Consider the following 72089-nt stretch of genomic DNA (forward strand, 5'->3'; position numbering starts at 1 on the left):
GCCACGTTCCTTCCAAATAGCTCCGTGGGCATGCACAACACTGAAGGCATATTTGGAATCAGTCCATATGTTCACCTTCTTCCCCTCACAGTTCTAGAGCTCTCATTAGAGCAATGAGTTCAGCCTTCTGTGATGATACATCTGGAGGCAAGGCTTTTGCCTCAATGATTTTATCTGAGGTGGTTACAGCGTAACCGGTCATCCTCCTACCGTTTCTCATGAAGCTGCTCACATCAGTGTACAGTTCCCAGTCTGGATCTTTCAAAGGAACATCTTCCAGGTCTGGTCTGCTGGAATAAGTTTCCTCTATTGTCTGCAAACAATCATGCTCAGGCACACTGTCAAGTAATGTGGATGATAAAAACATCGCAGGGTTTACCACAGAAGTTGTCTTTAGAGTAACATCATCCTGTTCCAACAAAACAGATTGGTATTTGAGCATTCTGCTAGGGGAAAGCCAGTGTCCCCCCTTTTGCTCCAGCACATTTATCACTGCATGGGGTACATACACGACAATGTGCTGCCCAAGGGTGAATCTACGGGCCTCCTGTATCAGAAGGACTGTTGCTGCCACAGCTTTCAAGCATCCTGGCCAACCCTGGGCTACATTGTCTAGTTGTTTTGAGAAATAGGCCACAGCTCTTCGCTGGTCTCCAAGGTGCTGTGCCAGTACCCTCAGAGCAACATTCAGTCGCTCATGTGTAAAGAGTTCAAAAGGTTTAGTCAAGTCCAGCAGTCCCAGAGCTGGGGCTGACATCAAGGAATGTTTCAGCTGTTTAAATGCAGCCCTGGCATTCTCTGTCCACATAATTGTCCCCTTTTCAGCTGCTTTAAGGACCTCATATAAAGGTCTCACCAGTATACCGTAGTTTGATATCCACAGGCGACACCAACCTACCATTCCCAGGAAGGCCTGCATCTCCCTTACGGTATGGGGCTCTGGAAGTCGACAGATGGCTTCCTTCCGTTCTCTGCTGAGTTGGCGATGTCCACGGAAAATTTCCAGGCCCAGGTATACTACTGTTTCCCTGGCAACCTGTGCCTTCTCTTTTGAGACCCCATACCCACTTTGGCCCAAAAAGTTCAGCAGACTTACAGTGAGCTTTATGCAGTCATCTCGTGTCTTGGCTGCTATCAAGATGTCATCAACATACTGGAGAACTGCTCCTCCTGGTTCTTGTTTCCTCCAGTCCTCAAGCTCCTTTGCCAGCTGGTTTCCGAATACGGTCGGGCTGTTTTTGAATCCTTGTGGTAAAACTGTCCAGGTGAGCTGGGTCTTCCTCCCTGTTTCAGGATTCTCCTACACAAAAGCAATGCGTTCTTGGCTATTCTTATGCACAGGAATGCAGAAAAAGGCATCCTTGAGATCTAAAACAGTGAACCACCCTAATTCATTGGTTAGTGTTGTCAAAAGTGTGTAAGGATTTGGTACCACTGGGTGTATGTCCTCTGTTATCTTGTTGATTTCCCTCAAATCCTGTACCAACCTGTAGCTTTTACCATCAGCTTTCTTTACTGGCAAGATTGGTGTGTTGTACCTGGATTTACATTCTACTAACAACCCAAATTTGAGAAACTTTTCAATCTCAGGTGCTAATCCCGTGTGAGCTTCTAATTTCAGAGGATATTGTCTTTGCCTTACTGGTGTAGCCCCTGCTTTGAGTGTAATACTCACAGGTTCAGCTTTTTTGGATCTCCCAGGAGAATCATTGGCCCACACTATTTGAATGACAGCCTCTTCAACTTCTTTGGGAATTTTTCCATGGCATTCCTGTACAAGTATAGCAGCTGCTTCGATAATTTTAGATTCTGGGATTATAACTTTCACTCCCCCTTCCTTTGAAAATTTAATTTCTGCTTCCATTTTTTCCAATAAATCTCTGCCCAATAATGGCATTGGGGAATTTGGCATATACAGGAACTGGTGAGTGACCCAGTGTTTTCCCAATTTAAATTTTAAAGGTTGGAAAAAAGGCCTTGTTTCACTTACCCCTGTAGCTGCAATAACATCCACAGTGTCTTGACTCAGTTTACCTTTTAAAGTATTTAACACCGAATACGTTGTTAACCCAACAACCACCCATTTTTGGTATCACTTCAGCTTTTCCATCTGTTCTGGGACACTGGGATCCCAGCCAGGGTTCGCTAGGGGATAGATATCATTAACTGACTCTTGGAGACTCCCAGTTGCAATTTGAGTTTCTATAGCAGATATAGCAGCTTTGTTGACCATTTCTCTCTCTGTTTTATCCAATAATTCATCTAGCATAACGTTTATATGACCTCAGTCTGGGTTTTGGGATTTTATGGCCATTTCTACACGCATAGCTACTCTCTCTGGGTTGTCCCTGTACTTCCCAATTGAGTTTTTCCACTGCTGTAATTCTCCGAGAGAAAATGGTACTTTTATATAAATGGCTCCTTGATTTCCCACAGCCTGTCTCAGAGATGCCTCTAATACAAGTTCTTCCTCCCCCCCTTTACCTGCTTTGGACCTTGTGTGTTTAGCGACGGGACTGACTGCTTTCATAGCTTCTCGGGCTATCCTGCCCCTCCTTCTACCTCCCTCCCCGTGAGAACCATCTGTATCAAAATCATCCCATTCGCTTTTAATTGAAATTGGTTCATTGGTTTTAAAACTTGTTCCAGCCGAATATTGATCAGGAACCATCTCGCTCTTTGCGGCAGTGGAGGGGTAGGGAGGCAGGGGCTGCAAGCAGCTTCTCCCGTCCCTAGCTCTGTAAGAGCCGCCTGGGTCGGGGCCATCCCATCTGCCCCCAGGTTTAACACTGCCTGTGCCGCGGGGTGGGGAGAGCGAGTGGCTCCTCCTGTCTCTGGGTCGGAAACTTGCGGTTCTCTGCATTGGGGAATGCCGCCGCAATTGCCCGTGTCCATTTCTACCTTCAGTTCCGTGTTCAGGGTACTCGGGGAAAGGCGGCCAGCCTGCCCCTTCCCTTCCCCCTTCTCCGTCTCTGCCTCTGGAAAAGTCAGGGGGCAGCGGCCAATCTGCACCTTCTCTGCCTCTGGACCAGTCAGGGGGCGGTGGCCAATCCACCTCCCCCGCTGCCTCCGCGCCCGCCCTCCGCCCCTGACGAGGCTGGGGGTGAGGGGGCTAAGCGCCGCTCCTCCGGCTTGGAGCCGGCCGCTCACCCCCTCCCCTGCCCCTGCTCGGACAGCAGCAGGGACAGCGGCGGCGGCAGCGAAGTCACTGCTCCCCCATCCCCCGCCCCCACCTGGGCGGGCTGCCCCGCCGGCGGAAGCGGAGGCGGCGGCGGAGCCACCGCCTCCCCATCTCCTCCCCGTGCGGGCTGTCCCGGCGGTGGAGTCGGTGGCGGCGGCAGCGGCGGCGGCGGAGCCACTGCTCCCCCATCCCCCACCCGCCTCCTGTGCGGGCTGTCCCGGCGGTTGAACAGGGTGGGGAGACTCCCCCCCATTGCACAAAGCTGGTGCTACCATATCTGTATCTGTCATATCAATTTCTCTGTGCGTATTAGATTATGAGTCAGCTTGCTGCGGCTTTTTCTTTCCTTTTCTCTTCCTCAAAGTCATTTCCATATTACTTTTGTCTACCATATATGCTTCTTCCCTGTTCAAATACACAGTAAAAAGTTCTGCATATCTTAGTTCATCAAACCTACGTAATGATCTCAATTCTACCATCAGGTCATTAATGATGTTATTTTCCAAACTCCCATAACGAGGCCAGTTTCCTTGACTTAAAGTCGGCCAAACCTGTGTGGACAGTCTAATCAATTCTCGGGTTTCCAAAGTAGTTTTTCGCCCTGTCAGCCATCTCCAGTGTTTTATTATCAGCTCCAATGGGCTGTTAGGAGGGACTTTTTCATTCACACCACCCATGTTTTCTCACAGACAGGAAAATCTGCCAGAGGGAAGCTCTTAACTCTGGAATTCAGCCTGCAATCTGGCCTTGGAATTCCGATTTCCCAGGCAGTTTATCTAGGTTACTACACAAACACTTCAAAACAACAATTTAAAACACTAAAAAGCAACTAATTTTAGCAAGCAGTAAATGTGCACGCGCGAAAATCTAGTCTCAACAGGATTCGAACCCACAACTCCCGATGTCTGAACTAACTAACCAACCAACCAACCAGCCAACCAACCAACCTCTGAGCCACTCCTGCAGATGTGTAGGATGCAGCCTCTGGGCTCCTGTGGACTCCACGGAGGGCGTCCCCTCCTTTCCACAGTTTGCAGGGGAAAAGTTTAAGCTTTCCCCTTTCGTGGCCTTCTGTGCCCCCAACCTTTCCAACCCCCTCGGAGATCTCCTTTCCTTGTGCTAGCACAGTCTCAGTAGTATTGGTCCCCTTTTAACTCACCTCTTTCCGTGCTTTTGCCTTTCTGTGTTGGGTCCTAAAGTCCAGGTCACAGTCTTAGATTGTTGCTCCGGCCCCTCTGTAATTTGCCGGCAAAGAGAGGGGCAAAGCAAGATGTGTTCCAACCCAAGACTGCGAGTTTCAAGGTCTTTAGAGTCCCTTCGTGGTCGTCAGCAACTGATGCCTTTTCCTGGTCTTAAAATCAAGAGTCATACACGGTTAGAAGGGGAAAAGGGATTTTACCTTGGTATTTATTTTTAAGGATCCTTAGGTGTACACGTCATATGCATCGAGATGCACCCCACCGAGTCTTTCCCTGTTTCTCTGTGTCTCTCTTCTTCTCCCCCCCCCCCAACATTGGGTATAACATTATAGGTTTTACTAATTAGCATATCTATCAAAGATTCCCCAATGAGAGGCTCAAGTGGCCCCCCCTCCCCAAGGAACCTTCCCCTGGATGGTTCTATCTTGGTTTACAGAATATGTTCTGGAGAGGACCGTGGGGTCTGGGGCACACTGATCCCTAGCTACGAAGCTTCTAAAATGTTTAGTGTAGGAACAGGGGGGTGCTCGGTCGGTCTGGACCGGGTGTAGACGGACGGATGGAGTCAGATGGGTGACGGACGGATACGGGTGGTGAATGGAGACGGACGGGTGGATGGGTGGTGACGAGAGATCTCTGTAGTCAGATCTTGGAACATGCGGTTTATTGCAAAGGGCGTGGGTACAGGGGCACTGCTTAGAGCTGCAGCTGGCAGCTCTGAGCAGGCCCAAGAGAGCAAGAGAGTAAGCGGGTAAGCAAAGAGAGAATAGTAAGAGTCTACAGTAAGAGTGTATAGTAAGAGTGTAGTAAGAGAGAGAGCATGAATGTAGTAAAAAGGGTGTCTGAAGTCCTGGTTACAATACAATAAATCATCTTCTGTACTGAATATTCTAATTGTCACTAACCAATCTAATACAAGATACAAATCCTATAGCATTTACATACAGCCTATAAGAGTTCTTATATTACCATAGAGTGTTACATCTTAACTTCTAAAAACTACTCTTTGGACCCCTTCTGCTGAGCTAGTAGGGTCTGCTCTGACCCTTGGACCTGCCTGCAAGCAGAGGGTATTGTTCAATCAAGAGGGGATTACCTTCAGTTGGCCATACCATTGTTTTCCAGTTGTTCAGTAACTAAGACTTGGTATCTCAAAGGTGGCTTTCATTTCGATGTCGCTTATAGTTTTCATATTACCAAAATCTTTTGTCAGGCAATCATATTTATAAGGCCTTCCTGTTTCGTCTTCCCCAACATTTCCCCCGTTCCGATGAACAACTAAGATATTAGACACAGTCCTACTCGTCATTTTTTGCACACACTGAAGTATACAAGGTACTGCTACTAGAACTATAATTATTACTACTAGAATAATCAAGCCTATTTTACAGAGTTCCCTTAGCCAAGGTGCAAAGCTCCAACCATCAAACAAGCTGTCTAGCCAAGACGGGTTATCTGTTGTAATTTGGTTAGCTAGGTCCCTTAGGTTTTGTAACTGTACTAAAACCTTCTGGGAAAGGCACTCTATAAGTTGAGAAAGGTTTGTCAGGGCTTGTGTCAGACAGACAGATGGTATCGGAGCCTGCAGATTTGGCTAAAGCAACCCAAACATTTGTCTTTGGTTGATTTACAGGTAAAGCTTCACTGCAAAAACAAAAACAAAAGGTAAAAAATAACATGCATCTACACAAATAATACTAGAACTCCATTTTTTTCTTGAGCCGTTTCTGGCAGACGATCTTCTCTCAGTGGTTCTGCCTAGTTCACATTTGGGTGACGGCTTCTTGGCTTCTACTCGTGGGGTCACTGGCTGAAGTGGAACCGACAACAGGCTTTGATGCGTGGTACAGCTTCACCTTCTTTGCTGGAATCCACTTGGTTCCTTCACCTGTGGAGAGACATGCAAATCCCTTTCCCCACATTATGAGATTGTATGGTCTTTCTATTTTTCCTGATTCTAGAATCTTAATTATAACTGGGGGGTGTTTTTTCAGTTTTGCTTTTTTATTGTTCAAGAAATATCTGAAAATGGGGGGATCAGGCTCTTCTGCAGAGCTGTTCAAGAAATTAAAAACATACAAGGCTTTATTCAACCTTCTTTGAGGTGTAGCCTGGGCTTTTCCCCCTTTCTGTTGATTTAAAATGCGTTTTAAAGTTTGATGTGTTCCTTTTAGGGTACTTTTTAGCAGTTGTTTAAGATACGGTGAGCAAATGCCACTGTATCTTACAGCCTTTTTTAGTTCTTTAATTTCGAGAGTGGGGATGGGAGCCCACGTTTTAGGACTGTTAGGCTGTTGGCTAGCTATCACAGGCTTAGCTAATAGACTAAGACTTCCATCTTTATAGATTTGGAGTCTTATTTCATGCCAATCTGTTAATTGAAAATTATTAAAACATTTTTGGGAGTTTTCTACTTTTGGGATTAACGCAGGCGAATTTTCAGGGTTTAGTGTCTCTTTTTGGGTTGAGGAGTCTGTCCCAAACACTGGGGGGACAGTGAACCTGTTTGGGAACAGACTTAATTCTTTTTTGGAATTGTTTTGTATTGGGATTAAGGTGTTGGCATTTGCAGGGGCAAAATAGTTCTCAGTCTGTCCTGTATTTATAAAAGCAGGTGTCATATTCCACCCTCCCCCTCCTCGTTGCACGGCTTGTGTGCCTGGCTGTGGCAGTGCGATCGATTGGTGATACAAAGTAGTCCCATTCGGTGCCAGGGGCGCGGAGGGCGATAGCGCGGCTGGGTGTTCGAGGGAGTGCGGGCGTGATTCGGTGCTGCTTGGGTTGGCTCCGGGATGCGGCGGCGGAGGCAGGGGGGCAGGCGGCGGAGCCGCGGGAAGATGTGCGGCTGGTCCCGGGAGCGGTGCTGCAACTGGAGGAGTGTGAGCGGAGTGATATCGCTGGTCCGGGAGTTGCAGCGATTGCGCATGCGTGGGTTGCGTCATCAGGGCAACGTGGCAGGCTGTGATGGCGGCAGTCCGTGTGGCGGGCGGTTCGGGGAGAGCGGGAGATGGCAGGACTGCAGAACCAGGGGCTGGGGCTGCGGCCGCGGTCGAGGGAGGGGGCGATGGGACGATCATGGATGCCGGTGGCGGTGGGACTGCACTATTTGGCAGCTGAGAAGCGGGAGGCTGCGGTGGATACAGCAGGGTGCGGTCTGGGGCCACGGAGGCGGGCGGCGGCGGCAGGGCTGCCCTGTCGGCAGGAGAGGATCTCGGGGCGGCGGGAGGCAGGAGGGCCGGCGGCTGGATCGCGGCGGGCAGGAACGACGCTGCCGGAGCGGCGGTGCCGGGAGACGGGGCTGGGACAGCGGCAGGCACGGAGGGGGCTCCAGTCATCCGTGCAGACGCTGCGGCACCAGCAGCAAGTGGCTCGCAGGGCTGGGGCGCTCCGCGTTCTAGCGCGAGCGATGGTGTGCCGGGATCGGGGGATTGCGCAGGGACGCCGGCAGGGACGGGAGTAGACATAGGCGTCTGTGCTGCCGCGGGGCCGGGGGACAGCTCGGGGCGTGCTGTGTGCGCTTGAACGGTAGGGTGAGGGGGCAGGGTTCCCGCGGCAACGTGTACAGGGGGCACCGGGGGCCCCAGCGCGGTCGTGACAGGCGCTGTCGGTACTGGTGGTTCGGGAGCGGCAGGAGACTGTGAAGACGCAGCAGCGACGGACGCGGATGGGCTATCAGCTACCACCGGCGCCGTGTCGGTGGCGGCAAGGGGGACCTGGGGGGCTGGAAGAAGGGTCGCCGCTTGGCTTTGCGGGGGGCCGGCTATAATGGCAGCCATGGCCATAACCGGCGCGGCTGGGGGAGCGGTAGCACCCGTAGGTAGCAGGGGGGTGGCCGCCGCCCCCGCCGGGGTATCGCCGGGGGGCGGGGCTACGAATATGCCAGCAGTGGGGGGTGGGGTAACAATGACGGCAGCAGCGGGGGGGCACGTGGGGGCAGGGGCAAGGGGCGGGGTCGCGGAGACGCTGGCGGACGGGGTGATAGAAGCGAGGGGCGGGGCCGCGAAGACGCTGGAACCGAGGGCGGGAGCCGGGACAGCGGGGACGAGCGGGATGGCGGGGGCGGGGATGGTGGGAGGGGCCGTAGGGTCCGGTGGGGTGGCTGGGGCCGGGGCAACGGGTGCCGGGACCGCGAGCGCGGGGGGCGGGGCGGCGCGAGTCAGCCGGACCGCGGGTACTGGAGCCGCGGGGTCCGGCGGAGAGGCGGGGGCCGTGCCCCATTGCAGGCTCGCGGCGGCAAGGGGCGGGCTCGCAGCAGGAGCCGGGCTCGGCGGGGTGACTGCTGCGGGCGGCGCCTTCGCAGCAAACAGCTCCACCAGCGCTCTGCAAGCTGGGAGCAGCTGCGCGGCAGCCATATCCCGGTAGGAAATATTATTAAAGAGCTTAACCCCAACTGTGTCCCAGAAGTCTCTTGTAAAGACGGCTGAACGGTCAGCATTTGGGAAATTAATCAGAGTCCATTCTAAGAGGTTTTTTAGCTCCTGTTTAGGTAATTGTCTTGAACTAGAGCTTAGTAAATGCTTAAGTTGCTTATAGAGATCTCTGTCATGGGCAGAGTGCATTTGTCCCATTATCAGACCAGTATGATACTCACTTAGATGTTGTCGTAGGAGCAGTGTCCTTGCTCAGGGGTCCGTCGTGGGGGGCTGGCCAGGCACTCCACTCGGCGCTCAGGACGCTGCTTTTGGGTCCTCTCTCAGAGCTCCGGTTTGAGGCGTCGCGTGGCAACGGCTTTCCGTGCTCAGGACCTCACGGGTGGGTCACACTAAGAGCTCCAGTGCGGGCGGTGCTGAGCACTACTCGCCTGTGCTCGGGGCGCGCGGCAGGGTCCCTCCTTAGAGCTCCGGTCAGCACTGCTTAGCAGCGTGTCCGTGCTCGAGGGGTGCCACGGCAAACTTCCTCAAAGAGCTCCAGGGAGCCGCTGCGCAGCAGTGGCCGCCTGTGCTCGAGGACTGCCAGGCAATTCCCTCCAAGAGCTCCAGGTAATCCCCGTGCTCGAGGGCTGCCTCGGCAGAATTATAGAGCTCCGGCTTTTACGATGCTCAGCAACGGTATGCCGTGCTCACGACACGTTCTAGGTGGCTATAGCTGGTCTTTTAGTTACCGTCCATGGAGAAGTCTCCCACAGATGGAGAAAGCTGAACCGAGCGTTCAATCACGTTGTGCGCCAGGCTGAAGGTTCTTGGGGGGTTCGGCAATCACGATGGGCGCCAGACTGTAGGTGCAGGGGGGTCACTCGGTCGGTGCGGGTTCGGACGGTCGGGGACGGGTGGTGTCAGGTGGAGATGGAGACGGGAGATCTCTGTAGTCCGGGGGTCTTGGAGCATGCGGTTTATTGCAAAGGGCGTGGGTACAGGGGCACTGCTTAGAGCTGCAGCTGGCAGCTCTGAGCAGGCCCAAGAGAGCAAGAGAGTAAGCGGGTAAGCAAAGAGAGAATAGTAAGAGTCTACAGTAAGAGTGTATAGTAAGAGTGTAGTAAGAGAGAGAGCATGAATGTAGTAAAAAGGGTGTCTGAAGTCCTGGTTACAATACAATAAATCATCTTCTGTACTGAATATTCTAATTGTCACTAACCAATCTAATACAAGATACAAATCCTATAGCATTTACATACAGCCTATAAGAGTTCTTATATTACCATAGAGTGTTACATCTTAACTTCTAAAAACTACTCTTTGGACCCCTTCTGCTGAGCTAGTAGGGTCTGCTCTGACCCTTGGACCTGCCTGCAAGCAGAGGGTATTGTTCAATCAAGAGGGGATTACCTTCAGTTGGCCATACCATTGTTTTCCAGTTGTTCAGTAACTAAGACTTGGTATCTCAAAGGTGGCTTTCATTTCGATGTCGCTTATAGTTTTCATATTACCAAAATCTTTTGTCAGGCAATCATATTTATAAGGCCTTCCTGTTTCGTCTTCCCCAACAGTTTAGTCTCTTAGCTTGACAAAAAAGTCCAAGAATGTAGGCAAAAAGCACTAGGAATACAGAAGTTGTAAAAGGTATAACAGGGGTATAAAAGTGTAGTGGTTTGGTCCAAAATACTCATTACTGTTTATCTTCTGTGAGATGAGAATTAGGAGAAATGCAAAGCAGGCACCAAACTTGAAAGAATATAAAGAAGTTTATTAACAGACCTAAAAGAGGAAAAAAAAAATTATACCACCTTCAGAACTCTCCTCCTCCCCCCACCTTCCTCCCTTCTCCCACTGACAATGTAAAAAGACAACCCTTAAGATGTTCAGTCTGTTTGCCACTTCCATAATAACCTTGTTCAGTCCATTTAGAAAGAGAAGTCTCTTCTTGCTCATGCTATGAAAACATTATCACACCGAGACAGCCGCCCACTTCCAAATATTGTCTCTCTGCCTGCATGTGAGTCCCTTCCCCCGACTTGCAGCTTTTCCCGCAACTGCTTTCGAGGGTCCACTCTTGAAGTTTTTTGGGGTACAATTTTAAGGTTGAGCCGTTCAGGAACAAAAACAGAGGCCCTTCTCCTTCCCTGGGAGCAAAGGGTCTTCATCATCTTCATTGTTAGGACTATCTCTGGGAGCATCTCTAGGGACTGAGGTTTTCTCCTTTCCCGTTTGGAGCAAAAGTCCTCATCTGGTTCATCTCTCCCTGTCCAAACTTCTCATGAAATTACAGCTGCGTCAGCATCTGCCTATCTCAGCGCAGGTGCTTTTGCTTACGAGTTGAACACTCCACCCCCCATGTCTTCATGAAATTACAATGGGATACTCTGATATATCATAGCTTCACAACAGAATTTCAGCTTTAAGCATCTCTTCTCTCTCTTTCCTCAGGTTTTCAGCTCTTCACAGCACTAAAAGGGTTAATCTCACCTCGGCCTTGCAGCTTTGCAGCTGGAATGTTGATTTTTTCTTATCGAAGTGGAGAGGGGGGAGAGCCAAGCCGCTCCAGCTGCCCACGGCAAGGCAGTGGGGGGTGGGGGGGTGGGTTCCACGGCTGGAACGCATCCATCGGCTCCAGGATGGCCGTGGCCCGGCCCGGCCTGGCCCAAGCAGGGCCTGGCCGGGCCCGCTGGCCCCCACACAGGGCCCGCAGCCACCTGTGCCAGCGCCGGAAACGAGAGAGAGCTTGGAGGGGGAGTTTGCCTATTCTTAAATGTGGATCACAGAGGTGGTCACAACTTTAAGTGGCTTAGGGAATTGTCCATATTCAAACTGGCCAGCTGATAGGTTCTATCAGTTCCCAGAGGAAACTGTAAGCACCCCTTAGCAAGGACATCCCTTCTGGGAATATGCTTGCTAACCTATGGCAAAAAGAAATGGCAAAAATCTTCATGGCATCAATAGGACAAGGGGGAATGGCTTCAAACTGACAGAGGGCAGGTTTGGATTAGATACTGGGAAGAAATTATTTACTTTGAAAATAGTGAGGCACTGGTACAGGTTGCCCAGAGAGGATGTAGATGCCCCATCCCTGAAAGTGTTCAAGGCCAAGTTGGATGGGGCTTTGAGCAACCTGGTCTAGTGGAAGGTGTCCCTGCCCATGGAAGAGGGGTTGGAAGTAGATGACCTTGAAGGTTCCCTCCAACCCAAACCATCCTAGGATTCTCTGATCTTATCTTGCTGCACGTCCAAAGATGGTTCTGTGGGGAGAAGAGGGGACAGAAAAATTACATTCAGCCAGAAAATATCATTAACCCTGCAGCTCCATTTCATTCATTAAAAAGCGTGTATGGGTTAAACTTTAAAAGATTAAAATATTATCTATTAAAGGAAAAGAAACATTTGGAATCAACTGGATTTTGCATATCTAACAAAAATTTCTCAAAGTTACAAATTCAAGGATAGGCTTCTGGTTTAACCTGAAGCCTGAAAAACAAAACACCTGCCTAGGTCTGCACCCTGTATTCTCAGAGAGTTTCTATCTTTCCTAAGCACTAAGGTGAGCAGGCACTCGTTGCCATTTGACTGTTCCTTGGTGCCATGTGGCGGCCAGCATCGCTGAATTGCAAAGTGTGGCCATGCACTCTTTGAAGCTGCATCATATGTAGGGGTCTCCAAAAGCTAGCTTTTAGAGTAAATTCCTGGGGATAAGTGGAATTGAAAAATACACAGGCTAATCCATGTACACACATGGTAAGCAAAGCTGTTCTCCTAAAGGTTTACATAGTGAGAAGCAGTCAGGGGTGAATTTTGATTGTTGCAGTTCAAGCGATGCTCTGGCATCATGGCTGAGCTGCTGCTGTGGCTCAGTGCTGTCAGGAAGATCAGGTCCATGGTGCTTTTCATAGCCAAACAGGTACTGAGGAGGGCTTTGCTACTGGGCTGGTGGGATAAATGAGCCCAGCAAGGTGGTGCTGGGACAGTGCTGGTGCAAGAGGGGACAGCTAATCAGGACTGTGCCTCACTTGGAGGTAACCTGTGGTTTTTCCTATGTGACCATGGAGAGGACATGAGGAAGTGGAATGGAAAACCCACCTCTGCCCTAGCAGCACAGGTACATGGGTTGAAAGGAAGGACAACCACCACAGAAAATTCTTCAAGGATAAATGCCACTCCAGTTTCCAGTGGGCAAGTCCTCCGACAGAATAGTAGGGCTGATATTGCTTCCAGTGCTCTGGAAGGGACCTCCAGGTCATATGTACAAAAAGTGAGCAATGAGTACTATGACCAGGACTAAAGGCCTCTGGCCAGGTGGAGGAAAGGGACAATCAGATCTATTGGACTGTGTGAATCCAATAGCCTGGCACATCAGACCCACAAGAGTATAAGGCTTTAGTTGACACTGGCATACAATGTACCCTGATGCCATTGAGATATGTAGGGACAGAATCCATCTCTACTTCTGGGGTGACAGGGGGAAGGGGCATCCCAACAGCTGACTGTACTGGAAGCTGAAGTGAGCCTGACTGGGAACGAATGGCAAAAATACCTCACTGACTTGCCCAGAGGTCCCATGCATCCTTGACATAGATTACCTCAGGAGAGGGTATTTCAAGGGCATAAAAATATATCATTGGCCTTTTGGGATAGCTGCTTTGGAGACAGAGGAAATTAGACAGCTGAATACCTTTCCTGGTCTCTCAGAGGACCTTCCTGCTGTGGGACTGCTGAGGGTCAAAGAAACACAGGTACTGATTTTTACCACTGATGCCATTTTGGTTTTTACATATTTTTCTTTTATACATTCTCTGTATTCTTTACACATATATTTGTAACTTTGTAGCTTATTATTGTAGCTTAGCTTCTGTATTTTCCTAGGCAGAAAGACAAAACAAGTTCCAGGACCCCTGTGCTATCTTGGTTCTCCTTAGAAACCAAAGCTGAAACCAGATTTTCGAGACATATTTTTGTAAACAGGGCCTGGTCCCCACTGAAGGGGGGAGAATTTAGAAGGTATTAGAACTCGGGGGATTACTTCACCAGGCATGCTGCTAACTGAGGCATTCTTGTCAGATATGCTCATTTGCAGAATCTATAAAAAGCGTACACACATCACATGGGGTGTGCATCTTCGGTGTTTTCCACCTAACGAACTGTGCACCTGAGGATCCTCATATAAAGGTACCCCTTTTTATCACCCTTATCGCAGCATCTGGGCCGATGCCAGATGGTGAGGTGCCACGATCTTCCCAAAAGCATCTCCAAGGCGAAGCCGCTCGGCAGGACCACCACACACTCACACAGGCATGCACGCACACACACAGATAGCTCCTTAAAATGGGTCGACAACAAAGATGCAGGAAGGGTCTTCGTATGGGGTTCCATGGGAGACGTTTATTGCATCCACACGCGTGAAGGGGTCCAGGGACAAAGACAAAGAACATGGGCGGGTCCAGGTTTAAATACGGGAGCGGATCAAGCATCAGGGACCAATGATCTGAGGGCATGTGGGTGGTACACAGGCAGGGCTAGGGTATGGGAGCCAATGGGGAAACTCTGAGGGAGTGGTGATGGCGCAAGGGCCAATGGGGGAACAGGGAGTGGAGAACCTTCTAGATCGGGGACCTGTAAGGTAACAAGGGGCAGGGAGGCCAGCGGGCCAACCAGGGAAACAGAACTGGGATACATTAACATAACAGAACAATGCATCCCGGGGGAAGCCTCTTCTGTTCACCCTAACCTGGGGAGGATCTTTTGGTACTAGGGACTGTCCCACCAGTGGACTCTCTTTGTCCCTTGTACCACAGGCCCACTAGCCTCCACAATTCCCCCTTCTTTATTAATTAAAAAGGCTTCCCTTAGGGATCTCAAAAGCAAACATTTTAAAACAACTAAAGACGCACAAAACAACAAAAAACGGCCAGAAGCACCCACAACCCAACGTCCCAACAAGTCCTCAAATCCTTCAGGGGATTTTTCCTCTGGATGCTGGCATGGATGCTCTCGCTGTGGGTGGCAAGATTCTCTTTGGGCTGCAGCTCCGTCCAAGCATCGACTGCCAGTGGTACCAAGAGCATCCAGAGGACAGCAGCGCGACAAGTGCTGGGTCTCATGATGGAGTGTTGGCTAGCAGGTGCTTCTGCTAGAGTTTTAAATAAAATTGTTAAAAAATTGCAATTCGAGGGGAGGGGCCTTCCTTTCCTTCCCTCTTTGCATTCCCCCTTCTTTATTAATTAAAACCACTAAAATGAGGGGGGTGCAATGTAACAGAAGGCTTCCTCACCAGGGTAATAGGGAGCATGGCTGCAGGAAGGGCAAAGCGGAGGGGTGGAGATAGGGAATGTTAGCTAGTGGGAAAGCAACAGAAAGGGGTAAGATCTGGAAGACACCAAAGGTGTTCGACTTATCTGGTTACACTTCTGGTCACAGGACGGCAAGTCAGTGTCTGCGGGGGAGATCTGCGCCTTCTCCGTCTCCATGCTGCAGCCGTCTGGTCTTTAGGTTGTTCTGTGTCAACTTCAGGCACAGCTGTGTCTTCGGGAGTGGTGTTTGCTGGCCCAGTGTAGGGCTTGATGTTCTTGCCTGGAAGCCACCTTGGACCTGACGGTGTTGATACACAGGCATACCACCTCCCCCAGGTTATTAAAGGGCCCAATATTTGTTGGCTCTCAGGATCCTTGATCAGCACCGGCGGCTTCTCATCGAGCTTAACTCGGGCCGAATTGGAGAAGTGCCGGAATATGGGGGGGGGGGGGGGGGGGGGGGGGGGGTTGGCTCTACGAATGAGCAGTTCAGGAAATTTATTGTGAAAAGGGCTTTACAGAGGCTCTCAATGGGGGAACTGGTCTCTGTCCCTCCCCGCTGCTGATCAAGGACCCGCTTGATGGTACCATTGGCCCTCTCCACAAGTGACTGTCCTGTGTGTGAGTGAGGTATGATGGTGCCATGCTTAACCCCCCACTGGTTGAAGAACTCCCTGAGTTTGTGGGAGGTGTAAGCAGGGCCGTTGTCCATTTTTATTTGCTCGGGCACTCCCAAGGTGGCAAACGCAAGGCCGAAGTGCCTGATGGTATCCTTGGCCTTCTCTCCCACGTGAGCCGAAGCAAACACCACTACAGAAAAGGTGTCTATCGACACATGAATATACTTAAGTCCCCCGAAGGATGGATAATGGGTGACATCACTCTGCCACAACTTAGAGCTATTGAGTCCTCGGGGGTTAACCCTGGAACCTGATTATGGAATCTGGTGCTGCTGACAGTTGGGGCATGTTGCCACTATCACCCTCGCCGGGTCACGCCGTAGATGGAACATCCAGACCAAGGTGGGCACATTCTGATGGTAAAAGCTGTGGCTCATTGTCTTGGGGTGACTTTATGATGTATATCCCATATCGCTGCCCTATGCCCAGAAATTAATTCTTGTGCCTTTCTATGCCTCTAAACTGAGCCTGAGAGGGGGAAAGAAAAACTGAGCAAAACTTTTTCAAAGCAGTTTGCAGCTTGTTCAAGGTCACACAGAGATAGCGACATTTTTTTTTTTCCCAGCTGCAGCAAGGGAGCGAGGAAGCACCCGGCTTGCTGCTCCCGGGTCAGTTTTTGGCTAGTATTTCAGTTTCTTTTTCTCCGGAGAGAGACTGAGAGTTGAACTTTTTTCCTTCCCTGGAATTTCTGATTTTCTACCTTTTCTACTGGACTGCTTCAATATCAGAGCACATCGGGAGGACTTTCCACCGAGCGCAGAGGGCCTGGCCCTGGGCCAAGTCCCAGCTCCGAGGAGACCAAAGGGAGGACTCTAACACTTTCCCAGGTTTTTTCTCCACAGTGAAAGATTTTATTATTTAGCATTATTATCCTTTTCCCATGTGTTTGTTAAATAAATAGTTTTTATCTCTTTCACTTTCCTTTGAGGAAAATTTATTTTTTCCTGAACCTGGTGGGGGAGGGGTGCTGACCTGCCTTCTCTGAGAGGATATATTTCTAAATTTGGCCAAACCGGCACATATTTAGTGGCGCCCAACTGCGTGGCTCAAAGGAAAGTGAAAAAACCTGTGCTAATTACCTTTTGGGTTGGATTTAATTACTTTGTGTTGGGGTAAAGTAGTCACCATGTTGGTTGAGTTCATAATGTCTCTCTGGCTCTATGTACTCATGTCTTTCTGGTCCTTAAGCTTCATTGAGGTACTAGTGCTTTTTTGGTCCCTAGGGTTTTTTGCCTATCCTCAACTTGCTCCGATCTTGTCCCTGATATGTAAATTTTACAGAGAAGGGACACGAATCAGGATTTCTATCTTGCTGTGCCTGGTGATAATGATTTATAAGAAGTTAACAGAGGTACAGGCAGCTGTTCGAAGTGTGTATGATATGTGGTTTCTCCGTCCTAACCCCAGTCCTAGCTCCAATAGCCTGTTTTGGGAATTTATTAGTAATTGCACCCAGATTGTTAGAAGAAGAGGAGATGGGGTTTCCCTTTTCCCTTCCCTTTAAATTTGATAGGTTATCTTTTGAGAGTGTTCAGTTTCCCCTGGATGTTAAAGAGACCACCCTCCTGGCATTTAATCTGGTAAGCTTCATGTGCTCTATATGTCTCACAGCTTGTTTAGAATGAGAGCTCAGATTTCCAGGGTGACTGATTAGACACCTGACCCAGAGGTGGAAAATCCTGAGTGGTGTGGGGAATGGGAGGACATCGGCCAAACCCCAAAGAAATTCTCTGACCCGATACTTTGGGATTTCCCGTCTGAACAAATTCAGAACCCAGGTGAGGTGGGGAAATATCTGAAAGAGAAATACAATGACAATTCTGAGAAAAAGGTTTTTGCAATATGTTGGGCTTTGGCATATGCCTACCGCACACTGCAGCAGGTAACGGTAGAGGGGCAGGAAAATAAATCAGTAAAGCCGGCAGACACCCCAGTCACTCAGACTGCAGCCACACCAGACAGCAAGCCCAAACCAGATGGAGAGTCTAAGCCATTGACAGTGGCTCCTGTCATGAGGAAAAAACACACAACCAAAACTGAACGCCCAGTGAAAGATGAGGATAATGCAGGGGAAGGAACCGCAAAAGATGCAGGGGAAGGACTCTCAAAACCACCAACTGTCTCAGGCACAGAAACCATTACTGAGTCCATGCCCATAAAAGACCTTCACAGCCTAAGAAAGGACTACACTCGAAGGTCTGATGAATCCATAATAAGTTGGATGGTCCGTATTTGGGATGCGTCAGGTGATGGTGTAATGCTGCACGGTGCTGAAGCGAGGCATTTGGGATCCCTGTCACGTGATCCAGTTATCGACCAAGCGATGATAACGGGGGCTGACTCTGTCAGGCTCTGGAGACGGGTTTTGACAGGCGTGATTGAAAGATATATATGTGCAGAGGTGATCTCTACATGCAGCAAACCCAGTGGAAGACCATAGAACAAGGGATCCAATGCCTGAGAGAACTAGGGGTGGTAGAGGTTGTCTTCACAAATGACCCAGGATTGAGGAGTCCAGACCGGGTCAGAGTTAATCCATTTATGTGGCGAAAACTCATACGACTTGGGCCACAAGAATATGCTTCTGTGTCTTGGTTTTGAAAGACAGGTGTCTGCTAAGGAAGGCAGAAGCCTCCCTTGAAGTGGCAGATATAACCCCTTTTCCCTCCGAGTTATTATATTTTGAAATCAAGGGCCTTTAGGCAAAGATGTGGGAAATAGGAATAACAGTTCTTTACTATATATATATATATATGTATATAACCAGTCAAACAAAACAACAACAACTATGGCAGTGGCAGCAAACAATCACAAACCCAGTCCCAGCTTTCTCGGCTGTCAGGCTATTTCCCCTCGGGTGCAGTTCCGCTCGCAGCCGGCAGGGGCGCTGGCGGCTCCCGGTGAGCAGGGCAGGTGGGATGGTTCCCCCGCGGCTGCAGGGGGCGCTCCGGAGCGAGCTCGGGAAACACGCGGCACTGGTGCCCCGGGATCCCGGGGAAGGATGGAACAAAGGCTTCACAAACCCCTGGGCAGCCGATCCCGGACTCTCGGGAACAGCAGGTTGGAATGGCAGACTGGAGCAGCAGGCTAGAGCAGCAGGCTGGAGCGGCAGGCACAAACACAAATCCCGGGTGGCAGACGAGATGTATCCAAAAGGGGAACCCTCCGGAAGTCCAGGCAGGCAGGGCGAGCACGGCTACAACGCAGCGAAAGCTCGAAGCAGCAGCGGGGCAGGGCGGCCACAGCCTGGCCTCCAGCAGGGCAGGGAAAGTGGCTTTTGGGATCCCGGCATTGTTTCCAGCAGAAAGAAAAACGGCCGAAAAAAAAAGAAGCAGCAGCTCCTTTCTCTGCAGCTTCTCTCTCCGGACGCTGAGAGTGAACTGAACCCACACCCAGGTGTAAACAAAGGAGAAGCCAGGCCCGCCCCACCCCCCTTTTTGTCTTTCTTAAGTACAGCTATTTGTCCCCTAGCAACATGCATATGGGAGAAAATTCCTTTAACAGGAAAAAAACTAAGACTAAACTAAAACCCCAACATTCTGCTTTAGAAAAAATGAAACCGAACTACGGTGCGAATGAGACCGTGCAGGATATGGCAGTGAAGCTCTGAGTATATGCAGATTCCATGCATGGCCCAACACATGCAAAAATCACAGCTGTGGAAACGTGTGCAGAAAATGGAAGGTAAGATGGAGAAGAGTGTCCATGAGATTAAAGAGGGCCTTCTCCAAATCTCAGCAGTACAGATCAGAGATTCCGATACCAAACGCGGACGTTCCCAAGAGAGAAAGTACATCCCACGAAGTGAGCTGTGGGATTTCCTGTGTGACAGTGGGGAAAACATGAGGGAGTGGGCTGGACAATCTACTTCTGCTTTGGCAGCAGGAGTGCGTGAATTGAAGGAGCGCAAGTCTCAGAAAGGAAGTTCTGCCAAAAAAAGGAAGTAGCTCCAGTTGCCTGTAGCCAAACTGCCGGAAATGATGGAAAAGACGATGGCATGTCCGATTCCCATGAAGGAACCTCTAAGATGCAGGCCCAGGGAAAGAAGGATAACCAGGCATAGAGGGGCCCTGCCTCTAGCCAGGTAGAGGTCAGGGAAAACCGTGTTTTCTGGACTGTGTGGATTCGTTGGCCTGGTACATCAGAACCACAAAAATATGATGCTTTGGTTGACACTGGTGCGCAGTGCACAATAATTCCATTACAGCATGTGGGGGTAGAATCTGTTTCTATTGCTGGTGTAACAGGTGGATCACAAAATTTGACCTTGGTGGAAGCTGAGGTGAGCCTGACTGGAAATGAGTGGAAGAAACATCTCATTGTGACTGGTCCAGAGGCCCCGTGCATTTTGGGCATAGACTTCCCCCGGAACGGGTATTTCAGAGACCCAAAGGGACTCAAGTGGGCTTTTGGAATAGCTGCTGTGGAGACAGAGGGCATTAAGCAATTGGACACTTTTCCTGGACTATCAGAGAACCCATCTGCAGTCAGCCTTCTGAAGGTGGAAGAACAAAGAGTACCAATTGCTACCTCGACAGTGCATCACAGACAGTACCGGACAACTTGGGATGCTGTGATCCCAATCCACAAAATGATCCGTGAGCTGGAGAGCCAAGGGGTTATCAGCAAGACTCACTCACCCTTCAATAGTCCGATTTGGCCTGTGCACAAATCGGAAGGAGAATGGAGATTGACTGTGGACTATCATGCCTTGAATGAAGTGACTCCACCATTGAGCGCTGCTCTGCCGGACATGTTGGAGCTCCAGCACGAGCTGGAGTCCAAGGCAGAGAAGTGGTATGCCACTATTGACATTGCTAATGCATTTTTCTCCATTCCTCTGGCAGCAGAGTGCAGGCCTCAGTTTGCCTTCACCTGGAGGGGCATGCAATACACCTGGAATCAACTGCCCCAGGGGTGGAAGCACAGTCCTATGATCTGCCACGGGCTGATCCAGACTGCACTAGAAAAGGGTGAGGTTCCAGAACATTTGCAGTACATTGATGACATCATTGTGTGGGGGAACACCGCAACAGAAGTGTTTGAGAAAGGAGAGAAAATAATCCAAAATCTCCTGGGAACTGGTTTTGCCATCAAGATGAGCAAGGTCAAGGGACCTGCTCAAGAGATCCAGTTCCTGGGAATGAAATGGCAAGATGGACGGCGTCAGATTCCGACCGAGGTCATCAATAAGATAGCAGCAATATCTCCATCAACTAACAAGAAGGAGACGCAAGGTTTCTTAGGTGCCATAGGTTTTTGGAGGATGCATATTCCTGAGTACAGACAGATTGTTAGTCCTCTTTACCTGGTTACCTGCAGGAAGAATGATTCCCATTGGGGCCCTGAACAGCAACAAGCTTTTGCCCAAATCCAGCAGATTGCTCATGCAGTAGCCCTTGGCCCAGTCAGGACAGGACCAGAAGTGAAGAATGTGCTCTACTCTGCAGCTGGGAGCAATGGTCTGTCCTGGAGCCTTTGGCAGAAGGTGTCTGGTGAGACTCGAGGTCGACCATTGGGATTCTGGAGTCAAAGCTACAGAGGGTCTGAAGCCAACTGCACCCCAACAGAGAAGGAAATCTTGGCAGCCTATGAAGGAATCCAAGCTGCCTCAGAGGTAATCTGCACTGAAGCACAACTCCTCCTGCCACCCCGACTACTGGTGCTGGGGTGGATGTTCAAAGCAGAGGTTCCCTCTACCCACCATGCCACCAATGCCACATGGACCAAATGGATTGCACTCATCACACAGCGCACCTGTATCGGAAAACTGAATCGCCCTGGGATCTTGGAAATAATTACAAATTGGCCTGAAGGTGAAAACTTTGGTCTCACTGATGAAGAAGAACAAGTGACACATCCTGAAGAAACTCCACTGTACAACCAACTGCCATCAGAAGACACACGCTATGCTTTTTTCACTGACGGTTCTTGTCAAATTGTAGGGATGAAACGAAAGTGGAAAGCAGCTATATGGAGTCCCACACAACGGGTTGCAGAAGCTACTGAAGGAGAAGGTGGATCAAGCCAACTTGCTGAACTCAAAGCCATCCAGCTGGCCCTGGACATTGCTGAAAGAGAGAAGTGGCCAAAGCTCTACCTCTACACTGATTCATGGGTGGTAGCCAATGCTCTGTGGGGATGGTTAGAAAAGTGGGAAAAAGCGAATTGGCAGCGTAGGGGAAAACCAATCTGGGCTGCTGAAGAGTGGAAAGACATCGCTGCCCGAGTAAGAAAGCTGGTTGTGAAAGTCCGCCATGTAGATCCCCATGTCCCCAAGTGTAGGGCCAATGAGGAACACCAAAACAACAAGCAGGTAGATCAGGCTGCAAAGATAGAAGTGTCACAGATAGACTTAGATTGGAAACACAAGGGAGAGTTGTTCCTAGCTCGATGGGCCCATGATGCCTCAGGTCAGCAATGCAGAGATGCCACCTATAGGTTTGCACAAGATCAAGGGGTGGATCTAACCATGGACAGTATCTCCCAGGTTATCCTGGTTAGTTAACTGTGGGAGTGTGTCTTGTTTGGTTCAGTCCGGGTCTCCCCTTTGGGTTTCGTGTTACTGTACCATCCCAGTTTATACCCTCCTGGTTTCGTGTTCATAACCCTGCTTTCTCTATTTGTCTCCTCCCAGACCCCTGCCAATCGCTCTGGCACCCCTCCCAAGCTTCTAGAAAGTTCTGGCAGGGGCATCGAGTGATTGGTCTTGGGGGGAGGATCCCTCCCTTCCTTTCCCAAGATAGATTCCCTTGTGTGTCCCTCATCCCGCAGACCCGTCCTTCTCCTTCCCTGATCCGATGCAGTTGTCATCCCTCCCCTGTCGCCACCCCCCATAAAACCCCTGGCAGGTGCGTTCAGGGTTGCTCATTGCTGGACACCCCTGGGGGGCGAGGTCCCCTGTTCGGAGACACAATAAACCTTCCGGACTTCATCCACAATTGAGCCTGCCTCCTTCTTCCACCACCTGCCTCTATTGCCGCGGTCCTGTGGAAGGACCCACGAGCCAGACCTCTGGTCTCCCGGATGCCGGAGGCTGGCCCCTGCAGCCTCCTGCGTCCAGAGCTGACCGGGCAAAGTGGGAACTGCTCCAAAAAGGACGCAGAGGCAGTTAACACCCGAGGTTCCACCAATAGAGGTGGTCCAGCCCAATCTGAATCCCTGCATGCAATAGATGGAGATAAGGTCCCAGCAGTGCATGTCAGAGGTCTGTTAGGAAAACCTGTTTGGATAAATTCTGCCTCGAGTACAGACAAACCCATCCATGGGGTTGTCTTTGCTCAGGGACCTGGTTGCACATGGTGGGTAATGCAGAAAGATGGAACAACACATTGTGTACCGCAGGGAGATCTGATTGTTGTATGAAAACCATCTGTAATGTGAAATGCTTGTATACCCCTGCTTGCTGAGTGTCACTGTAACTGTACATAGCTGTATATATATATATATATATATATATGTATTGATATGTGTGTGTAGTGTTAGAATGTATTTGGCCATTGAGGCAACGATATGGGATGAGGGGTAGAATGTCTTGGGGTACCTTTATGATGTGTATCCCATATCGCTGCCCTATGCCCAGAAATTAATTCTTGTGCCTTTCTATGCCTCTAAACTGAGCCTGAGAGGGGGAAGGAAAAACTGAGCAAAACTTTTTCAAAGCAGTTTGCAGCTTGTTCAAGGTCACACAGAGATAGCGACATTTTTTTTTTCCCAGCTGCAGCAAGGGAGCGAGGAAGCACCCGGCTTGCTGCTCCCGGGTCAGTTTTTGGCCAGTATTTCAGTTTCTTTTTCTCCGGAGAGTGACTGAGAGTTGAACTTTTTTCCTTCCCTGGAATTTCTGATTTTCTCCCTTTTCTACTGTGACACTTTACCGTGCCATAAATCGAGTCTCTCCTGATGGGAGAGAATTTTGCTGAAAGTCCTTGCAAGGAGTTTCAAAGATAAACAGAGACTTTTCCTTGAGTTTCAATGCTTCCAGATAGTTGTTTATTAAGTCTTATCAGAAAAATAGAGCCACTAGCGTGACCCAGGTACAGCATAGAAGGAAGAAAAGTAGGAGTGAGTCTTCTTCTGCCACTTTATCAAGATGTACACAGCCTTTTAAAGACATTTTAACCAATAGTTACTAAAAACGTAAATTACTTTCCTACCAATTATTCAGTAACACGGACAGGAACTGTGGAATTTTCTATCCAATCATTCCAAACCACTTTTACCGCAGAATATGGAGTATTAGAAGAAGGAGAAGAAGGTTTAGAGAACAACAACAATCCTCCATTTTGATATTTCTTACTCTTATCTATATACTATAAAGAGAAGCCCAAAACCTCTAAATTTTTCACCCTGTGACAATCTTACATAGTAGTCTATCACCTAATTCACACCACTGTATTTTCTAGTTGTTGTCTGACTGTTGGTAATTTTTTCCAAGGTTTAAAGCTATACCAGTGTTGTCCAGGGGGGTAAGAACCCTTAAAAACAGGCAGAGAAATATTCTCGGCACTCTGGGTTTCTACATCTCCCCCTCCTGTTTGAACCAAAAACACTTCCTTTACAGCTTTGTCCGTGGCTCGTCTAGCACAGTGGAGTATACAAGGTACAAATACTAAAAGAATTACAACAACAGTTAAAACATACAAACCTCTCTTCAAAATTTTTCTCCATAAGGGTGTAAGGTCAAACCAATTGAACAAATCGTTCAACAATGATCCGCTTTCTTCTCCAAGTTTAGCTATTCCATCCTCTAATTGCCGTATACTTTCATGGATGGATTTCAAATGATCTGACAAATTCATACAACACATACCTTCAAATTCTTCACATCCATGTCCATGCACTAATAGAAGATAATCAATTGCTACTCTGTTTTGCAGAGTCGCTTGTCTCACACTGAACATCAGTTAACATATCGCTCAGTACGAGAGAGACAGCACGAGAGTTCTTACTTAGCCAACAGCCCAATTGATCCAATTGTCTCAAGGCTGCTCCTGCAGCAGCACCAGGTAAAAGGAGAGCTGCAGAAAACCTTTGTCCAAAATTCCAAGCTACAAATTTATCATTACAATCAGATTTATATTGCTCAACAAATCTTTTCTCCCTTGTCTTATGTTCTTTTATCATTTTTGCATTAGGCATTAGCAAAGAAAGCTTTCCAAAGCTGCATGCACCGCCCTTGATATTTGAGGGAATTGCAGGCCAAATTCTGTCTCCACAAATGAGAAACATCCCTCATGGCAATTGCAATGGATCCTGGTTGAACGATATGCTCATCTTTACTGTTGAATTGCACCAAGATGTTGCATTTCTATATATTTCGTAATTTGGAGTGACATCTGTTATCTTGTTTTTATTTTGTTTCAACCCTGGAGAACTGAATACTACATAAAACTCCATTTTTATTGAACCAAGAATTTCCAATTCCTGAGGTTCATAAGGAGCCTCCGGAAGGGATTTGGTCCAAACATCCCAATTCTCCACTGGATTTGAACCGAATCGTGAAAGTTTTAGATTAGCATGTTTGGAAGGTGGCCATTTGTCTGCTGGTAGTCTGACCAAACATGTTGAAAATGGCTTCTTTGGTCTTGAATGAGTTAGACAGATGGTATCTAGGCCTGATGCATTGGCCAAAGTCTCCCAGACATTTTCTTTTGGTTGCTTTACTGGGAAAGCTGCATGGCTTAAGGCAATCAGTAAGATGATAAGGCACAAGTGTAATACCTGATTGAGCTTCATTCTCAACAGCTTTATCCCATATAGGAATCTCTGATCTGTAACAGGACTTCTAACACACTCTTACATACAAAATTTACACCATTAACTGTCCCACTTTTTGCATAATATTCAGTCCACAGTTCTTGCACAAAAAAAACCCAATTGATGTCTGTGGCATCGACAGTAGTGTTGACACTGATTCACATCTGCGTGCTTGCCTCCTTGTTCCCGGAGTCGATTCCTGCTTGTTTCTGGACTTGATAAGGTTTCATGTTTTTCGCTGGAATCCACTTCGGTCCTGCACCTGTTGAGACACAAGCATACCCCTTGCCCCAAGTTATTAGTTGAAATGGACCCTCAATCTTTCCCGTCCCTAAATCTTTGATCGAAACTAAAGGATTTTCTCTCAATTTTGCCTGAGTACTGTTTGAAAAATGCCTGATAATTGGTGGAGTAGGTTCTGAAAAGGAGCTATTCAGGAAGTTTAAAACATATAAAGCTTTATTCAATCGCATCTGAGGCGTAGCCTCTGCTTCCCCCCTTTTCTGTTTATCCAAAAGGGATTTTAAGGTATGGTGTTGATGCCTTTTCCTGGTCTTAAAATCAAGAGTCATACACGGTTAGAAGGGGAAAAGGGATTTTACCTTGGTATTTATTTTTAAGGATCCTTAGGTGTACACGTCCACATCATATGCATCGAGATGCACCCCGCCGAGTATATCTCCCCCCCAACATTGGGTATAATATTATAGATTTTACTAATTAGCATATCTATCAAAGATTCCCCAATGAGAGGCTCAAGTGAGCCCCCCTCCCCAAGGAACCTTCCCCTGGATGGTTCTATCTTGGTTTACAGAATGTGTTCTGGAGAGGACCTTGGGGTCTGGGGCACACTGATCCCTAGCTAAGAAGCTTCTACAATGTTTAGTCTCTTAGCTTGACAAAGAAGTCCAAGAATGTAGGGGAAAAGCACTAGGAATACAGAAGTTGTAAAAAGGCATAACAGGGGTATAAAAGAAAAGGCAAAAATCTTCATGGCATCATTTCCCCCCTTTTAGAGACTAACAAAACTCTATCTTGTCTAGTCTCTACTCTACTCTATTTTTTACCTGCAGAACCAGTTTACACAACCAGCTGCTCTACAGGCAATCACACAGAAAATAACTACAATTACAGCTGTGATGCATATTTCTTTTATCCAGGCCCAGTTTGGTAATCATGAGGTGAGGGTATCAAAAATATGATCAAATTTTATTTTTAGAAGCTACTTCATATCGAATTTGAGTTCTTTTCCGAATTTAATCTAAATCTTTCTTAATTCTTCTATTAAAATGCCAATCAATAGCCAGTGACCCCTCCCATCTAGGGGTGGTAACTGAGTACAGATCCAGCAATTGCACTTATTAAGAATTTTGGAAACATTTTGGACCACAGTCTTATGCAAATCATGGGGTGAACCCTGAACCATGGTTACTAGTTGGGCAAACAGCAAACATGTAAAAAACAGTTTAAACTGCATCTTTCTGATTTGTCTCAGTCTCTGTCTTCTTGGTGATTTCGGGAGCGGAAGCTTTCTTCACCCTGGAGTAGTGAATCCACGGTCCCTTGCCAGCAACCTTGACCACAGTAAAAGTGGTCAGCAAAACTTGGAATGGTCCCCTCCACTTGTCTTGCAAGGGGTCGCTTTTTGGAAAAGTCCGGCGACTGCGGCAGGGGGAGAAATTGCAGATCAGCCAATATGATTGATAAAAGCAAGCTCCATTTATTAGCAATCCAGAGGCACTTATATAGTATACAAGCTTGTTAACTCTTAATTGGCCTAAACCTATCACAGCGCATTTCTGCTTCTACCTAATAAGACTACATTGGCAAGCTTCTACTAGTTATGTAATGATTAAAAAGAATTCAGAGTTCACCCTCCCTTCTCCTGGTCAGTACATCTTATCTGCACAGCTGCACATCTTCAAGACTCCCTTTTTGTTCTCAGGCCTGCTTCTCACACAGGCACTTCTCATGGAGGGTTTTTCTCATGCAGGCCTTTTGCTTGCAGACTTTTGCTTGTACAGTTATTGATTTGTTCCCTTTATCAATGATCCATGTCCCTGATCCTCTAACCATTTTGCAACAGTCGCTGTCCCACCACTTGATGTAGACCCTGTCTCAAGGCTGGAATGGATGAGCAGGTGTGTCCAATCCTATTGGTTTGGATAACACGACGAATCTCCGGAGTTTCTGCAAAGTGGAATTCAAAGCCATTAAATATTTCTGCAAATCATTTTTACCTCTCATATGAATTTCCCTCGGGATGTGTGGAACCTGGTATGGCCTGCCATATAATATTTCATAGGGACTTATATTGTCCCTTTGCCTTGGCTGTATGCAGACTCTCAGCAAGGCTATAGGCAGGGCTTGAACCCATGTCATGGATGTCTCTTGACAAATCTTGCAAATCTGGGTTTTGAGGGTCTCATTCATGCGTTTAACTTTGCCACTTGCCTGGGGCCTGTATGGTGTGTGCAGGTCCCAGGTAAGTCCTAAAATCCTGCTAACTTCCCCAACCAATGTTGCAACAAAATGTGGTCTCCTATCTGATGACATTCCCAAAGGAACCCTAAATCTTGGTATTATATGATTGAGCAAAGCTTTCACTACTTCTTTTGCTGTGTTGGTGCGACAGGGGAATGCCTCAGGCCATCCACTGAAGGTGTCAACCAGCACCAGTATATACCTGCATCTCTCTTTGCGTGGCATCTCAGTAAAATCTATTTGTCAATAATCTCCCGGGAGATCTCCTGTCTTTGTTACTCCTAACACAACTCTACTGCTTGTGTCAGGGTTGTTTTTACAGCAGGTTTCACACTTGCTTGTTACAGATTGTACAATATCAGTCATCCCTCACCCTATCACTACTTTCCTCAGATGTTTTAAAAGATTTTCTGTTCCCCAATGGGTACTTTCATGCTCTTGTTGGGCTATTGCCAGAAGGATCAGGGGTGGAGCTACGACTTGTCCTACTGGGGTAACAGCCCACCCACCTTCTTTGATTTCAGCCTTAAGGAACTTAATTAATTTGTAATCCCTCTGATCGTATTTTGGGGTAAATTATGACAAATCTATCTCTTTCTGTGGTACCACTGCAAAAATGCCTTTTTCTGCAATCCCCCTGGCTGTTTCGTCAGCAAAACAATTTCCCAGTTCGGGGGCTGTTTTCCCTTTTTGATGACCCTTGCAATGCATGATAGCCACTTGTGTAGGCTTCCAAATGCTCTGTAAAAGTGCAAGAATTTGTTTAGCATGCTTGACTTCATTACCTTGAGCAGTCAACAGGCCACGTTCTTTCCAAATAGCTCCGTGGGCATGAACAACACTGAAGGCATATTTGGAATCAGTCCATATGTTCACCTTCTTCCCCTCACTCAGTTCTAGAGCTCTCGTTAGTGCAATGAGTTCATCTTTCTGTGATGATACATCTGGACGCAAGGCTTTTGCCTCAATGATTTTATCTGAGGTGCTTATGGCATAACCGGTCACCCTCCTACCGTTTCTCATGAAGCTGCTCCCATCAGTGTACAATTCCCAGTCTGGATCCTTCAAAGGAACATCTTTGTCTGGTCTGCTGGAATAAGTTTCCTCTATTGTCTGCAAACAATCATGCTCAGGCACACGGTCAAGTAACGTGGATGTTAAAAACATTGCAGGGTTTACCACAGAAGTTGTCTTTAGAGTAACATCATCCTGTTCTAATAACATAGATTGGTATTTGAGCATCCTGCTAGGGGAGAGCCAGTGTCCCCCCTTTTGCTCCAGCACATTTATCACTGCATGGGGTACATACACGACAATGTGCTGCCCAAGGGTGAATTTACGGGCCTCCTGTATCAGAAGGACTGTTGCTGCCACAGCTTTCAAGCATCCTGGCCAACCCTGGGCTACATTGTCTAGTTGTTTTGAGAAATAGGCCACAGCTCTTCGCTGGTCTCCAAGGTGCTGTGCCAGTACCCTCAGAGCAACATTCAGTCGCTCATGTGTAAAGAGTTCAAAAGGTTTAGTCAAGTCCGGCAGCCCCAGAGCTGGGGCTGACATCAAGGAATGTTTCAGCTGTTTAAATGCAGCCCTGGCATTCTCTGTCCACATAATTGTCCCTTTTTCAGCTGCTTTAAGGACCTCATATAAAGGTCTCACCAGTATACCGTAGTTTGATATCCACAGGCGACACCAACCTACCATTCCCAGGAAGGCCTGCATCTCCCTTACGGTATGGGGCTCTGGAAGTCGACAGATGGCTTCCTTCCATTCTCTGCTGAGTTGTCGATGTCCACGGAAAATTTCCAGGCCCAGGTATACTACTGTTTCCCTGGCAACCTGTGCCTTCTCTTTTGAGACCCCATACCCACTTTGGCCCAAAAAGTTCAGCAGATTTACAGTGAGCTTTATGCAGTCATCTTGTGTCTTGGCTGCTATCAAGATGTCATCAACATACTGGAGAACCGCTCTTCTTGGTTCTTGTTTCCTCCAGTCCTCAAGCTCCTTTGCCAGCTGGTTTCCGAATATGGTCGGGCTGTTTTTGAATCCTTGTGGTAAAACTGTCCAGGTGAGCTGGGTCTTCCTCCCTGTTTCTGGATTCTCCTACTCAAAAGCAATGCGTTCTTGGCTATTCTTATGCACAGGAATGCAGAAAAAGGCATCCTTGAGATCTAAAACAGTGAACCACCCTAATTCATTGGTTAGTGTTGTCAAAAGTGTGTAAGGATTTGGTACCACTGGGTGTATGTCCTCTGTTATCTTGTTGATTTCCCTCAAATCCTGTACCAACCTGTAGCTTTTACCATCAGCTTTCTTTACTGGCAAGATTGGTGTCTTGTACCTGGATTCACATTCTACTAACAACCCAAATTTGAGAAACTTTTCAATCACAGGTACTAATCCCTTACGAGCTTCTAATTTCAGAGGATATTGTCTTTGCCTTACTGGTGTAGCCCCTGCTTTGAGTGTAATACTCACAGGTTCAGCTTTTTTGGATCTCCCAGGAGAATCATTGGCCCACACTATTTGAATGACAGCCTCTTCAACTTCTTTGGGAATTTTTCCATGGCATTCCTGTACAAGTATAGCAGCTGCTTCGATAATTTTAGATTCTGGGATTATAACTTTCACTCCCCCTTCCTTTGAAAACTTAATTTCTGCTTCCAACTTTTCCAATAAATCTCTGCCTAACAATGGCATTGGGGAATTTGGCATATACAGGAACTGGTGAGTGACCCAGTGTTTTCCCAATTTAAATTTTAAAGGTTGGAAAAAAGGCCTTGTTTCACTTACCCCTGTAGCTGCAATAACATCCACAGTGTCTTGACTCAGTTTACCTTTTAAAGTATTTAACACAGAATATGTTGCCCCTGTATCAACCAGAAATTCAACATCATCATTTCCCAGCTTAGCTACAACCGAAGGCTCTGCTGGGGTAGTTACCTTCGGTCCCCGTCAGTCTGTATTTACAGTTAGTTCTGAAACTGGGGGCTTCTTTTCTGCTCGTGATGGACACTCATTTTTCCAGTGCCCCCGGTTTTTGCAAATTGCGCATTGGTCCTCAGCTAGGGGAAAAGGGGGACCCCTTTTTGATGTCTCAGATGACTTTTCCTTATCATACCTCTTCTTGTAGTGGGGTTTATGATGTTTATCTTTGTCTGCTAAGTCCCTGTTCTGGTATACCTTCCAGGCTACATTCAACAATTTACTTATGTCCGGTAGCCCATCTATCTTTTGCAGCTTTTTCTTTATGTCATTAGCAGATTGACCTATAAACAGGTAGGCCAGGTGGATCTGCTGCTCAGGTGAGTCAGGGTCTAAGGTAGTGTATTTTTGTGCAGCCTCTTTAAGCCTATTTAGAAACTCTGTGGGGGTCTCATTTGGATTTTGTTTGATTTCATATAACCTAGCCCAATTCACTGCTTTAGGAACAGCACATTTTAACCCAACAACCACCCATTTTTGGTATCGCTTCAGCTTTTCCATCTGTTCTGGGACATTAGGATCCCAGTTAGGGTTTGCTAGGGGATAGATATCATTAACTGACCCTTGAAGACTCCCAGTTGCAATCTGAGTTTCTATAGCAGCTATAGCAGCTTTGTTGACCATTTCCCTCTCTGTTTTATCCAATAATTCACCTAGCATAACATTTAGATCACCCCAATCTGGGTTTTGGGATTTTATGGCCATTTCTACACACATAGCTACTCTCTCTAGGTTGTCCCTGTACTTCCCAATTGAGTTTTTCCACTGCTGTAATTGTCCGAGAGAAAATGGTGCCTTTATATAAATGACTCCTTGATTTCCCACAGCCTGTCTCAGAGGTGCTTATAATGCAAGTTCTTCCTCCCTCCCTTTATCTGTTTTGGACCTTGTGTGTTTAGCGACGGGACTGACTGCTTTCATAGCTTCTCGGGCTATCCTGCCCCTTCTTCTACCTCCCTCCCCGTGAGAACCATCTGTATCAAAATCATCCCATTCGCTTTTAATTGAAATTGGTTCATTGGTTTTAAAACTTGTTCCAGGCGAATGTTGATCAGGAACTGCCTCGCTCTTTGCGGCAGTGGAGGGGTAGGGAGGCAGGGGCTGCAAGCAGGTTCTCCCGTCCCTAGCTCTGTAAGAGCCGCCTGGGTCGGGGCCATCCCATCTGCCCCCAGCTTTAACACTGCCTGTGCCGCGAGGTGGGGAGAGCGAGCGGCTCCTCCTGTCTCTGGCTCGGAAACTTGCTGTTCTTTGTATTGGGGAATGCCGCCGCAATTGCCCGTGTCCATTTCTACCTTCCCTCCTGTGTTCAGGGTACTCGGGGAAAGGCGGCCAGCCTGCCCCTTCCCCTCCCCCTTCTCTGTCTCTGACTCTGGGGCGGTCAGGGGGCGGTGGCCAGCCTGCACTTTCTCTGCCTCTAGGGCGGTCAGGGGGCGGTGGCCAATCCACCCCTTCTCTGCCTCTGGGACGGTCAGGGGGCGGTGGCCAATCCGCATCTCTCCTACCTCCGCGCCCGCCCTCCGCCCCTAATGAGGCTGGGGGCGGGGGGCCCCGCGCCGCTCCTCCGGCTTGGAGCCGGCCGCCTGCCCCCTCCTCTGCCCCCGCTCGGACAGCGGCGGGGACAGTGGAGGCGGCGGCGGAGGCAGCGGCGGCGGCAGTGGGGGGGGCCACTGCTCCCCCATCCCCCGCCCCCACCTGTGCGGGCTGCCCCGCCAGCAGAGGCGGCGGTGGCAGTGGCAGAGCCACCGCTCCCCCACCCCCCACCCCCACTTTTTCGGGCTGCCTCAGCGGCGGAGTCGGTGGTGGCCGCGGCGGCGGCGGCGGTGGGGGAACCACTGCTCCCCCATCCCCCACCCCCACTTGTGCAGGCTGCCCTGGCGTTTGAACGGGGGGTAAGAACCCCCCCCATTGCGCAAAGCTGGTGCTACCATATCTGCATCTGTCATATCAATTTCTCTGTCCGTATTAGTATACGAGTCAGCTTGCTGCAGCTTTTTCTTTCCCTTTCTCTTCCTCAAAGTCATTTTCATATTACTTTTGTCTACCATATATGCTTCTTCCCTGTTCAAATACATAGTAAAAAGTTCTGCATATCTTCGTTCATCAAACCTACGTAATGATCTCAATTCTACCATCAGGTCATTAATGATGTTACTTTCCAAACTCCCATAGCGAGGCCAATTTCCTTGACTTAATTTTAAAGTCGGCCAAACCCGTGTGGACAGTCTGATCAATTCTCGGGTGTCCAAAGTAGTTTTTCGCCCTGTCAGCCATCTCCAATGTTTTATTATCAGCTCCAATGGGCTGTTAGGAGGGATTTTTTTCATTCACACCGCCCATGTTTGCTCACAGACAGGAAAACTGCCAGAGGAAAGCTCTTAACTCTGGAATTCAGCCTGCAATATGGCCTTAGAATTCCGATTTCCCAGGCAGTTTATCTAGGTTACTACAAAAACACTTCAAAACAGCACTTTAAAATATTAACAAGCAACTAGTTCTAGCAAGCAGTCTCAACAGGATCCGAACCCACAACTTCCCGATGTCCCAACCAACTAACCAACCAACCTCTGAGCCACTCCTGCAGATGCGTAGGATGCAGCCTTGTTGGGTGGAGTCGCGGGAGACAAGCACTCAAGGCATGATGTTCAGCAAGTCTCGATTTATTTTTCAAAACTACACTTACTTATAGTACTTTTAATTAGCTCATACATATTGCAAAAGTTGAGCTCCTCATTGGTGGGAGCTATTCCGTGGGATCTGCAAACACGGTGGTCTTATCTTCCTCTTCCATATGGTTTCTGTCTTCTTACTTATCTGAATGCACATTCTGTTATCTATGCAACCTCTTGCTCAAGGACTCAGTGTCTGCATCTTTACTAAACCTGCTGTGTTATCATGACCTTTGCTTTTTAGCCATTCTTCAGAAAGACTCTCAACACTTCCCCTGTTTTCTTTTTGCATGATCATAGTCATATTGACTGACTTCAAAATTAAATTTTTTACACATGACATTATACAGCTAAGCATAAGTAAACCAAGCAAAACAATTATTAGCAACAGCATTAAAGATTTAATCACACTTTTCATCCATCCTTCTAAGCCCATCCACTCTGTAAGTCCTTCTAATCCGAAAAATCCGGAGTCTTTTTTTATTTTTTGGGAGTGTTCAATCAAATTCTTAATTTCGGCGTGGATGGACTTAGAATGATCCTCAAGATCCATACAGCACATTCCTTCAAAGTCTTCACAGCCATGGCCGTGGGCTAAGAGTAGAAAATCTATAGCTGCTCTATTCTGAAGCAGGGCGTGTTGGACTGAACTCAGGTCTTCTGCAAGTTCAGACAACACTCGGCTGGTACCGTTTGCCTGTTTAACTACCCAACATGCCAGTTTTTCTAAGTGACGATGGGCTCGTGCCGCAGCTGCACCAGGAACAAAAAGGGAGGTAAAAAGCACTTCTGATTTGCTCCATAGCGTGAGGTCATCCTGACATTCAGGTGTTATAGTTTCTGTTAAAGACCTCCGCCATCGTGTTCGGTGTGTAGCATTAGGATGGTGCTGTGGAAGTGCAAGACTCAGTTGGCCAAAGGTACAGGGCCCACCTACAGGCCTGGATGGAATACCTGACCAGGCACGATTCCCACAAATTAGGAAAAACCCTCTGGGTAACTTTCGAGGGAAAAACGTTCTAGGGGCTGCAAGAGATCGATTTCTCACGGTAACGTTGCACCATTCTAAATTCCACTGTGAAGCATTGCCAGTAGGATAAATCAAGGTGGGGTTGGATTCATTCAGTCGACAGCCATTAAGGCTGCCCTCTTGGCATAAATTACGTGAACTATTAATATAAATACAGGCTGTAGCGTTAAGAGAATCAACTAGTTCTATCTCTTGTGGCTCAGGGCCCACCGGGAGTCTTTCATCCCAGTCATCATACTTCAGTAGGCCAGCGGTAATATTCATTGTGGATTTTAATGGTCTAATAATTTTGAACTGGTTCTGGGTCTCGATTACGAAGTTACGCCATGTATTATCTGTTAGTGGTACTCCAACTAAGCATGTCAAAAATGGGGTACTGGGTGTGGCTAAGGAGGCACAGAATGTTGTGGTGTTCAATTCACGTGCCAAGGAGACCCAGATATTATCTCTAGGGTCAAACACCTTAGGAGGGTAGGAAAGGGGGTGACCCATTACTGAGCCTGCGATTAGCAGCACGATGCTTAAACTGCCGGCAAACATGATCCCACTTTCTTGGGTCAACTTGCCACTGAATGGGGACCCCGATATTTGGTTGGCAGGAGGATTGCAAAACTACAGAGTAGCTATCGGCTAAGATCTTTTTTGCTAAATGCTGTACTGACCACGCTAATTCTCTTAGCCGCAGATCTTCAAGATTTTCAACTACTTGCAAACTGTCAATGATATTTTTGCCTGTGAGTTGTACTAATGCTCCTTGAGCCGTCTCACGGTGCCAGTGAAAACTGCAAGACTGACACCAAAACCCTTCTGATAGATGTTGCTGGTGGACCCACCACTGTAAATTACAGCCTCCGCAAAGCAATCTTACCCATGCCTTATGATTATTACAATTACATGCAAAGCAAGCAGATTGGCAAAAGCGCAAAAAGTGTCTCTGCAAATGTGGGAGGAGATAACCCTCTATCTCCTGTTCAGAGTCCACAAGGAAGGTAATGCAAAACCGCTGCTCAACTTCCTGCAGGATTTGTGAGATCTTCCTCTGTACCCTTCTTTTCTTCCTCTGTTGTGGGTTGCTCATTAGTGACAGCAGGCTTAGTCCATTTGGCCGGAACCCATAGGGGACGTTTTAGTTGTAATAACAGATCAAAAATCGCTGGTTTTTCACTTCCTTGATGACAGCGTCCTCGATTCTAGAAACAATTCCTACAACATAAGAGAGTCTGAAATGACATTGAGGGGTTCCGAAAAATGAAGGGCGGCCCACAGTACTGCTACAAGTTCTAAGGTTTGTAATGTATCAGTAGGGGCAGCTGCGATCTTATGGTGGCACCATTGTTGATTATAGTGCCAAACAACGGCAGCTGTCCTGGTTCTGCGTCCGGCATCAGTAAAAACTGTCAGAGCATCAGGGATAGGCCCTCGGTGCTGCAACGGTTTGGATATCCAGGTCCAGCTTCCCAACCAGTTGAGTAATTTTGGAGCTAATGGGCCGGTGTGAACTTCTGCTCCAGAAGAGAGCAGTGCTTCAGTGAGCTGCGAGGAGTTGAGTAGGTACCAATCTAAGGTAGGTTTTTCCATGGGGAGGTAGATAACCGCAGGTTCAAGGCCACTAATTTCCCAGGTGCGTAGACGTCCTTTCTTTAAAAGAGTTGCTAAATTTTCAATCTTTGGAGTGACTGTTTTTCTTTGCTGCAAGGGGGGCGAAATCCATTCTAGAACGGAGATGTCCCCCGTTTTCTTTTGCTGAGTAATGGCTCCTAAGAGATGTTCTCTACTGTTCCAGACAGTTAAGGATAAGGGGGTGTCGGGGTCTAGACGGTCAACAAAGCCTCTGGAGATACAGGATGTAATTTGCTGCAAGACTTTAGACTGTTGCGGCGTAAGCGTCACAGGAGTACATGGGTCTGTGCCCTTTAGCAAAGGACGTAGCTGTTCCAATAGCATGTTGGGAATTCCTGTAATGGGTTTAAGCCATTGTAGGTCTCCTAGAAGTTTCTGGGCCTCATTTAGGTTTGAAATAGATGCTTGAATATGTAACTTCTGAGGCTTTATTCTCTGAGCGGTAATAGTCCATCCTAGATATTTCCATGGAGCAGAAACTTGTATTTTGTTGGGTGCCACAACAAGGGACCAGGCAGCCAAGGAGGCAACAATAATTTGCATCTGGGCAGGGGTGAAGGGATCCCTTTGAGCAAAGAGAATGTCATCCATGTAGTGATAAATAATGGCATCAGGCATCTGTCTCCGTAAGGGTTGCAAGGCAGCATCAACATACAGTTGGCACAAAGTAGGTGAGTTTTTCATCCCTTGCGGCAATACAGTCCATTCAAATCGTCTAGCTGGTTCTCCTTTATTCAGGGCAGGTAAGGTAAAGGCGAAGCGCTTGGTGTCATCTGGATGCAATGGAATAGTCAAATTCCTGCGGCTGTACATTCGCGACGAATATGACCGGGTGTCTCACAGCAATAACACTTCATGCGGCCACCTGGAGCTGGGCGGGGATGTGCTGCTGCCGCTTGGAGAGGAGCAAGGGCTGCCATAACCTGATTTTGAGAGCTAATAGCCTGTTCTTTAAGCCCTTCACCTAATTTTGCTAAGGCTTGTGCTAAGAATAGTTGCGAGCCAGTGGGCATGGTCGCAGCTTTCTCTAAAAGTTGCTGGACAGTCCAATCCCTTGGGGTGGAAGTAATAAGGGCACGGGTGGCCTGATTGCCATTTTGTAAAAGGCATTGCTTAAGTAACGGGTCATGCATATGCTCTTGAACCCCAGCTTTTGAGATGGCTTCCATAACTTTGTCAACAAAAGAGCCTAGAGATTCTTGTCTGCCTTGCTTAATGCTCATATACATCGGGATCCCACCCGGGGCTCGGACTTTATCTATAGCTTTCTTAGCAACTGCCATAGCTTCCCGTAGCTTGGCAGGTCCTAGTGCCGCTTGAGCTTCTACTCTCATATGTTGACCTTGTCCTAGAAGTTCATCTACAGTGATATCTGCTAACGGATCTCCCTGGGGTCTAGCGAGATCTGCACTAACAGCTGCCTCCTCCCTCCAGCGAGCCTCAAAAAGCAGTCGCTGATGCGGAGTATACATGAGCTTAGTAATGCCTTTAATGTCAGCAGGAAGAAGGGTAAAAGCGTTAAAAATATAATCAAGCATCTGTTTAACTGGTTCACTGGTGACACCGTAATTCCCCACCGTTGCTCGCAGCTGTGCTAGCAGCTTCCAATCCAGATTAGTCACCTGCGCGATATTGCCGCCCCCTTGCGGATTAGGGACAAATAAGACAGGGAACGCTATGCTGTCCTGAGCAGCCGCTAGCATGTCAGAATCACCCTTTTGTAAGCCATCACGAGCAACCGCAGCCCAGAGTTCTCGATGGCCCCTAGCCATGGCCTCCGCGAGGTCAGACTCTGCCCCAGGGACAGGCTCAGGGCTAACAAAGGGGTTTCGCGAGCGAGAACAGTCCGGCGGAGACGGGTGAGGCAAGGGCGGTGGAGGAGCAGGCTGCGGCAAGGGAGGCGTAGGAGGAGCAGGAGGTGGGGGGGGGGGGGGGGGAGGCGCAGAAGGCAACTCAGAGGCAAGAGCCTCAGGGGGTACGTGAACCGTAGCAAAGGTGGGGGGATTAGGGGTGTCAGGATAGAGAGAAGCATTGGAATCATAATACCGATTCCGGTCTTGAGCGACCTTAATTTTCTCTGCCGCCTTCTTCTCTGCCTGTACAATTAAAAGTTCATTGTAGACAACTCTCCATAGTTTAGCCATCTTTTTAGCTGGCTTATCGTCATCTAAGACAAGATCCCAGAGTTTGTCACTATACGCGCGCCACTGACTTAATTCATGAATGGAGTGGGGGTCAGCGAAAAAACCGTAAGAGCGTGCATGCGTTAAAAGGGCGGGGAGGTCTTTATCAAGATCAATCTCCTTAAAATTACGCTTAAGCAAAAAAGCCTTAAAAAGTTCCTGTGCTGCTTGCCTTTCCATACTTACGACGGTACCGTTGCTAGCCCCTCCAGGCTTCGGCAGGACGTATCGGCGAGCCCGCCTGTGCGGTCACTCGGGCGCGGAGGCAATCGCTGCAGTATACACGACCTCTTTCGCCGTCCGTCTAGCTGCGGGACCCGACCCCAACGCAACTCCCCCATCGCATAAGGCAAGGGCAACTTCTCCTGTTCGGGCGCCAGATGTTGGGTGGAGTCGCGGGAGACAAGCACTCAAGGCATGATGTTCAGCAAGTCTCGATTTATTTTTCAAAACTACACTTACTTATAGTACCTTTAATTAGCTCATACATATTGCAAAAGTTGAGCTCCTCATTGGTGGGAGCTATTCCGTGGGATCTGCAAACACGGTGGTCTTATCTTCCTCTTCCATATGGTTTCTGTCTTCTTACTTATCTGAATGCACATTCTGTTATCTATGCAACCTCTTGCTCAAGGACTCAGTGTCTGCATCTTTACTAAGCCTGCTGTGTCATCATGACCCTTGCTTTTTAGCCATTCTTCAGAAAGACTCTCAACACAGCCTCTGGGCTCCTGTGGACTCCACGGAGGGCGTCCCCTCCTTTCCACAGTTTGCAGGGGAAAAGTTTAAGCTTTCCCCTTTCGTGGCCTTCTGTGCCCCCAACCTTTCCAACCCCCTCGGAGATCTCCTTTCCTTGTGCTAGCACAGTCTCAGTAGTATTGGTCCCCTTTTAACTCACCTCTTTCCGTGCTTTTGCCTTTCGGTGTTGGGTCCTAAAGTCCAGGTCACAGTCTTAGATTGTTGCTCCGGCCCCTCTGTAATTTGCCGGCAAAGAGAGGGGCAAAGCAAGATGTGTTCCAACCCAAGACTGCGAGTTTCAAGGTCTTTAGAGTCCCTTCGTGGTCGTCAGCAACTGATGCCTTTTCCTGGTCTTAAAATCAAGAGTCATACACGGTTAGAAGGGGAAAAGGGATTTTACCTTGGTATTTATTTTTAAGGATCCTTAGGTGTACACGTCCACGTCATATGCATCGAGATGCACCCCGCCGAGTATATCTCCCCCCCAACATTGGGTATAACATTATAGGTTTTACTAATTAGCATATCTATCAAAGATTCCCCAATGAGAGGCTCAAGTGAGCCCCCCTCCCCAAGGAACCTTCCCCTGGATGGTTCTATCTTGGTTTACAGAATGTGTTCTGGAGAGGGCCTTGGAGTCTGGGGCACACTGATCCCTAGCTAAGAAGCTTCTACAATGTTTAGTCTCTTAGCTTGACAAAGAAGTCCAAGAATGTAGGGGAAAAGCACTAGGAATACAGAAGTTGTAAAAAGGCATAACAGGGGTATAAAAGAAAAGGCAAAAATCTTCATGGCATCAGTGTGTTCTCTCAATGATGGCTTGACCTGTAGAAGAATTAGGAATGCCAAATATGTGACGAACACCCCAATTCTTCAAAAATGTGTCTAGGGTTCGTCCTCTGTAAGCTGGACCATTGTCTGTTTTAATTTCCTGAGGAACACCCAATGCTGCAAATGCTTGCAAAAAATGTCGACACGCATGTTTCACTGTTTCTCCTACATGTAAGGAAGCAAAGACTGCACCTGAGAAGGTGTCCACAGATACATGAATATTTTTAAATCTCCCAAAAGATGGGTATTTTGTAACATTTGTCTGCCATAATTGCAGGCTCTGCAATCCTCTTGGATTGACTGCTCCTGTGGATACAGGGGGTTGCACAAGCTGACAGTCCGGACAGGCACTTATAATGGCCTTGGCTTCATCTTTAGAAATGCGAAATGTCCGCATTAGTGCTTGTGCATTCTGATGAAAAAATGCATGACTTAATTTTGCTTGTTCAAAAACGTTTGGAAAGTGTTTGAAATAACCATGGTCAATTTGTCTGCTTGTGCATTTCCCTCTACCAAAAATCCCGGGAGAGAAGAGTGTGCTCTGATATGGGAGATAAAATATTTGTGTTCTCTCTGTTCTAATAATTTTTTCAAACACAAAAGATAAGAACACAGATCCTTATTATCAACTTCTTTCAAAAATGATCCTTCTATTCTTTTAATTATATTTGCTACATAAGCTGAATCTGGAACTAGATTGAGTGGTTCTTGAAACAAATGAAATGCATGAACAACTGCTGCTAATTCCACAATCTGAGGTGAGCCTTGTACTTTCTGAATATCTGATTCCCATTCTTTTGTAGTTGCATTCTGCCATGTTATTACTGACTTCTGTGCTTTCCCTGAAACATCCGTAAATAACGTTATTGCATCTAATGGCACTTCGCTTATCATGGGTTTTTCTCTGAAGCTTATTTTCGCTTGTAGCAGTTTGTGGCTTGGAAAATGAATTAAGCAAACGCCTGAATAATCTAACAATGCAACCTGCAAATCATCTGATTTTTGCATCGCCCAATCAAAATATTTCTTTTTCAAAGGCAGATAGATTGTCATGAAATCCTTGCCTGCCATTGTTAGCAACCTTGCCCTAGCTCTGATTATAATTTGAGCTAACATTTCTAAAGTTGTGAAAATCGTTTTAGGGGATCTATAGGGCAGAAAAATCCACTCTAATATCAATAGAGGATCTCGCTGTGACGAGTCCCATTGAAATATGAGACCATGCAATTGCATCTTTTCTCCTAACACTGCAAGGAAGAATGGTTGGCTCAGTATAAAGCGATGTGCTTGTCTCTGCTGAAGAGCTTCAGTAATCATTCCAAGAGCTTCTTGAGCTTCCGTTGAGAGGGATCTAGGTGAATTGATATTATAGTCTCCCCTTAAGAGATTAAAAAGTCGTGCAAGTTCATCATTTGTGATTCCCAAGATTGGTCTTATCCAGTTGATCTCTCCCAAAAGCTGTTGTAGATCTCGCAGGTTTTTAACTTGAGTTCTAGCTTGTATTTTCTGTGGTCTTATTGCTTGCTCTGTAAGTCTCCATCCTAAATATCTCCACGGTGAATTTTCTTGGATTTTTGAAGTAGAGATTTCCAATCCGGCATTTTGGACTTCTGTAATCACACTATCATGAGCTTCTTGTAGGTCTTGTTGTGTGGGCGCTGCAATGAGCAGATCATCCATATAATGAATGATCATTGCTTGTGGATGTTTCTTTCGTGCTGGAGATAAGGCTCGCGCCACAAACCATTGACAAATAGTTGGAGAATTTTTGAGACCTTGTGGAAGAGCAACCCAATGATATCTTTGCAGAGGTTCTTGTCTGTTGATTCTCGGGACAGAAAATGCAAATCGAGGAGCATCCTCTGGATGGAGTGGGATGTTGAAAAAACAATCTTTGAGATCAATGATTACAAGTGGCCAATCTCTCGGAATTATTGAGAGAGATGGAAGTCCAAGTTGAAGTGGTCCCATTTCTTTAATGACCTCATTAATCTTTCTGAGGTCATGAAGCAATCTCCATGAACCGGAGATTTTCTTATGAATGACGAATACTGGAGAATTCCAGGGACTATTAGTTGGTTTTATGTGGCCTTTTTGCAATTGTTCTTTAACAAGACTCTTGAGAGCACTCAATTTCTTCTCTTCCAGGAGCCACTGGTCCACCCATACTGGTTCATCTGTTTTCCAGGTTAATTTCAAGGTGGTGAGTGCTGCAGTGACCCCTATTAAAAATCCACTTCTATTTTTGTTCCCCATTGTGATAAGATGTCTCTTCCCCATACTGTGATGGGCTTCTGCACAATGAAGGGACGAATGATTGCTGTCTTTCCTCCTGGTCCTGAAACAACAATTGCATGCTTACTCTGCAGGCATAGGATATTTCCTCCAATACCTGAAAGCGAGTTCAGAGGTGCTTTCAAGCGCCATTCTTTGGGCCAAAAGAGATAAGAGATGACTGTAACATCTGCACCAGTGTCTAACATTCCCTTGATTGAGATTGTCTTATCTCCACATGTTAAACTGCAAACGAGCACAGGTCGATCACGGCCTATCTGCTTCATCCAACTGGCATGAATGTCCACGTCTTCAATGTCAACTGAAGTTTGTTTATCAGTCACTGGCATGATCTGCTCTGTTGCATGAGATGGTAAAGCAATAGCTTTGGCTATTGGCGTATTTTCTGGAATAACCAGTGGAAGACGTAAAGGTTGAGCCAAAACTGTTAGCTCTTCATTTTGATCTGCTGAAACAATTGATGGAAAAACAATGAGCCCTATGATGCTACATCTTTCCTTGCCTACTATTAAAAAGTCTTGTCTCTTCCAAGATGTTCCAGTGACCCCTGTGGATATCACTGCATGATTTTCATTCATAGAACATACTAATTTGGAAGCTGCCAATTCGCATTGCACCCCTGGTGGCAGCAATTCTGGGTCACTGGGAAATCTACAGATGGTCCAGCTGACAGAGTTTGAGTGACCTTCTCCGATAACTGTGTTCCTTGTGGGATTGCGGATGGAGCCGTCGCCATCACTTGTGTCATAGCGCATTGGCATCCCGCGCTCCTTTTCAAGTTTCCCGGAAGTGGTAAAACATTCCCATCCACGTCTGTTCTGGCACGACATTGATTGGCATGATGCCTTCCTCTTCTACATCTTGGACAGAGGCCTGATATTTTCACATTTTTTTCAGGTCCTGGACAATACTTTTTCATCTGTTCATATCTTCCGCATTTAAAGCATGGTCTCCCAATGAATTCTGCTGCCATCACTTGTGTAGAGTTATTTCATTGCAGATCTGAGCGAAGCGTTGCTATTTGCTCTTTAAGAAGTCTTCCAAGCTCTTGTCCAAAAGCATTTGCTTGGGATGTTGCAACATGCTGAGGTGTGCCCACCTTACTGCATACTTCTATCATATCAGTTATGGTTGCCTGACCGGGTATAGCACTGATTATACATTTGCACTCTGCATTAGCGTTTGCAAAAGCAAGACCTGGTAGCAGATATGATTTTGCCGCTTCGTCGCTGATTTGTCTGTCCAAGGCTTGCGTTAGACGATCAATGAATGAGGTAAAACTTTCAGCAAAACCTTGCTTTACTTCTGTGTAGATGCCTTCTGGGGTTCCAGTAGGTGGAATTTGTAAGATTGCTGTTTGTGCCACTTCTTTGATATCTATAAGCACATTTTGAGGCAAAACCACTGCCTGATCTTCAGGTCTAGCATGAGGTCCGTCACCAGCCAATTGCTCTAATGTGAGAGCTGCATGTGGTCCTCCTGCATATTTTTCTCTCAGCTCACCAAGTGTTTTTCTCCATATTGCATCCCATACCAGGAGTTGTGCATCTGTAAGTATTGTCAAGGCAATACTTCTACAATCAAAAGGTACTAAATCATAATTGTTAAATGTGCCTCTCAAAAGCTGTTTGAAGTATGGACTTCCCAGTCCATGATTCTTCACTGCATCCATTAACTCTTTGATAACTTGATGATCCAAAGGTTGCCATGTAGGAGGATTTTGATTTTGTCTGGTATACGCAACCGGCATTACAATACTATCTGTTTCAGCCATAGTAAAATTTCTGTCTTGAAGACCTTTTTTTCTAATACGTGACCAATCTGTTGTAGCAGCCGTATCTTTTGAAACATATTTATCAGGTGAAACCATATCCATACTAGCATCTCGTAAACTTGCAGCTTGATTTGACTGCAAGTATGCAGGTTCTTCTTCACCGAAGAATCCATGCATTCCATCTTCTTCTCCCCCTCCTGGATGAGGAATAGGGGGCGGTATTCACGGCTGTGCACTGTAGGGTAATAAACGAGGAGTGGCAGAACCTGCCATTTCAGGTGGCTTTGATCTGGATGCTGAAGGAGAGGGTACAGTGGATGTGGATAGGGTAGTGCCACCATGCGGGATGGGTGAGGGCTGGGGACCCAGTGCAGCAGCCTCTTGAGGTAGATAATCTGCACATTCTCTCATTTGGAAGGAAAGATGACGAACAAATTCATCTGAAAGCCGAAAGCGACCTTGGAAAAATGAGGGATCTGATGTCTGTTGTTGTGAAAATCGAAGCTTTGAAGAAGGCATATGGGAAGTTAGAGTTCCAGTGCTCGTTGTAAAAAAACAAGGTGAAGCTCGAGAAGATAGAGGAATGCCTTCTGAAGCTGTGATGGTTACCATATCCTCTCCACTTAGGTCCTGAATAGGCACTTGAGAATGACAAAGTCCCATAAAATCGGCTGAATGTCCCTGAGAAGCTCGAGAAGAATGTGCATGAAGTGGAATGTCTGGATGCGAGACGTCACTTTTAATATGAGGAACACGTGCTTGGTCCTGTTGTGATGGACCAGGTGACAGTATACAGCTGAGAAAGTCTGCTGTCTCTTCTGGAGATAAAATCGTCTTCATTTCGTCGAAATCGTACGGGAGATGTGATTCAACATCGTGTGATTGTAGTGCTAATTGTCCGAGTGGCGTTGCCAGAGGGATGAGAGGTGGTAAATGCGATGATGAGACCATAGTTGTTGACATGCTTCTGCTGTAAATTCTCGGCTGTGGCTGCGGTGCAGACAGGGGCTGTGTTGAGACAGAGCCGGTAGGAGGTGGAGGTGCTGAAAGCTTGTACGATGAAGCTGCCGTTGCCGATGGAATTGCAGTGCTGGCTGGAGGTGTCGTGCGTCCCGGTGTGCCGGCGTAGCAGCTGAGGTGTCCGGGCCTAGCAGCCGCGCGGAGCGAGCAGCCGGGATCATGGGTGGGGCCGGGCTAGCTTGAGAAGCGCTGGGGCCGGGGAGCGGTGGCGTGGCTTGGCTGGAACCGGGGGCGTGATTGACGCCCCGGCCAGAGCTGGGGGCCGGGCTAGAAGCAGCTCGAGTTGCAAGCGGCGTTGCCAGGGTAACCGCGGTATCTGTAGATGGGTGGCTAATGCCGCGCCGCGCAGGCGTGGAAGCGAGGTCTCCCGAACGCGGAAGTAAAGCTGGGTCGGCAGCGGCGGGAGTGATGACGTCAGCAGCAGGCGCCGCCGCCGCGGCGGGCCGTTCAAACGCGGAAGCGGCCACGAATCAGGGCCGCAGGGGGGTAGCGGGAGGGACAGATGGAAGCTCCGGGAGCGTCCCTGGCCGCGAGCATGGTTCTACTGATGGGAGGACCCCAGGCTCGAGAGGTAGGGACCTGCCTCTGGCTTCCGCCGTAACGGGTTGTTCGGGCGAGATGGAAACCACGCCCTCCGAGGCAGGCTCCATTTTTAGGGAGGTGGCCGGGGGCCCCCCGTCTCCCCCCCGGGCCTGCGCGCGTGAAGGAAATTCTAAAACTGCCGTATCATACTCCTCTGTCTGACCGATTAAAAGTTTTAACTTCTGTTCCGGCAAAAATTCGCGTTTCGCCTCCGGAATGGCCGCGCTCCCCCCCCCCCGCCGCCTGCAGTGGCTGCAGGAACTCATAGCCGCTTTGGATAAGAGTCTCGGGGACTTTTGCACGAACATCGGGTTTTTCGCCCGTCTCTGAGGGTGGGAAGGGTTCGAGCAGGGTTTCAAAATCTCCCGCTGCTTTCACGGGTGTCAGCGCAGCCTCCGTGGGAGATTTAAACATCTCCTCTTCCTCAGAAGCAGGAGGTGCCACCTCCAAAAGCGTTTCATAAATTACTCTAGCTGATGGTATTAATTTTTGAGCTGTTTCGTCTTTTAGGCTGGCGTAATGATATAGAATAGTATTAATATTCTCCCAAAAAGATGGTAAATATAAATCTCCAATTACTGCAGCTGGAAATTCCCCTTTCACCCAGGACAACAAGCTATGTATTTCTTTTTTAGATATTGGTAAGGGATGGTTTCGAATCAGGTTTTCAAAACTACGGACCACATTTGCCTCCGCATGGGACGGAACTGCACCCATGATTTGTTTCTTGGTCCGGTTTTGGACAGCTTACCTTGCTTTTATAGATGTTATCAGCTCGTGAAATTCCAGTCCGAGTTCTGTCCAGCAGAATACGGCTTCTCCTCCCCCCTGTGCACCGAGGTTAGGAGTCCTGGCGCTTCTAAGCCGACCCTGGCATATTCTTTTCGTCGGTTTTATGGTTGCACGCTGCTGTCCAAAAGGTTCTGGGTCGTGTCGTTCCGTGGAGGTCGAACATGGGGCACCATTTGACACTTTACCGTGCCATAAATCAAGTATCTCCTGATGGGAGAGAATTTTGCTGAAAGTCCTTGCAAGGAGTTTCAAAGATAAACAGAGACTTTTCCTTGAGTTTCAGTGCTTCCAGATGGTTGTTTATTAAGTCTTATCAGAGGAATAGAACCACTAGCATGACCCAGGTACAGCATAGAAGGAAGAAAAGTAGGAGTGAGTCTTCTTCTGCCACTTTATCAAGATGTACACAGCCTTTTAAAGACATTTTAACCAATAGTTACTAAAAACGTAAATTATTTTCACTTTCCTACCAATTATTCAGTAACACGGACAGGAACTGTGGAATTTTCTATCCAATCATTCCAAACCACTTTTACCGCAGAATATGGAGTATTAGAAGAAGGAGAAGGTTTAGAGAACAACAACAATCCTCCATTTTGATATTTCTTACTCTTATCCATATACTATAAAGAGAAGCCCAAAACCTCTAAATTTTTCACCCTGTGACAATCTTACATAGTAGTCTATCACCTAATTCACACCACTGTATTTTCTAGTTGTTGTCTGACTGTTGGTAATTTTTTCCAAGGCTTAAAGCTGTTCCAGTGTTGTCCAGGGGGGTAAAAATCCTAAAAACAGGCAGAGAAATATTCTCGGCACTCTGGGTTCCTACACTACTGGACTGCTTCAATATCAGAGCACATCGGGAGGACTTTCCACCGAGTGCAGAGGGCCTGGCCCTGGGCCAAGTCCCAGCTCCGAGGAGACCAAAGGGAGGACTCTAACACTTTCCCAGGTTTTTTCTCCACAGTGAAAGATTTCATTATTTAGCATTATTATCCTTTTCCCATGTGTTTGTTAAATAAATAATTTTTATCTCTTTCACTTTCCTTTGAGGAAAATTTATTTTTTCCCGAACCTGGTGGGGGAGGGGTGCTGACCTGCCTTCTCTCAGAGGATATATTTCTAAATTTGGCCAAACCGGAGCACTCATTTTGGCCCTTGCAATGATGTCAGGTATGTTAGCTGTCTGCACAGGCATGGCCAGGGCATCGGCTCTTCTATTACCCTCTGCAATTGGCCCAGGAACGTCGGTGTGTGACCTCACATGCATTATGTGGTAAGATTGCTCTCGGTGGGAGAGGAGTTAGATCAATTTCTACAGCAACTTATGTAAATTTGGATTTGTCACCTAGTTTAATAGTGAATATTCAGCCCTAGCAGCTACACCCGCTACATATGCCAAATTAGTGACCAGATTGATGGGTTCTTTGAACCTCTCAAAAGCCCTGACGATGACTGTCAATTCAGCAATTTGTGGGGATCCTTCAACAATCTGGACATCGGACTCCCACTTCTGCGTCTTTGGATCCCTCCAAGTCATGACTGATTTGTGGTGTCCCCCCAAGCCGTCAGTGAAAACTGTTAAGGCCTTTATAGGCATCTGACTTTGTATGGATTTTGGGGCCAAATGAAAGGCCGAATTAAAAAGCTTTTGGCTAGGTTTATTTATGGAAGTTTGGCCCATGTAGCTATCCAGGGTGAACTGGAGGTGCTGCTTGGTCTGGAACAAATGGTCTAGCACCCCTGTAGTCAATGGTAAGAGGATGCATGCAAAATCACACCCTGCAAGGGTGCAGAGGCATACCCTGGCTTTAATGATTACCTGAGCCATGAGCTCTTGTGGTGTTGTGATAGTCTTAATTGGCTGATTGTGAAGGAAGACCCACTCGATGATGAGGAGTGGGTCCTTCAGTGTCATGTCCCATTGAAAAATTAGCGCATTTAACCTGGGCGACTTATGTCGGGTGGAGTCGCGGGAGACAAGCACTCAAGGCATGATGTTCAGCAAGTCTCGATTTATTTTTCAAAACTACACTTACTTATAGTACCTTTAATTAGCTCATACATATTGCAAAAGTTGAGCTCCTCATTGGTGGGAGCTATTCCGTGGGATCTGCAAACACGGTGGTCTTATCTTCCTCTTCCATATGGTTTCTGTCTTCTTACTTATCTGAATGCACATTCTGTTATCTATGCAACCTCTTGCTCAAGGACTCAGTGTCTGCATCTTTACTAAGCCTGCTGTGTTATCATGACCTTTGCTTTTTAGCCATTCTTCAGAAAGACTCTCAACACTTCCCCTGTTTTCTTTTTGCATGATCATAGTCATATTGACTGACTTCAAAATTAAATTTTTTACACATGACATTATACAGCTAAGCATAAGTAAACCAAGCAAAACAATTATTAGCAACAGCATTAAAGATTTAATCACACTTTTCATCCATCCTTCTAAGCCCATCCACTCTGTAAGTCCTTCTAATCCGAAAAATCCGGAGTCTTTTTTTATTTTTTGGGAGTGTTCAATCAAATTCTTAATTTCGGCGTGGATGGACTTAGAATGATCCTCAAGATCCATACAGCACATTCCTTCAAAGTCTTCACAGCCATGGCCGTGGGCTAAGAGTAGAAAATCTATAGCTGCTCTATTCTGAAGCAGGGCGTGTTGGACTGAACTCAGGTCTTCTGCAAGTTCAGACAACACTCGGCTGGTACCGTTTGCCTGTTTAACTACCCAACATGCCAGTTTTTCTAAGTGACGATGGGCTCGTGCCGCAGCTGCACCAGGAACAAAAAGGGAGGTAAAAAGCACTTCTGATTTGCTCCATAGCGTGAGGTCATCCTGACATTCAGGTGTTATAGTTTCTGTTAAAGACCTCCGCCATCGTGTTCGGTGTGTAGCATTAGGATGGTGCTGTGGAAGTGCAAGACTCAGTTGGCCAAAGGTACAGGGCCCACCTACAGGCCTGGATGGAATACCTGACCAGGCACGATTCCCACAAATTAGGAAAAACCCTCTGGGTAACTTTCGAGGGAAAAACGTTCTAGGGGCTGCAAGAGATCGATTTCTCACGGTAACGTTGCACCATTCTAAATTCCACTGTGAAGCATTGCCAGTAGGATAAATCAAGGTGGGGTTGGATTCATTCAGTCGACAGCCATTAAGGCTGCCCTCTTGGCATAAATTACGTGAACTATTAATATAAATACAGGCTGTAGCGTTAAGAGAATCAACTAGTTCTATCTCTTGTGGCTCAGGGCCCACCGGGAGTCTTTCATCCCAGTCATCATACTTCAGTAGGCCAGTGGTAATATTCATTGTGGATTTTAATGGTCTAATAATTTTGAACTGGTTCTGGGTCTCGATTACGAAGTTACGCCATGTATTATCTGTTAGTGGTACTCCAACTAAGCATGTCAAAAATGGGGTACTGGGTGTGGCTAAGGAGGCACAGAATGTTGTGGTGTTCAATTCACGTGCCAAGGAGACCCAGATATTATCTCTAGGGTCAAACACCTTAGGAGGGTAGGAAAGGAGGTGACCCATTACTGAGCCTGCGATTAGCAGCACGATGCTTAAACCGCCGGCAAACATGATCCCACTTTCTTGGGTCAACTTGCCACTGAATGGGGACCCCGATATTTGGTTGGCATGAGGATTGCAAAACTACAGAGTAGCTATCGGCTAAGATCTTTTTTGCTAAATGCTGTACTGACCACGCTAATTCTCTTAGCCGCAGATCTTCAAGATTTTCAACTAATTGCAAACTGTCAATGATATTTTTGCCTGTGAGTTGTACTAATGCTCCTTGAGCCGTCTCACGGTGCCAGTGAAAACTGCAAGACTGACACCAAAACCCTTCTGATAGATGTCGCTGGTGGACCCACCACTGTAAATTACAGCCTCCGCAAAGCAATCTTACCCACGCCTTATGATTATTACAATTACATGCAAAGCAAGCAGATTGGCAAAAGCGCAAAAAGTGTCTCTGCAAATGTGGGAGGAGATAAGTTCTCAATTTTTTCCTCTGAGTCCACAAGGAAGGTGACGTGAAACTGCTGCTCAATTTCCCATAAGATTTGCGAGATCTTCTTCTGTATTCTTATCTTCTTCCTCAGTTGTGGACTGCTCATTTAGGACAGCAGGCTTAGTCCATTTGGCCGGAACCCACAGGGGACCTGTCGGAGCGGATACACATAAGTAACCTCTTCCCCAGTACAAGGTTTTTACAGGATCCTGCCAAAATCCCGTCTTGGGGTCTTTGTAGCGCACCCAAGGCATGGGCGTCGGGGGTTGAGGATAGGTTCCAAGGTGATGGACTCTGCCTGATGCAGCAGGAGACAACGCTTCCGTGGGCGGGAGGTGAGATCAATAGTGAGTAAGGTCAGAGATCCAGTAGAGCCAGGACTTGGCTGACACCTAGGTGCATCACAAACAGGCGGAATGCTTGAAGCCAGATGTGGTAATGGTACTAGTTGTGCTAACTTTTGTCCTGCCGGGATCTTAACGGGAGGATAATCGGTATGTGCTAAAATAAAAATTTCTCCAGCGGAGTCAGCATCAACAAGACCAGTCTCTACTAGGAGTCCCATTGTAATTGCAGATGAACGACTTACAATAAGTCCTCCCATAGCTTGGCCATTAATGTACACAGGTCCGATGACACCAGTGGGAATGCGATGGATTTCTGATGTTAGCAACTCGGTATCTACTGAGGCTGCCAGGTCCAGGCCGAGACTTCCGCTTGTCGCTGGGCAGGGACAGGTAGAGGTGCTGGAGCGGTTACTTGTGTCGTCGCGCGGCCGCTGTTCGCGCTGGGTCGCTAAATTCTTGCGGCTGTACATTCGTGACGAATATGACCGGGTGTCCCACAGCGATAACACTTCATGCGGCCACCTGGAGCTGGGCGGGGACGTGCTGCTGCCGCTTGGAGAGGAGCAAGGGCTGCCATAACCTGATTTTGAGAGCTAATAGCCTGTTCTTTAAGCCCTTCACCTAATTTTGCTAAGGCTTGTGCTAAGAATAGTTGCGAGCCAGTGGGCATGGTCGCAGCTTTCTCTAAAAGTTGCTGGACAGTCCAATCCCCTGGGGTGGAGGTAATAAGGGCACGAGTGGCTTGGTTACCATTTTGTAGGAGACATTGTTTTAATAATGGGTCGTGCATGTGCTCTTGCACCCTGGCTTTTGAAATTGCCTCCATGACTTTATCAACAAAAGAGCCTAAAGATTCCTCTCTGCCTTGCTTAATGTTCATATACATAGGGATCCCACCCGGGGCTCGGACTTTGTCCATGGCTCTCTTAGCAACTGCCATGGCCTCCCGCAATTTAGCAGGGCCTAGTGCAGCCTGAGCCTCAACCCTCATATGTTGACCCTGTCCTAGTAACTCATCAACCGTAATGTCAGCCAAGGGGTCCCCCTGGGGTCTGTTAAGATCTGCGCTCACAGCTGCTTCTTCTCTCCAGCGAGCGTCAAAGAGTAATCGCTGGTGCGGGGTGTACATTAATTTAGTGATGCCTTTAATGTCAGCAGGAAGGAGAGTAAAGGCATTAAAAATATAATCAAGCATCTGTTTTACGGGCTCGCTCGTAACACCGTAATTCCCCACCGTTGCTCGTAGCTGAGCTAACAGCTTCCAGTCGAGGTTAGTAACTTGCGCAATATTGCCTCCCTGTGGATTAGGAACAAACAGAACAGGGAAAGCCAAGCTTTCCTGGGCAGCCGCTAGCATCTCTGCATCGCCCTTATGCAAACCGTCACAACCGAGAGCTGCCCACAGCTCTCTATGACCCTTGGCCATGGCCTCCGCGAGGTCAGAATCTGCCCCAGGGACAGGCTCATGGCTTAGGAAAGGGTTTTGCGAACGAGAGCGATCTGGAGGAACAGACGGCTGCGGCGGCGGCGGCTGCTGCGGCTGCCGTGGCTGCTGCGAGGGGGACGGGGGCGGGGACTGCAGGGGAGGATCAGGGGGCGCAGAGGGTGAGTGTGAAGCCGGGCCGGAGGCAAATGCCTCAGGCGGAACCTCGACTGTGGCAAAGGTGGGGGGGTTAGGGGCAGCGGAGTAAAGGGAAGCAGCAGAATCGTAATTACGGTTTTTATCATGGGCTGCCTTAATTTTTTCTGCTGCCCTTTTCTCTGCTTGTACCATTAAAAGTTCATTGTAGACAACTCTCCATAGTTTAGCTATCTTTTTAGCTGGCTTATCGTCATCTAAGACAAGATCCCAGAGTTTGTCACTATACGCGCGCCACTGACTTAATTCATGAATGGAGTGGGGGTCAGCGAAAAAACCGTAAGAGCGCGCATGCGTTAAAAGGGCGGGGAGGTCTTTATCAAGATTAATCTCCTTAAAATTACGCTTAAGCAAAAAAGCCTTAAAAAGTTCCTGTGCTGCTTGCCTTTCCATACTTACGACGGTACCGTTGCTAGCCCCTCCAGGCTTCGGCAGCACGTATCGGCGAGCCCGCCTGTGCGGTCACTCGGGCGCGGAGGAAATCGCTGCAGTATACGAGACCTCTTTCGCCGTCCGTCTAGCTGCGGGACCCGACCCCAACGCAACTCCCCCATCGCATAAGGCAAGGGCAACTTCTCCTGTTCGGGTGCCAGATGTTGGGTGGAGTCGCGGGAGACAAGCACTCAAGGCATGATGTTCAGCAAGTCTCGATTTATTTTTCAAAACTACACTTACTTATAGTACCTTTAATTAGCTCATACATATTGCAAAAGTTGAGCTCCTCATTGGTGGGAGCTATTCCGTGGGATCTGCAAACACGGTGGTCTTATCTTCCTCTTCCATATGGTTTCTGTCTTCTTACTTATCTGAATGCACATTCTGTTATCTATGCAACCTCTTGCTCAAGGACTCAGTGTCTGCATCTTTACTAAGCCTGCTGTGTTATCATGACCTTTGCTTTTTAGCCATTCTTCAGAAAGACTCTCAACAGACTTACCCAGGACGATCAAGTTGAGTGGCAGTGTTGGGCCCATTCAATGTGCCTGCCATGAGGATAAGGCTTTCTGCACCATCCTGATAGACTCCTGGGCCTCCGGGGTGATGGTTCTAGGCAAGTCAAGGTCCTCGCTGCCTTGGAGGAGGTTGAAGAGCAGCACAAGGTCCTCTGTGGCAATGCCCAGCAGTGGACACACCCAGTTGATGGACCCGCAGAGCTGGTGGAGGTCGCGGAGGGTCCTCGGGTTGTCCCTGATGGAGAGCTGCTGGGGTATGACGGTCTGCTTGCCGATCTGGAGTCCCAGGTAGGTCCAGGGGCAGGTCTGCTGGATCTTGTCTTCTCAGATTTCAAATCCGGCATCTCCCGTGGCTTTGATAGTCTTGGTTAATGCAGTGTCCAAACAGGACAGGTCCCGGGAACAAATTAGTATGTCATCCATGTAATGGAGGATGATGGTGTCTGGGAATGTTTTACGGATGGGAGAGAGGATGTGGGCCACGTACCACTGGCAGATGGAAGGTGAGTTTTTCATCCCCTGAGGGAGGATATGCCAGTGGTACCATTTAAGAGGGGCCTGCTGAATCAGGGGGATGGGAAGCAGGAGAATTAGTTTGTCAGGAACAATGCATCCAGCTTGGCCAGCATATCAGGGCAGGAAGAAAAGATAAGAGAACTCTGATAAAACCAGGGGGGTCTCAGACAGACATCCTGCGAACTAGCTCAAACCAGTCTCAAAGGCCAGGGATACAAAAGAGCATGCGCGGGGAAGAAAGGTTAAAAGTTCAGGACGAGGAAGACCTTCAGCCTTCCTCCAAAAGACCCTCGGAGACCCCTACCAAAAAACACCAAACCACACTGCGCAAGCGCAACGCGGATGTAAATGACTTTTGGGTTCATTATAATACGAAGCGAGGCTGGGCGGGGCTAGGTGATGAATATGTATAGGCGTGTTGCGAAACTTAATGAATATGGAACTTGTAACCCGATAAATACCGAGCTGAATGCAGCTGTCGGCACGCATGGCTTTGGAGGAGCGATCCCCCGTGCGTCCCAGCTGGAAATAAACATACCTACTTTACTACTTATTTAGTAGTGGACTTCTGTCTGCTCTTCATTTGGCGAGCCAGCCAGGAGAACCTCTGTCCGGCTGCAGGATCGGCTGAGGAGCGGACATCTTTGGCGCGCCCCAGGGCTTTCCTGGAGGATCTCCGCCCCTCGGCTCGCTCACTGCGGCGGACAGACAACGACCTGGAACTGCGGATAAACGGTATGTTTTGTATTTAGGTTGCCTATAAGTCGTACGCGTGGCCAGGGCTGCTGGTAAGCCGTGAGGAGACGTCCCGCGTTCAGCGCAGTCCCTGTGAGGGTAAAGGTGGGGCTTGCAAGCAACCGGCTACCGGAGCCGGCAAGGGGGAATCGCCGACCGATAGGGCGGGCGCTAGCGATCCTGGGAGCGGATCGGGTGATTCCAGGGGGGTCCCACCGGAACTTGTTACCGTGTCGGAAAATATAAGCGGGACCCTGAAACTGTTACAAGCAAGTGTTGCGAACATTTTTGCTACTAGTAGCTGGTTTAAATGTTGTTGTGTTGCTTATATGTCTGTGTGGATATTGGTTGTTGCCAGACTGCTTTTATGTGTGTAGGTGTGTATTAGGTCGCCTATTCGTTTGTAAAACGGGAGCGTGCGTGTTGCCGTGTGTCGTTTGAGAGTGTGATATTGAGACATTTGTTTGGGGGAGTGCTTGCTTGTTGAATTTAGAATCGTGGCTGGGAGAACCTCTGCAGAAGGATTAGTGGCAGAGAATTTAGAGTTTGAAAGAGTACGTGGAATAACTTGTTTTTGTGGATGTGTCAGAACCTTTTATTCAACGGGAGGATGGCAGGTTGCATGGGTATTAATACAGTGTAAAGTTTGTACGACGAGGTGATACTGCTCTTCTGCCAGACGGCAGAGCCTGTGTTCTCAGTGCTATTAAGCTGATTTTGAGCCTGAGATTTTAAAGATTGTGTGTGGGAAGTCGCATTTGGTACCTGAGATTTAGGAAGTTTGGGAAGAAATTGGGAAAGAACTGTGAGAGAGTGTGGGGGAAAAAAAAAAGGGATTTCAAGCAGCAGCAAAGCAGGCTTGGCAGAAAGCACAAGAGAATTTATAAAGAGTGACTTATACACTATACAGGTGATCCAAAGGGGGTGGCACAGTATGCGAACCAGACAAAGTAAAGAAATCCCCAGAGCAAGCCCGCTCGGCTGTATTCTGGTACATTGGAAGGAGATAGTAGGAGCTGGAGGCACAGAAAATAAAAGAACCCTTATAAAATATTGTACCCAGTGGTGGCCACTGTATAAATTAGAAAATGAAGCCAAATGGCCATCTAATGGAACTTTAGATTATAATACCTTGCTTCAGTTAATGCTGTTTCTGATGTGGGAAGGTAAATGGGAAGAAGTTTCCTACGCTGACGCATTTTTTTCTCTCTGAAAACACCCTGAATGGCAGAGAGATTGTGGAATCAAACCCCCCAGTGATCCTATGGTGTTAGCTCTGGAAAAAGAAAATACAAAGGGCCGAAGAAGAATCAAACGATGCTGCTCGTCATGCAGCATAGGCCAGAGATGCACAAGGTCAGACAAAGTCTATCAAGCAGCAGCTCAGGGACAAGATGATGATGAATTAACCGATTTGCTTAAGCCTCCCCTTAGGAGACAGGAAGAGGATGCAGACTCGGAAGGAACACCAACGCCAACCCCCTCTCCCCCGGGCAGTCCTGTCTCGTCCCAAAGCAGGAAACAGGTACTGATGGCACCTCTGAGAGAGGCAGTGGCACCTGATGGGGATACAATGTTGATTAGAGTACCTTTCTCTACTGCTGACCTAAATGCATGGTATAACGTTGCCAAAAATTACCGAAGTGATCCAGCAGGTACTGCTGAGCGCTTGCGACTTATAATTAAACAGCATAATCCAGATTGGGCTGATATACAATTACTATTGGGTGGACTAACAGAGAGAGAAAGACAGCTAGTTTTGAAAACAGCTCGAGACTTGGCAGAGGACTATTACAAAACACAACAATTAGATGTAAAAGATTACTTCCCACTCCAGGAACCACACTGGAACCCGAATAGAACAGCTGAATTAAAGAAATTAAAAGGTTATCAAGAATGGATAGCAAAAGGGGTGGAAAGAGCTATTCCCAAGACCCTAAACTGGTCAGCTTTGTACGCAATAAGACAGAGTCCTTCCGAGTCACCATCCGAATTCCTGGATCGTCTGAGGGATGCAATGCGCCATAACACATTGCTGGATCCTGAGACCGAGGTAGGGGTACAACAGCTGGTATCTTTGTTTCTAGGACAATCCACAGGAGATATCAGACGTAAATTGCAGAAACTTCAGGGGCCAGAAGGGAGGAACCTGGAAACTCTATTGGATGCAGCTTGGAGGGTATTCAGTAATCGAGAAGAAGGTTACAAGCAAGGGATGAGGAAATTAGTAGCAGTAGTAAAAGAAGGGAATAGAGAAAAACTTAGACAAGGACCCCCCAGACGAGGACCTCCCAGACAAGGCCCACCCCGGCTAGGTAGAGACCAATGCGCGATTTGTGGGAGGTTTGGTCATTGGAAAAACGAGTGCCCAGAAAGAAGACAAGAAGACCACCAGAACAAGGGAAACCAAGGAAGGGGGAGGGTGGTTGCACACGTGAAAGAAGATTGAAGAGGACTGGGGGATTCTACCCTAGCAGATCCACTGGTTATAATGAAGCTAGGGGACAAGGAAAAAGAAATAGAATTTTTGGTGGATACAGGGGCAACATACCCAGTTTTAAATAAAGCTTTAATGCCTGTGGGGGATGACTATATTGTGGTACATGGAGCAACTGGCCAATCTGAAAAAGCTTATTTTTTTAAACCATTGAAATATAAAATCGGGAAACAATGGGGTATTCACAAGTTTTTATATTTACCCAATTCTCCAAAGGCTCTCTTGGGAAGAGATTTATTAGAACAATTACAAGCAACCATTATTTTTAGGAATGGGGAAGTTATTCTGGAGGTAAATGACCAACAGTATGTAGAAATACTGAGCCTCATATTAACAACCAAAGACCCTGTAGAGGAAATCAGGGAAGAGATAATGGAGCAAGTGTTCCCAGGAGTCTGGGCCACAGATGTACCTGGGAGAGCCAAAAATGCAACCCCAATACAGATCAAACTCAAAGAGGGAAAACAACCAGTTAGAATTAAACAGTACCCCCTTAAAAGGGAAGACAGGGAAGGAATTGGCCTGATAATTGAAAAATTCTTGCAGTTGGGATTACTAAAAGAGTGCCAGTCTGATTTCAATACTCCTACCTTGCCTGTCCGTAAACCTGATGGGTCTTACCGGGTGGTACAGGATTTACGGGCTGTTAACAAGATAACTGAGGACCTCTATCCTGTGGTGGCAAACCCTTACACTCTGTTAACATGTTTAACACCAGAGCTAACTTGGTTTACCGTTTTAGATCTAAAAGATGCCTTCTTTTGCCTCCCTCTCCATGAAGCCAGCCAGAAAATTTTTGCATTCGAATGGGAAAGCCCTAAGAGTGGGCGCAAAACCCAGCTCACATGGACAGTGTTGCCTCAGGGATTTAAGAACAGTCCCACCCTGTTTGGAGAACAGCTCGCAAAAGATGTAGAGTCCTGGGAAGCCCCACCAGGAGAAGGGAAGCTATTGCAGTACGTGGATGATCTCCTAATAGCTACCCGAACAGAGGAAGCTTGCACAGCCTGGACGGTAAGCCTTTTAAACTTCCTGGGACTCCAAGGGTACAGGGTATCCAAGAAAAAGGCTCAGGTGGTGAAACAAAAAGTGATCTATCTGGGCTATGAAGTCAGTGCTGGGCAACGAACTTTGGGGCAAGATCGCAAAGAAGCGATATGCCAAACCCCGAAACCCCAGGCAGTGAAAGAGTTACGAACTTTTCTGGGGATGACAGGGTGGTGCAGACTGTGGATTTACAATTACGGGCTGCTCGTGAAACCACTATATGAGCTCATTACAAAGGAAAGCAGAGATCTCCAGTGGACAAAGGAGGCCACGCGAGCCTTCAGCCAGCTGAAGAATGCCCTCATGTCAGCTCCAGCTCTAGGACTTCCAGACGTGAGTAAGCCATTCTTTCTATTTTCCCATGAGAAGCAAGGGATCGCCTAGCACAGGACCTGGGCCCATACCGATGGGCAGTTGCCTATTTCTCTAAGCAGCTAGATGCAGCAGCCAAAGGATGGCCTGGGTGCCTCAGAGCTGTTGCAGCAGTCGTGCTAAACATCCAGGAAGCATGCAAATTCACCTTGGGCCAGAGAATGACTGTGCTGGTGTCCCACATGGTGTCCGCGGTGCTGGAAATGAAAGGTGGGCACTGGCTCTCCCCACAAAGGTTCCTGAAATATCAAGCCATCATGGTAGAACAAGATGATGTAGAAATAGTGGTAACTAACATTGTCAACCCAGCTTCCTTTCTCAGTGGAAATCAAGGGGAACCGGTACGCCATGATTGCCTGGAGACTATCTAAGCTACCTACTCCAGCCGCCCGGATCTAAAGGATACCCCTTTAAGCAACACAGAGGCCTGTTTTACTGACGGAAGCAGCTACGTCATCAGTGGAAAGCGGCATGCTGGGTATGCAGTTACCACCTGCCGCGAGGTGATAGAATCTGGACCCCTGCCAACAAACACCTCTGCGCAGAAGGCTGAAATAATCGCCCTAACCTGTGCCTTAGAGATGGCAAAAGGAAAGAAAATAAACATCTATACAGACTCAAGGTATGCTTTTGGAGTTGTGCACGCACACAGGGCCATTTGGAAAGAAAGAGAACTGTTAAATTCACAGGGAAAGAACATCAAACATGCACAAGAAATAATGCAGCTGTTAGAAGCAGTCCAGCTACCTGAGAAGGTAGCAATCATGCACATAAGGGCGCATCAAAAGGTGAGCTCAGAATTGGAAGAAGGAAATGAACTGGCAGACAGAGAGGCAAAAGAAGCAGCAAAAGGTGAGGTAACAATAACTGGAGCCTTGATCCCAGATGGACAACTTTCCCTAGAGGGTAAGCCAACATATAATAAAAAAGACAGGAAATTGATTAAAGATGAAAGGGGAACATTTAACCAAGAGGGATGGGCTATCAATACAGAAGGAAAAGTAGTTATTCCCTCTCATTTGCTATGGGCCGTAGTTAGAGAGGAACACCAGAAAACACACTGGGGAACAAATGCCTTATATAACTACTTAACTGGGAAAATTATCGCCAGAAACTTATACGAAACTGTTGTGCAAGTAACTCGACAGTGCAACCTTTGCCTCCAGACTAACCCCAGAAACACCCCCAAACCAAAAATGGGCCAGATTGGGAGAGGCCATGGGCCTGGACAGCAGTGGCAAATTGATTTCACAGAACTTCCAAGAAAAGGGGGGTACCGGTATTTATTAGTGCTAACAGATACTTTTTCAGGATGGCCAGAAGCTTTTCCTACCAGGACCGCTATAGGCTCGAGAAGTAACCAAGGTGTTACTACAAGAAATAATACCGCGCTTTGGAGTTCCAGCCACAATGTCCTCAGATAGGGGACCACATTTTATTTCAAGGGTGGTACAACAAACCAGCCGACATTTAGGCATAGACTGGGAACTCCACACTCCATACCATCCCCAGTCGAGTGGCCAAGTAGAGAAAATGAATCATTTGATTAAACAGCAAATTGTGAGATTAGGGCAAGAAGCTAACCTACCCTGGCCCCAATCTCTTCCACTTGCGTTGTTACGAATTCGGACCAAGCCCAGAATTAAGGAAGAGTTAAGTCCCTTTGAAATACTCTATGGGAGACCATATGGGGTACAGAAAGGTATATCTACCCAAATAGGGGAAGAGACGCTAACCACCTACATGATTGCCTTAGATAAACAGCTTAGAGAAATTGGAAAACATGTGGCTGGAACTCGAAGTCGAGGCTTGGACGGTCCTGTACATGACATTCAGGCTGGAGATTATGTATATGTTAAGTCTCTTACAAAAAAGACTCTGGAACCACAGTGGGAAGGACCATTCCAGGTGCTTCTCACCACTTACACCGCAATTAAGATCAGAGAACAGAGTGCCTGGATTCACCACACCCGAGTAAAGATGGCTCCAGAGACCCCCTTGGAAAGTGACCCCTGGGGATGATGAACTGAAATTGAAGTTTACCCGAACAAAATGAAAATGTCAGGGTGGCACGCAAGTATAACCCAGAAAATTGTTTTTCTCACAGTTATAACTGTAACCTTCAGCTGGGAAGTTATTCATAAGAGAGAGGACATATGGTCCCAAGCTTTTATGCGGGTGTAGCGGGTTGAGTTCGAAACCAGGCAGAAAACACCAATTAAATGTAGTGGTTTTGGTTCAAAATATTCATTACTTACTTGTTTTCCTTCTGTGAGATAAGAATTAGGAGAAAAGCAAAGCAGGCACAAACCTTAAACAGTTGCAGTACAATGAAAGAGTTTTATTACTAATAGAATTAAAAGTAAAGAGACAATAACAAAACAAAATTAAAGCAAATCCCCCCCCCCCCCTCCAGCCAGCACTTCTCTCCTTTTACCTAGCTCACACAAGGGATAACAAAACATGGGATGTTAGTCAGTGTTCCAGTTCTTGAAAAGTCTCTCTCTTATACTTAAGGGAAAAAAGGGTTTTTCCTTCAGTTGCACGTGGTTCCCAAACTGCCACTAACAGCAGATCCGCCCGGAAACAAACAATCTGCTGTGTGTAGAACATCTCTCCCATGAAAAATCTCACAGTTCTTTCACACTGCAAAACATGGGCCATCACATGGGGTTATTCATCTTTTTAAGGATAAGTTCTTTTGGCCTGCACACAAAGGCTCTTCTTTGCCACAAGTCTCTAACAGCCTCTTGCTACTATAAAGCCTGGCATCGGCATTCTTCACAATCTTCACAGGCACACGAAGATACTCCATCCCCCCATGTTCTTCAAATGGATTAAAGAGACAAACAGTTTGTGGTATTACAATTTCTTACCACGGCATGCAAGAAGGTTTCTTTTAAGCTGCCCGCCAGAATCGTGGCACCGCCCTCTTCTCCCAGTCGCCATGCTCAGCTCTGTCCCATGTGACTCACTTCTCTTTCTCTCTGACTGACACCGCCATGCTGAAGGGTGTTCTTGTTCAGCCTTTACGGTGGGGAAAGCCTCGCTCCCTTTGTGCTGCTGGCTGCGTGGTGTCTTCTTCAGTTCAGCACGAAGTGTGCTGGCTGCAGACAGGAGGCTCTGCCGGCTCCCGTTGACTCCGCCGGCCCCGCGTGGAGAGGAGAGGGACCCGCCGGTCCCCAGAAGCCGCGCTGGATGGGCTTAGCTGTGAGCAGTCCATGGCTGGTTTTAGCTGCCTGTGGCTCTGAGGCAGTCCCCCCCCAGCCACCCAGGGTCCGTGCCACAGCGTGGGGAAAGGGGGAAAGGGGCAGTGGCCCCGGCCCGGCCGGGCCCGGCGGGGCCGGGAGGCTCCGAGCTGCCCCCACCTTCCAGCAGGCGAGCTCCGACCAAAAAGGGAAGTCCCGCCTTTCTGTGCGGTTTAAATATGTAAATTGTGAGAAGCGTAATTGGTCTTAAAGACTGTCTATCAACTCAGGGTCAACCCAATACAGCGGGTTACTGGACTCATGGGGAAATATTCTGATATAAAAGATTTAAACCTGTTGACTGTAGTCATGCACGGAAACCAAGTGTATACAAAGCAAGAATGGAAAAAACAAAGAACTTGGCAGCTCCAAGGGACTGTAGGAGAAAAAATCAAGATAGGATGCCGAATGGTTAACGGGACTACTCATAGAAAAGCCACCCAAATCAGTGTCTCAACTACTACAGACAAACACCATGAGATCTGTAGTTATTCAAGTGAAGCAGATTGTTGGTATAATTTTACATTAGTACAGACTATGGAAGTGGTTTGTCTTTGGGGCCAAGACAGCAATGGGCTCTCATTCAAATTCCAGATAAATGCCATGGCTAGGCCTACTACCTACTCTGACAATCAGATCCAAACCCAGGTCACATTACTTAAGTCTGAGCCAAAAGTTTATGAGATTGGCCCTTATGTGGTGAGGAACACAGGCCAGCAATTACTGCTGTTTAATCCAGAATGGTCTCTTAAGCGTGTAGAACTACTAATGCAAATTAACATTTCTGAAATCCAACCAGCCTGCTCCCCTTTAATTCAAACATCCCTTGAAGGATGGACAGCCTGGCTGCAGAAGCAAACACCCCTCAAAGGCAGAATGCGGAGAGACCTGACTGGCATGCTGGGAACAGGACTGGGAGTCATAAATGGGATTGATTCAGAGATACTGATGAACAAACTGGCCACAGTGACCAGTGACCTGACCAAATTAAAACAGCCCCTACAATCCTCCCTATTAGCATTAGGAAACAGCCAGTGGCAAGTCTCAAAAATACTCCCAGACCTAGCAAAACTCAGCAACCTGGACCACGAACTGATATTAAACACACTTGGCACAGCTCAAGACAACGTCTCATTAGCCCTTAGCTGCATACAAGCTCAATTATGGATGCAGTCCACAGCTTCCTTAATCATAAGAGAAGGTAATGAAGGTGTATTTCCTATTGAAATCCGAGAGGCTGTTTGGAACAATGCTACTAAATTAGAAAGAAAGCTCCAATCCTGGTGGACCTCGGTAAATTTCACCTATGACCTAATGACTAACATAGCTACTGCCTTTGTGCTTACGATACGGAATACCACAGTTTATATAATTCATCCTATTGTTGCATTGGGATTAAACCATAATGGGACAGTTTTTTACCCCTCTGAACATAGAGTATGGTCTCAGATGGTAGGAGAAAAATGGCAAACAGTGAATTTAGAATCTTGCATCACACGGGAACAACAAGGATTTATCTGTGAAAGTAATACACTTGATGCCAGAGACATATGTCTTGATGCAGAACAAGGCATTTGTCACTTTGAGATCCACCCAGACACTTCACCAAAAACTGTACTTGTATATATTGGTCAAGGCTGTGTATGCTTAAGAACTATCTGCACTTCTATGATAATAGATGACAATGTTATTAATGTAACTGCCAGGAATCACTCTAATTTTTGTATTTGTAATTTTGCCAAAATTGTTGGGTGTGACTTTTCGTATTTAGCACCAGTTGTATCTCATCAATTAATAAGGTCTAACTACACCATTTACCATAAATTGCTACCCACGCCTATTGGGATGGACCTAACATTAGTAAAGCAATTAGTGAAACATCAGGACCTAATGGAGATTTTGAGAGAAATCCAAAGAAACGGGGAAAAGACCTTAGTCACCGTCCATTATGACACGCAAGAAATCAGCAGAATCTTGCAAAGAGTAAAACAAGACGCAAGCCATAACTGGTGGGACTCGCTTTTCGGGTGGTCACCTACCGCAACTGGTATCCTGAATACGTTATGTCACCCCATCATTGTCTTATTAACCTTGGTTAGTACCTGCCTCGTGCTGTCTATCACGTTACTTATTTGGAACTATAGAGTACTAAAAAGGTTATCAGTTCTAACTACTTTGTCAAACGCACACGGAAAAACATTAAGAGATGCCTACCAAAAAATTCATTAGAAAAAGAATTTAAGTATTAGTAAAAGAATTTACTAACTCTTTAGAAAAGGGGGGACTGAATCAGGGGGATGGGAAGCAGGAGAATTAGTTTGTCAGGAACAATGCATCCAGCTTGGCCAGCATATCAGGGCAGGAAGAAAAGATAAGAGAACTCTGATAAAACCAGGGGGGTCTCAGACAGACATCCTGCGAACTAGCTCAAACCAGTCTCAAAGGCCAGGGATACAAAAGAGCATGCGCGGGGAAGAAAGGTTAAAAGTTCAGGACGAGGAAGACCTTCAGCCTTCCTCCAAAAGACCCTCGGAGACCCCTACCAAAAAACACCAAACCACACTGCGCAAGCGCAACGCGGATGTAAATGACTTTTGGGTTCATTATAATACGAAGCAAGGCTGGGCGGGGCTAGGTGATGAATATGTATAGGCGTGTTGCGAAACTTAATGAATATGGAACTTGTAACCCGATAAATACCGAGCTGAATGCAGCTGTCGGCAGGCATGGCTTTGGAGGAGCGATCCCCCGTGCGTCCCAGCTGGAAATAAACATACCTACTTTACTACTTATTTAGTAGTGGAGTTCTGTCCGCTCTTCACTGACTGTTCAGGGATGGGACTGAGAAGGCAAACTGGGGTGCATCTCGAGGATGGAGGGGGATGTTAAAAAAGCAGTCCTTGATATCTATGACTGCTAGTCTCCATTCGCGCGGCAGCATGGAGGGTGAGGGAAGGCCAGGCTGAAGGGGACCCATGTCCTCAATGACCTCGTTGATCTTCCTGAGGTCGTGGAGGAGTCTCCATCTGTCCTTGCCAGGTTTCTTGAGTACAAAGACAGGGGAGTTCCAAGGGCTATTGGTGGGTACTATATGGCCCTTGGAAAGCTGCTCCTCCACGAGGGACTCTAGACCATGCAGCTTTTCAGCTGAAAGGGACTACTCGTCAATCCACACTGGACTATCGGTCTTCCACATCAGCGGTGGGGTGGCGCGCTCTGCAGCGGCCCCGACTAGAAATCCTGAGGTGGCGATGGGATTTCTAGTCGAGTCCCCCATTGGGATAACAGGTCCCTGCCCCACAGAGTGATGCCCGACTTGACCACGAAGGGCTTGATGGTGGCAGTTTGGCCCTTGGGTCCCTCCACGATGATGTTATCTTTGCTGTGCATGGAGACCGCAGCACCTCCAATACCTGAGATGGTCCCAGCAGCCGGTGTCAGATCCCAGTCCCGTGGCCACTCGGAGTGGGCAACGATGGTAATATCCGCTCTGGTGTCCGCCATCCTTGGGAGGTAATATTTAACACCTTTATTAGACAGGCCACACTCTATTAAAGGTCTATCAGGGCATACAACCTCAGCCCAGCACGCCATTGGGTTCTCCGGGATCCAGTGTCTATAATGTGGCAGGAGGAAGAATTGGGCAATGGCCATCCCTTGATATAGAAACCAGGGGGGCTCATTGCATGAAACAGTTTCATAAATGTTGTCGTTGGGGCTGACGGTTTGAACTTCTGGTGTGACATAAAGTTTGTCTGGCCCATAGAGTCTGTCTCAAGTGATTAAAATGTCTCAAGGGCTGTCTGGGGGCCCAAATTGTCCTGTGGGGATTTTGTACATGCCCTCATCATCAAACTGAATAGAAAGGGCACTCACTAGCTGCTGTCGGGTTCCCACCTGGATCTGTTGGAATGCCTCGGAGACCAGGAGCTTCTGGTCCACATAGGTGTAATCGGGAATTGTCTCCAAGACTGGGACAGCAGGCAGGGCAGGGCGGGCCGGCTTGGCATTTGGTGTTGTAGCACGGGGCTGACCCGCACTCCACTGGTAGTTTCCCGGACACCGCCGATGGTCCGGGCGATACTGCTGAGGCCAAGGGCATTCCCCTGGTGGCTGTAAGTCCCTTGAAGCCCAGTGTTCTAGGCAGTCTTTAATAAAGTGTCCAGGCTCCCTGCAATGAAAGCAACGCTGCCTGTCCTCAGACAATGCTACTAGGGCTTCTGCCATCCCCTTGGAGACCGACATAGCATTGGTGTGTTCAGTAGATGTTAATTTGGCACAGGCCTCAATCACCTGGTCCATTGTAGTGATGCCATGAAGATTTTTGCCTTTTCTTTTATACCCCTGTTATACCCTTTTAAAACTTCCATATTCCTAGTGCTTTTTGCCTACATTCTTGGACTTATTTGTCAAGCTAGAAGACTAAACATTTTAGAAGCTTCGTAGTTAGGGATCAAAATGCCCCTAGACACCAAGGTCCTCTCCAGAACACATTTTGTAAACTAAGATAGAACCATCCAGGGGAAGGTTCCTTGGGGAGGGGGGCTCATTCGAGCCTCTCATTGGGGAATCTTTGATAGATATGCTAGTTAGTAAGACCTATAATGTTAGACCAGATCTTTTGTTTGTGCATTGCGGTGTGCATTAAGGTGCATTCGACCTGGACGTGTGCACCTAAGGATCCTTAAAATAAATACCAAGGTAAAATCCCTTTTTCCCTTCTAACCGTGTTTGACTTTTGATTATAAGACCAGGGAAAGGCATCAGTTGCTGGTGACCACGAAGGGACCCTAAAGACCTTGAAACTTGCAGTCTTGGGTTGAAACAGATCTTGCTTTGCCCCTCTCTCTGCCGGAGAACTACAGGGGCGCTGAAGCAACGATCCAGGACTATGACCAGGACTTTAGGACCCAGCACGGAAAGGCAGAAACACGGAAAAAAAGGTGAGTTAAGAGGGATTGGTATTGTGCTAGCACTAGGGAAGGAGATCTCCGAGGGAGGTGGAAAGGTTGGGGTTTGAAAGTGGGCAGAGAAGCCCACGAAAGGGGAAAGCTTAAACCTTTCCCCTGCAAACTGTGGGGAGGAGGGGGATGCCCTCCGTTGAATCCACAAGAGCCCAGAGGCTATAGTCTGCAGATGTGTGGGAGTGGCTCAGAGGCTTGAGAGGTTGGTTGCCTGGTTGGGAAGTCAGAAGGTGGTGGTTTCAAATCCTGCTCTGACCAGATTTTCGCGCACGTGCATTTACTGTTTGCTAAAATTAGTTGCTTTTTAGTATTTTAAAGTGCAGTAGTTTGTGTAGTAAGCTAGATAAACTGCCTAGGAAGTTGGAATTCCAAGGCCGGATTGCAGGCTTAATTCCGGAGTTAAAAGCTTCTCTCTGGCAGTTTTCCTGTCTGTGAGTAAACATGGGTGGTGTTTTTTCAGATGAAAACGAGAAAATTCCTCATAACAGTCCGTTAGAGTTGATAATAAAACACTGGAAATGGCTGACAGGACGGAGAACTACTCTAGACACGCGAGAGTTAATTAGGCTGTCCACACGAGTTTGGACGACTTTAAAATTGTCAGGGAAATTGGCCTCTCTATGGCAGCTTGGAAAACGACATTATTACTGACCCGATGGTAGAACTGAGATCATTACGTAGATTTGATGAACTAGGATACCCAGAGCTTTTTACTATGTATCTGAACAGAGAAGAAACATATGTAATAGAGAAAAAAACTATGGAAATGACTTTAAGAAAGAGAAAGAGAGGAAAAAAGCTGCTGCAAGCTAGCTTGGATAAGACCAGAGAGATCGATATGAAAAATGTAGATATGGTGGCCCCAGCTTTGCGGGACGGGGGGGTTCCCCCCCCCCTCGTTCAGCCACCGAGGCAGCCCGCACAGGTGGGGGTAGGGGATAAAGGAGCAGGACAGCCGGTGGGGGTGGGGGTAGGGGGTGGAGCAGCAGCTGTTCCGCCGCTGCCACCACCGTCCGAGTGGGGGAGGGGGTGAGCGGTTGCTCCAAAGCCAGAGTCGGTTCGGCACAGAGCCTCCCCACTTCCCTCTTCCTCTTCTGGAGCGGAGGACGGGCACAGGGGTGGAGCAGAGGCAGGCTTGTAAACCGCCCCCTGACCGCCCCGGAGGCAGAGAAGGGGCGGACTGGCCACTGCCCCCTGACTTTTCCAGAGGCGGGCATGGGGACGGGGAAGAGGCAGGCTGGTCGCCTCTCCCTGATTTCCCCGAACATAGAAGTGAAGGCGGAAATGGACACGGGCAGTTCCAGCTGCATTCCCCGGTACGGAGAGCCGCAAGCTTCAGAGCTAGAGACAGGAAGAGCTACTCGCTCTCCCCACCCTGTGGCGCAGCCAGTGTTAAAGCTGGGGGCAGACGGGATGGCCCCGACCCAGGCGCCTCTTGCGAAGCTAGGGACGGAGGAAGCTGCTTGCAGCCCCTGCCTCCCTGCCCCTCCACCGCCGTAAAAAGCGAGACAGTCCCTGATGTCCCTGATCAACATTTGGCTGGGACAGTCTTTAATACCAATGAAACAGTTTCAATTAAAAGTGAATGGGCGAATGGGATGCTTCCGATACAGATGGTTCCCGCAGTGAGGGTGGTAGAAAAAGGGGGAGGATAGCCCGAGAAGCCATGAAAGCAGTCAGTCCCGTTGCTAAACACACAAGGTCCAAAACAGATAAAGGGGGGGAGGAAGGACCTGTATTAGAGGTACCTTTGAGACAGGCTGTGGGAAATCAGGGAGTGATTTATATAAAGACACCATTCTCCCTTGGAGAAATACAGCAGTGGAAAAACTCAATTGGGAAGTACAGGGACAACCCAGAGAGAGTAGCTATGCGTGTGGAAATGGCCATAAAATCCCAAAACCCAGATTGGGGTGATCTAAATGTTATGCTAGATGAATTATTGGATAAAACAGAGAGAGAAATGGTCAACAAAGCTGCTATATCTGCTATAGAAACTCAAATATGGGGTTCCACAGACGGGGTTTATTGCAGCCACACGTGTGAAAGGTTCCAGGGATGAAGATAAAGAACACGGGAGGGTCCAGGTTTAAGTACAGGAGTGGGGTGAGCATCAGGGACCAATGATCTGAGGGCACGGGGGCGGTACACAGACAGGGCTAGGGTATGGGAGCCAATGGGGAAACTCTGAGGGAGTGGCGATGGGGCAAGGGCCAATGGGGGGGAACCTGGAGTGGACAAGCTTCTAGGGCAGGGACATATAAGGTAACAAGGGGCGGGGAGGCCAACGGGCCAACCAGGGAAGCAGAACTGGGGTACATTAACATAACAGAACAATGCATCCCGGGGGGAGCCTCTTCTGTTCACCCTAACCTGGGGAGGATCTTTTGGTACTAGGGACTGTCCCACCAGTGGACTCTCTTTGTCCCTTGTACCACAGGCCCACCAACCTCTACACACTCTAACTGTGTCTGGCTCATATTTTTAGGACCAGAGAAAAAGGCATCACCACAATGTAGCAGGGCATCTCCCCCGCCACAGGAGAGGTTATCTGTTGCTTGTTAGCTGTGTGAAAAATGAGGTTCACTTTTTGTAAAATTTATAAAAAGTTTAATAAAAGGGACAATTAGGAGACAATAGCTAAAAGAGTATTATGGCCGGGTGCTTTGGCAGAGAGCCAAAAGCACACTTCTACGTCCAAAAGATCGTCTTTAAAAGTACATCTCATTGCATATTCATCACAATCATGCATGATTCATAAATTCTTTGGAGTTTCTGTGTATCATCCTATCAGCCTTATCTTCCTCCTTGGCTCCTCTATGTCTCTGCTCCCTCCATAAATTCTTCTCTCTGGTTTCTGGTTTTCTTCTTCTCTTATAAGATACTCCAGGAATGTGAAGACTTTCTCTGCCTATCTTTTCTAAATTGACTACATAAACAATGGACATTCTATATCATGTATTACATCACAGAACCTAGGTAAAGTTTTTGTAACATCATGTAACGTGAAAAGCCAACATCACAATATATTCAAAACAGCTGGAGAAATAATTCAGGGCATCTGGCCCTTCACAAGAGCTTGCTAATTGGTGAAACAACTCACTGAAGACTGCTTGTCTCATAGTGAGCTATTTTGGCGCCATGGAAGTGGCACTTCCAGCTAATAAACATCTTGCTGTGAAAGCGAGATGTTGAAAGATAAGCTGGAATTTCTGAATGACAGACACTTCACTTTACAAACTATAAAAGCTACATCAAACTTTCACAAATCTGAAATCTTCTGCACATTCCCTGGAAACATGTGGAGCTTTCTCCCCAGTGTTTTGGGATGCCAGACTTTGAGGACTGAGTGAAAGGACTGTGTACACTATGGTCAATTCGGTGGTAAGTTACATTGACTCCTAATCTATACTATTTCTTTGCTAGCTTTATATAGGTACCTTAATGTCGTGCACTGTTTTTATGTAATCTAATAGTAGTTCTTTCTGGTTTATACTGTGTAGTAAGTAACTCTGTTTAAGGCCTTTTATCTGTTACCTCCTGTTTATTCAATAAATAACTCATTTTATATTAGACCTGATCTGCCATTTTTAGAACTTGCGAGCCAGAAAGGTTTAGGTGTAGGCCACCTAATTAAAGCTGTTTCCAAAAATCTGAGGCTAAGGCAGGGCTTGTCTGAAGCTCCCACTCTATCCATAAGATTATTGGCATAGTTGAAAGGCAGGATGGCAAACAATTTAGAGAAACAAACCAAAGGCTTAGCAGATTACCGATGGAGGCACAGCATTCATATAGAAACCAACGACCCTTTGCCAGTAGATAACTGATTTGAGAGGGGAAAAGTACAAGAGAAAATAAACAAAAAGTGGGGACCTGTGTTGGTTTAACACAGACTGATTTTTTTGATGGGGTGGGGGGGCAGCTACAGAGGTGGCTTCTGGGAGAAGCTGCTCGAAGCTTCTACTATCTGGCAGAGCCAATCTATGATGGCTCTGAAGATGGACATGCTGCTGGCCCAATTAGAGAAGTTGGTAATGCCTCTGTGATGACATATTTAAGAAGGAAAAAAAAAACGCAGGCAGCTCTTCCAAGGGGTGGGGAGGCACCGCCGCTGGGCCATCCTGGCAATGCGAGCAGCCATGTGGCTGGCGCAGAGAGAGGCCATGCGGCCAGCACGGCCATGAGGCTGCCACCATCTCGGCACGGCTCGCAGTGAACTTTGCCTGCTTTGCCGCTTTTAGCCAGCTGTGCTGTGAGCAGAAGGACAGAGGCAACGGCAGCAGCTTCTCCTTTTCAGCACTCCGCATAAAGAGAGGCACTGAATGGTGCTGGCTTCGCAGAGCCCGCAACTGCCTGCATGGTGGAAGTGGCAACGACCACGTGACCAGTGGTGAAAACATGGTGAGCAATTCCCCGACACAGAATCCAGACGAGATCAACTTGTCAGCACTGCAAAATCCTACAGAAATCTTTGAAATGGTAGAACTTGTTGACAGTGGTAGTTATGAGTGGGAGTTTCTTTCTTCTTAGTGGGAGAAAGAGGAGGAAGTGAGGACGTGGAGAAAACCAACATGACGACACCAAGGTCAGAGAAAAGAAAGAGGGGGAGGAGGTGCTCCAAGGGTCGGAGTCGAGATCTCTCTGCAAGCCATGGTGAGGACTATAATACAACAAATTTTTTCCCGATGATTCATGAAGTCCATGGGGGGAATGCAGAGATCCACTCGCAGCCCATGGGAAACGGTACTCTTGCCAGAGTGGGTGGATGCTAAAAAGCTGTACTCTAATGGGAAACTCGAACAGAGAGAAGACCCTTGCTTCCAGAGATAAAGAGCCTTCACTTCCAAACTAGAACAGCTCATCCTTAAATGACTACACCCCACAAACTAAAAGGACCCATGCCATGAAGTTTTGGGAAGACTGTTTTGCCCATGGGAGGGACTCAAGTTACAGCAGGTCGGGCGGGACTGCTATTCATGAAAATTAGAACCACAGTGGAGAAGTTCCCAGAGAACTGTCTCCGGTGGTGATGCCTTGAGAGGCTACCTAAAAACGGAGACTAGACAGGACTAAGGGAATAAAGCTAGGTATTTATTTGAAAGGCCTTCAAAGGTACACCCTGGGGAGCCAGAGGCTACTGCTAAGATGGACCCCAAGATGGACGACAGGTCACTAGTTCTTCACACTTTTATAGGTTTGGTTCATTTGCATATCAGGGTTAATTCTCCAATTAAAACTTCAGTTAATGATGTCATTTCCCCTAGCTTGCTCCCCCC

The sequence above is a fragment of the Coloeus monedula genome (genome assembly GCF_965178545.1).
Source record: "Coloeus monedula genome assembly, chromosome: W".
Lineage (NCBI taxonomy): Eukaryota > Metazoa > Chordata > Aves > Passeriformes > Corvidae > Coloeus > Coloeus monedula.